This window comes from Ambystoma mexicanum, chromosome 5p (genome assembly GCF_040938575.1).
Source record: "Ambystoma mexicanum isolate Mex_15411 chromosome 5p, UKY_AmexF1_1, whole genome shotgun sequence".
Lineage (NCBI taxonomy): Eukaryota > Metazoa > Chordata > Amphibia > Caudata > Ambystomatidae > Ambystoma > Ambystoma mexicanum.
Window position 1 is genome coordinate 521,614,285 of NC_090930.1, and position 72,089 is coordinate 521,686,373.

Genomic DNA, 72,089 nt, shown 5'->3' on the forward strand with positions numbered 1-72,089 from the left:
GTTTGAGCTTTGCAAATGAAAACCCCTTCAGGATGGAATACAAGTGCTGATCAGGCAGAACAAGCCCCTAACGAGGGCCCACAGCCAAGGCCACGATGATGCAACTCGAATGCCGAAAGCCCAGCGCCAAGGTTATACCTGCAAATGCTAAGCCTCCAGACACAGAATACTAAAATCAAATGCTCATAATTCTGCTCCAGCCACGGTCTCTCCACACGTGACCAAGCCAAACTGACAAGGTGCCAAGTCTACGAGACAGAGAAGCAGACAGGGTCTCACAGGTTGCAACAATGAAGCGGCAAGATGGACACCTACAGCGACGGGAACGACTCGCCTATGAGCCTATGAGCAGACCTGTCCGTTGTTTGCACAAAACATAGTTGCACATTTTTGCTAATGACAGGTACACCGCGAGCTGGGAACGACGATGGTCCCAGGCTTGGGGGCTCACGGGAGAACCAGTCAGAACACAGGGGGACTCACTACTGACGCCATTTCTCATAGCCAATCACCAAGGGTCCCCTTGTTGCAATTCTGAAGTAACAAATGTTAGGGACATCCCAAGTATACCACCTGATCTGTCCCTTCAAATAACAACTTTCTCTATATTCTAACCATACTAACCCTACCACTCGGAGAGCCAATCCTGAGTGGCGATAGGTTTTTGCGCTAACTTTCTCAGGTGAGGCAGGTAGCACGTCATACTGTAGTAAAAAGGGCTTGCGAGTCCCTCTGATAGTGACTTTTTGCGCTTTCTCGAATGCATACGAGAAACCCGTCCCTGCCGTTGCAATAAACAGCAGTCTTAGCCTTGCTCCTTGTGTGTGTCTCATACTCATTTTTGGGAACACGGGAAGAGTTGGGGCCTCCCAGCCTGGAGGTCTGCAGACGGCTCTGCCGACTCCGGGATAATCACCCCAACACAACCTAACCTCTGCACCGCAACGGAGCTATACAGCGTAAAATGCAACAGTTACCATAATATACAAACATTACACTGTCTCCGGCACCCCTACGCCCTTTCATTCACATACTATGGTCTTACCCACTTCCACTCAGAAAGTAGTGTGTCACTGCCAACCTAACCACAAAATGTTCACAACATTACCCCTACTCCAAGCAATCTGCACACAGCACACTATCCAAGCACATATAAACTGCACTTCAACCATACCTTCTTCCATACTGACAGTACGCAAACCCTACACCCAGTGCCCACACTGCGTGACTTTTCACTGCATCCTCTTCAACCACACAGGAAAAACTTTACCATGTTCTAACAGTGACCTCACCAGCGAAACCAAACATACACGCATGGCAGCTCACTTCTTCTGCTCTTTTGCGTCTAAAATGTGCTCCACAGCCAAGCTCCATCATTGCCCATTCAGTGGTAAAGTCTCTGACCCACCCTTCTTCTGAGGAAGAGGTGGATAGACACATTGGAACCCTCTCTCTAGGCCTGTGAGAACTGGTAATTCTCAAAGCTGGTGGGAAACTGGGAAAAATAGGTCTAAGGCTAAACCCCTTAGGACTGTTGGATCTTCTACTGAAGACTCAATATACATCCTAGTGTTAGGAAGGAAACTTCTAAGCCAGGTAAAACCAGATTTCAGAGGAAGTAGAAGCGTGTACCTTGCTTGACCACAGCCCCTCCAACCAAGATACCGGGGGCCCAACCTGCTCTTGTGAAAGAGTTGGTGAGGAACTATGGAGTCCCCTCTAGGTCTAAGGGATTCCTTTCTAAGGACCCCTTGAAAAAGCCTATTGTAGGTTCAGAGGCTGTCACAACCTCTGAGGGACTGTTAGATTAGATCCCCTATACCTTAAATAGGAGAGATGTACCAAACAGGGTTTGTAGGTCATATAGCTTAAAAAAGAAAATAACTGATAGGAAGTGCCATTGCAAGAGTTACAAAAGGTTGCGGGTGTACTCAGCTGGCAATTTGACCAACTTGCAACAGGAGATCCATCCTGGTGGGGATTAGATCCTCAAGTCCCTTAGTCTGGTGGGACGAGTGTTAGGGAGAATTCCCATAAATATGCCAATTCCTCCCACCTTAGAGAATTCCAGCTCTTTTGCTAAACTTTGGGACTTTGAACTTTTTATTTCTATTTGTTTTCTGTGTTTGTTTCTTTTGGTTATGGAGTCTAATCAACTCCATGGGCATCATCTTTTCATTTGTGTCACACAGCACCCTCAGTGAAGTGGCACAGGGGAGCCTTTCAGGCTTTCCCAAGGTTTAAATACCTTCTCTGGCATAAACTACTGTTCCCAGAGAAAGTAAAGTAACATTGACTTTACTAGTCTTTTTAAATTCCTATACCTAGCACACCCTATTTTACAATAGAATGCTGGAGGGGTTACTTAGCATCCCCTATGTCTAGATACTCATGTAGCAGTCAACTGCTACCCTTTCCTCTCAGAATGGCTGGTGAAGTGGTTTTACAACAAACTATCATGATTTTTCCCGACCGCGAACACCGTTAAATTGCGGGAGCCATGTTTTTCAAGATGGCGTCTGAGCCCCCTTTGCTTAAACAGGTCCTGCTCTTCTTTTTTCGCCATTTCTTTTTGGAAAGGTCCTTTCTAGAGTTTGTCTCTGCGCGCCAAACCAGGTTTGGTCCCTTTGTTCCATCGCATTTGGCGGGCTTCAGGACTGAAGACCGCCTCTGGCGCCTGAGTGTCTGGGGTGGGCAGGAAGTGAGGGAGGTGTCTGAAACTCCCTGTGCTTAGTCTCCTCTTAGACCCAAATGCACTCTGGCATGATTGGCTGGCTGGCTGACTGTCCGGCAAGGACAGCCACCCTGCTGAGTGAGTGGCAGCTAGGCTGGAATGAATGGGAGGAAACTGGATAAAAGGCAAGTCTCTTGGCTTGGAAGGCAGAGTCGACCACTGGGACGAAAGAACCGAAGACGAGTTTGAAGAGGACGGCTGCTGCAACTCCTGGACTGTTGGTTTGCCTGGTGAAGCCCTGCTGCAGGTCCGAATCGCCAAGCTCATCTCGACAGAGAGGCCCCCACAAGGACAACTTCTCCCTTTGAGTTGGTGGGACCAATCATCTCGAACTGTAAGCCACCTGGATACTCACCCCAGAGCTGGTTGACTTTCCTCAGAGTGCTGCAGGAAACCGTAGAACCAGGAAGGGAGATACTCGTTTGTGTGCTTGCCTACAGCTACCGGAATCGAAGATTTGCCAGTTGCCAGCTTTTTGACCAGTCCCAGTGCAGTGCGGGAGTCCCCTGATGTCCTCCCTCTTGTCCCCACGACTGAGGCCCAGGAACAGCGAGATCTGCAGGAACTGCCAGGAACAGAAGTCATCAGCTGCATCTTTTTCTTCATTTGTAAACGTACTGTAAAACCAGACAGAGTACTTACCTCAACATATGATTCTTCTTGCTACAAACTACTCTTAAGAAGCTTGTGCCAAGACTTTTCAGTTTCACTACCAGAGCTGCTGTATCCTATCCAAGACTTTAGCCCATTGACTTTGGCCTAACCTATTGAATTAAATTGACTCTTCTGGTAAACTCTAAATATTTGCACTGTCTAAGAATAACTTGTAACCTTTCATGTTATAAATAACCTATGCCTTTTTGCTCCTACTTCAAAGTATTCTGAATGCCATTTTGTTCCTCCTTCAAAGTAGTCTGAATGCCTCAGAAACTTAGTGTATAGTACTGAAGTATATTTGTGTATGACATTTAACTGCCTCCTTCTAGTGAATGTTTTATAACTGACTGTTGAATAAATTAATAAGTGTTTAACCAAGAAACCTTGAATGTAAGAGTGTATTTGAACACCTGTGATTGTAGACCTCTGTTTAACATCATTACAGCTCACATTGGTTGCTCAACTCCGCTACCAAAAACTGTGTAGTACAGACTTGTACCAAAGGTTGGTTTTGCTTACACCTGTAGTCTTAGTTGTGTGCAGTGGTCCCCAAGGGTACTGCATACAAACTCGGCCTAACAGTTAGCAATCCTGCGTCACTTCATGATATGATTGTCAATGCCAGCAATGCCACACTATTAGATTTGTGAACATTAGCCTGCACCAGACCCAGACAGGATTGTGAATGTTAACAATGCCACACTTCCGTACTTAGTTACAATTGTGAACATTAGCCTGCCCAGACCCATACTAGATTGTGAATGTTAGCAATGCCAAATCTAGTTAGATTTGTAAACAGTAGCCTGTGTCACTTCAAGATAGGATTGTGAATGTTAGCAACACCGCACTTAGTAGATTTGTGAACATTGGCTTGCCCCAGACCCATACTAGATTGTGAATGTTAGCAGTACCACTCCTGCACTTATTTAGAATTGTGAGCGCTAGCCTGCGCCGGACCCGGACAGGATTGTGAACATTGGCAATGCCGCACTCTGCTAGAACTGTGAACATTAGCCTACACCAGACCCTGTCAGGATTGTGAACGTTGGCCTGAGTCGCTTCTAGATAGAAATGCAAATGTCGGCATGGCCCACACTTGGGTGGAGTTGTGAACATTGGCCTGAGTTGCATCTGGATAGAAATGCAAATGTAAATGTTAACATGCCCCACACGTGTATCACTGTGTACCCTGCTTTCCTGTTCCCCATGCTGTTGCTATATATCTGTACCCGCCCTCCTGTTGCTGTAAGCCCAGCCCCATCTCTCTATGTGACCGTGTGTCGCCCTGTTCCCTGCCATCCTGTTTATATGCCTGGTCTCGGGCGCTTTAAAGATAACCATCCTATCACATCACTACGCTTACTTTCTACTATACACCATCATTTAACTAGAACACAGCTATACCCCTGATTAATTTGGCCTAGCTGTTCATATACAAATACAACCTCATGAACACCTCATCACCCTAATAAAATGCAGCTAGCCGAGCACATTCCAGCCTAGTTGCTCACATATGCGTCGTTCAGGCCTAACGCAGCCAGAGCCCAGTCTGGGTGTCCACCCACCAGACTACACACATCCAACTGATATCCTCAGCACCGCACCTAACGCTAGGATGGAGCAACCATTCGGCAATTACATCAGCTGCACACTTATCTGGTGCACCCACGCACCCTACGACACTATCTCTCTCTCTACTGAGCAGAACTACGGTTCCCGAGAGCGTTCAACCTACCAGTGCTTTGAGGTCTTACCAATGATATATAGAGCGCTGTATAAATGTCAAGTAATATAACATAACAGTATGATTTTACTTACCAGTCTTTCATATACCTGTGATATTTTCACTGAATGGTGGACAGGTTATAATGTTACTAACAATGCAAGCTCTTTCACTGCAATGCAAATTATAAAATACAAACAACAAAATGAAAAGAAGTTTGCTGTAATCAGAATTGCTAGTGTGTCTTTCTTTTTCAGAAATCTATGCCCGTAACAAACTTCTAGTTGTAAGAGAGAATATCTAATATCATTTAAGAACTGCATTTTTCTGCAAGACAGAATATCTCCCTATTTGTCAAAAGAATAATTATTTATAAGAAAAACCTTTTTAAAAGTGAGAGGAAATTTCTTTGTAGAGCAAAATAAGTGTTCCAGGTTAAACAGCAGAACTGTAAGGCAAATGTTCCAAGCTCCTAAAAAGGGATAAGTGTTCAAGAAAAATGAAAAGACCAGAAAAAACAGGATGGCTATGGGGAACATCTGATGTTTCTCCTGATGCTTTATTGATGCAAGAAATTATGTCTGTGCCGCTCGTATGCGATGCGCACTTGACCACGGCTATCGCTCATGGACCTTCAGGGGCTTTTACCAGTCTCTCAAACAATGGCGAATGCTGTACTGGTGTGCCGTCTGCACACTGGAAGTTCCTTCTTTTCCACTGTGACAACCCGGGATATATTGTGGTCGTCACATGGGCAGAGTCAGAGTACACTCTCACTGTCTCATCTTCATGCTCCTCAAGCGCTAAAATCATTGCTACTAATTCTGCGGATGGCCCTGAAAAATGTGATGGCAGGCTCATGCTCTTTACAACTTCAAACTTTACATTGTCTATTGCCTTCACTTCTACTGTCCCCAATGTCGCAATCCACTGCTTTGGTCAATCGTCGATGATCCATCAATGAAATCAATCACACCCCGTCCTTTTCGTTTGATGCGAAATCATGAAAATTATTGTAGGTACTACAATCATATGCATAATTTCCCTCTTCCACAAGTTCATCTATGCACCTTGCTGGGTTCACAATTTTGATTGATGGATTTGAAATTATGACCTCATAACACAATGCTCTCTGGTATGTGAATGTACTCTTGTGAATGGCAAAATGTGTGTTCCACATATAATGTGACTGAACAGCTCATTGTAATGGTTGCTGATTTCTCAATTGCAAAGGTTGCTGCAGCCAATGCTTCTTCACATGGGTAAGGGCCTCTCATTACTGGATCTAAGATCCCACTGTAATATGCCAATGGCTTTTGCCCTAATGATGTTTTATGTGGGAGGAAGCCGTCATCACAACTCCATTTGAATGGGAGAAGAGAAAAAGGTCTTTATTATAATCTGTGATCCCTAATACGGGAGCTGTGCTGATTTTTCTTTTCAACTCCTCAAATGCATTTTTCATCTCACTTGTCCATGTCAACTCTCTCCTGTCTTTCTGCGCTTCTTTCAATTTTTAGAAAAGCCACCTCACATATGTACTGTAGGCAAAGACCCATGCCCTGCAAAAATGTCAGAGTCCGAAAAAAGGTTGCATCTCATTTGCAGTATTCAGTTGTAAGTGATTTCAATCCGGCATACACCCAAGTCAATGCCTAGCATGTAATCATGCACAACTGAAATCCTTATTTATTTTTGTCTAAAAGTTCTTTATTCTGAACGATATACCATTCATATCACGCCCTTCTCCTGGAACCCCCCGGTCACACTGAACCAGGAATCAGGATGGTTTTCATAGGTAACAATTTATTTATGTATTTAAAATTTAATGACAATATGTCTTAATAGGTATACATCAATCACCCATGGGGTGATGTAACACACACTGAATGATCTCTTTAATACACAAGGAGTAAGTGGTGAGCAAAACAATTCAGCACAGAAAATAATTCTTGTGTGTGGTTTCAGATAGGATAGCACTGTGGTTAAAGGTTCCCCCTGCACACCGCTCAATCCCCCAATAGGTAATGTAAAGAGATAGGAGGAGAGAGCAGGTATTCAGGAATGGCAGAATTCAAAAAGAAGATCAATCCCACTTTCCCCCAGCAAACACAAGAGAAAAACGGAATTGACTGTCAAGCTGTCAGAATGGCTTGTGAAGTTATCTTTAGAATGGACTGGGTAAAAACACCAAATATGGTCAAAATTGCTTAAATTGTTATAAATTCTCATGGGAGCCACTTTGGATAGTTGCACACAACCACAAGCAATGATTTAATATCAAGAAACAATTTGAAATCTTAAAATTCAAGTCAGAAGCAATTAAAAGCTGTTTTACACGTCTAAGAATTTCCTAAAAACGGGAGAACCATATTGAATATAGATGCAATTTATAGCTATGGATGTTAGCTACATGCAGATGTTGTAATTTTGTTCCTAGCACAACAACTGAGGGAGTTATAGGCATTTTAGTAGAGGTCGTTTTTTTTGAGATAGGCGCAAGAATGGAAAACAGGAATGCACTTTTAAAATGTCAAAAGGATTTCTTACAATAGAGAATGACTATGAACAAAACGAATACCACATAGGAACACAGTTACTTGATCAGAATGACTGCCTGTGGAGGAAACTCGCCTTCTTCAGATGAGAAAAGATCAGCACAGAGATAGTTTTAGCAATACTAGTACAGGAGGAAGATAGGATGGTTTGGATAGAGAGTTCAAACAATTCAAAAATACTCCTAACAATACTGGTTCTGAATACAAGATAGGATGGGTTTAAGATAGGGATTGACTATGCAAAATACATATGCCAGTGACACAATTCTTTCTATACATACTCACTGGATATGTTTTTAAAGGGAACCGTCAGGATTCTGGACCGTCAAGATTCTGGACCGTCAAGATTCTGGTCTAGGACAGACGGCTGCGCACATCGGACTGGGCAGGATCGGAAAGCGCTCTGGTCACAGCATGGCACAGGACTGGATTGGATCTGCAAGGCCCTCTGGTCACAGCACGGCACAGGACTGGATTGGATCTGCCCTTCTTGGTTCTGATGATAATTATTTTCAGCAGGAAAGCAGTAACAGCACAGCCCGGCTGTATTATGATGCTTCCCTGTAGGTTTGGGGGGTTCTGGTTCTGAAATTTGAGGCCTGGCTGAAAATGGCTCAGCTATGCAATGGGTTTCGGCTTTGCCAAGTTTCTGGAGTCTGGAGCAAAGAAGATTTACAGTTCGGCAGCAGGGTGCTCCGCCAGCATCAGGATAGTGAGTGAATCTGCCTCCCTTTTGAGTTGTGAGCTGTCTCTATTTATGCTATGATAAAGGGGTGTTGGGCCAGTTTAGCCTAAGCTTGCCCCTTTTGATAGGTGATTGGGTCAGAGTCTACTCTCTGCCTTGATAGGAGGAGAGAAACAAAGTGTCACCTTTATGGTGTGATTTTATGAGGCTGACAATCTACTCCTAACCTGTGGAACACAAAATCTACTTTTGGCATAATACATATTTACACATGTGCAACCTCTACAACAATCACATATACAGATTACATGTTTTCCATAGCAGCTACTCCTCAAAACCCCATAGCTGTGGGATCTTGGCTCCGCTTTTCACAGAATTTTGCCCTTTTCATCCAGAACACCATGTCCAATTTTTAGGCACATTTCTACAAGTATGCGCATTTACCATGGGCATGGGTCTATAAAGTTTCATACTTCTAGCGGAAATACATTGTGCGTAAAATCACATAACTTGTCGTTTCTTTCCAGAACATTTCACACGATTTTGCTGCCTCTTGAAACGTGCAGCCAAAATTTAGATTCACAAATCTGTTTCTTTTATATTTTTCACAATTTTGACTGGCAAGTTATAAGTCTTTAAACAAAAAGGTTCTTTGTTAATGTTAAGCCACAGATGGTTGTTTGGGTCCGCCTCTTTTTGTCTCTCTGCAGTCCAGGAGCAGTCTCCTCCCTGTTTGCTCCTGGCAGAGGCCATTTACGACTATCTTCACACCTCGCATTTCCTTAGTTGCAGCTGGCCATTGTTCTTCATGCCTCTGTAGACCAGGTTTTTTCCCAACCCCTTAATTAACGCTTCTGTGTGATTTCCTGCTGGGGGGAAAGACCTTCCTTCTGTGAGAAAACCTGTTATTCCAGTTTGGTAGCTTTAACCAGGTTTATTTTAATTGTTACTTCTGTTGAATTTTCCCTTAGCACAAAACAAACGTGTTGTATCAAATCACAGTTAGAATACTTATTCAGGATTTTAAACCAGACCCACAGACAGGCCAGGTTTGCTGTGGAAATCCCTTTATGCTTTCAGCTTTTCACGAACTTGTAAGTTCACAATGATTTCTTAAACTAAGTAATTTGTAGCACCCAGCAAGAATTTTGGATGTTTGAGGGTGTTCTGTACCAGCATTCTGAAGTCTCAGCCACCAAGAAAAAGAAGAAAAAGGGATTTAAAGCAAGATTTTGGGGTTTCATAGAGCAAAGCGCTGCTTTTTCCTTCTGTACTCCATTTTCACTTGTTGTGGAGCCCAGTGACATATTTCAAGAGTAAGAGCTCTGTTCCACCACTGACAACATGCGTGGCAGATTGGCAGCCATCTTTTTGTGCTTTGCAAAGCACGATTTTCAGAGGTTTTGGTGCGCACAAGGGCTTTGCGGGCATTTGGCTATTTCTGGCACCATCATAACATAGTGATGCCGCATAGCAGAGCAGCAGTGGGTCAATACATCACACAGAGCCCCCCCGACTTGAGTTTGACCGCCCGTCAAGGGGAAGTCAGGAGAATGGGATGTTCCTTCTTTCTTTGGTTTAGGTGGAGAAAGTCGTCTGCTTCTCCCATCAGTGCTGGAGGTGACACGCTCTCCTCGCCAGTTCTGGATGGGAGAATGGAACAGCACTTCGGGCTCCTTGGGTCTTTCCTCCCGGTCCCCGAGTGGTCCTCCTTGGTAATTAGAAATTCTTGGTTCCAATGCTATGAGACAGAACAGCCAATATACTATAGAGGGGGAATATGTATTATGCCTGAGTTTTACCATCTAGAATTTATACTAGCATGATGATTTAACAACCTGAACCAAGGTCCCGTGAACAGTTTGAGACAGCTACTGCTTCCCGGACTAATCACTGAACCAAAGTCCAGCCATCAAGATGGATGCCACCACTTCCCTATGGCCCGGTTTAAGTGTCACAACAAAAACTGTTTGTATTTTTAAACAACATACAATTGTTTTATGTCAAGTGAATGGGATGTACCCACCGCTTTTTTAAGCTATTATGTGTTTTTCTAATAGATTTGAATATTAAAAATTGAATGAATTACTTGTTTTACAGCGCCATTTAATGAAATAGGTCTGTAATTTGTTAATAATTACCATCTACCTCTCACGTCTAATATGAGACAGAACAGAGCATGGTTATGAAAATGTCCCCACTACTACTCGTGTGGTGGGGCAGATGCATACATTGAATACAATTTACAATATTCCTTGCCTGTTTTTACTAATGGTTTTAACAGTTGGATTCTTCTAGGTTGCCGGAATGTCCCCCTCTGGGTTTCTGGTTGGCTCCTCTACTTGCCGCAAAGTATGCCTGGGATGGCAACTCTTCATCTGATTTATGTGGACCCACTTGTCTTCCCCTTCTGCCAAACTGCCCTTGGGGATGCTGATTCTGTAGGCGACTGGTGAGATTCTGTCTACAATTTCAAAGGGACCCCGCCAAGTTGGGGGAATTTGCGCTGTTTGGCTTGGTTCCTTTAGAAATTGTACAAGTAGAATCGGTCTCCTACTTGGTAATCTTTTTTAGTTGTCTGAAGGTCATGGTGGGCTTTCATACTATCTGCAGATCTTTCTAGATTCCGCTGAGCATAGGCAAAAGCATGTTGAAGGTGTTTTATCAGGTTTTCAACATACTCATGAGTTGTGGAGGCATTTATCAAGGTCTGCTCTTGAGTTCTGTAGAGCAGATGCTGGGGTAGCACCATCCTTTGTCCAGTCATCAGCTCAAATGGAGACATTTTTGTTGCAGAAGAAGGGGTAGATCTGATGGCCATCAGGACAAGGGGTAATCAAATGTCCTAACTTGGCCCAGAATCTGCCACAAACTTTTTTAATATGCTCACAATAGTTTTGTTGTATCTCTCAACTTCACCACTAGAGGATTGCCGGTAGGCAATGTGTAGTTTCCTTTTGACCCCAAGTAGCTCCCACATCTTTTTCATCACTTCGCTAGTGAAGTGACTACCTCAGTCTGACTCAATCCTTTGGGGTAGTCGAAATGCGAGAAGATTTGATTGATGATCAGGGCAGCTGCTGTTTCTGCCTTGCAATTTGGGGCCGGGAGACATTCCACCAATTTAGTGAACAAGCATGTTACTGTCAACATGTACTTGTTCCCCCTAGAGGAGCGAATCACAGGCCCGATAAAATCCACTTGTAAATCTGACCAAGGCAGTGTCATCCCCTCTTTTGGAGTGGAGCACGGTGTGTGAGTGATGTTGGCTGAAATTGTTTACACACAAGACACCCCTTCAAGTATTGGTCAAGGTCCTGCCCCATGTGTGGCTAGTATGCAACCTCTCGTAAGATTTCTAGTGTCGTATGAAACCCCCTATGACCGTCTGTGGCCGCATCATGGGCGTGACATAGCATCAGGCTTTAGAATGAGGTAGGGACCACCCACTGGTCATGGCCAGCTATGGATCTCCTCACCAACAAACCGTCTTAGATTCTGAAAATTTTTGGACATTTCATCAACACTCTGAGGTCCTCTTTCCAAATGTAATCGGTATCCGTCAGGGGAAAGTTCTCAGGGTCCTCATGTGTTGATAAAACTTACCAATTATTGGATCCCCTTTTTGAGCCGTAATCAAATCAGCATCTGGGGTCGCCTTACTCCATTGTGCAGTTGAAAGTTCATTGTGAGCATTTGTCTGGGTCCTAATGATAGCAGTGACCTGGATTTCCCCCAACAGGGACTCGATCTCAAGTAGTTCCCCTTGGATGGCTCTGGTTTTGGCTAGCTGATCAGCTAGGTCATTTCCAGTTTTGTCTGGTCCCTCTACTTTAGAATGACCATTGATCTTTTTCCAGTAGATGGTCATCCCATTCAAGGTGACCAGATCATCAATATTTTCTATTAATTTTCCATGTTTCAATGGTTTATTATTAGCACATAGCGTGCCTCTGGCTTTCCAGTTAACCAGGTTCTCCACGAACCGGTTCTGTACATAATCTGAGTGTGTTAAATTGACCAGTTTGTGGAGTTGGTGTTGGACAGCAGTGAGGATGGCTTGATGCACAGCCATCAGCTCTGCCACTTGAATTATTCGGGACCGATTTTGTACTCAGCGGAGGGTTCTGGAGCATCATTCACCCATGCATTCCCTACGCCGGCCACAAGTTCATTTTCCCCGTTGTTGTCAACATGGTAGGAACATCCATCCACATAGACAGTGGCCATTCCCTCACACTGGTCTTCTTCATAGACTTTGTGTGGGGAATTAAGGTATGCCTCCATCTTGTCCTTGATTTTAAGACTTTCGTCCTTGAGACAGTTTTCTCTGGCACAATCATGCAGGTCAGCCAGACCTTGCGCGAGGGAACTCTTCTTGTTTTGGCCATATCTGACCTCCACAGGAAAGCCTTGCATTGACAGAATCCAGGAAGTCATTTGGGAATAACTCACATTTCCAGCCTGGATTCTGTCACTTTGAAGATATTGCAAAGGTTGGTGTGGAGTCTCCACCATGATGTGTTCCCCCTGGATGAACGGGCAGTAATTCTTCAATGCCCACACTGTTGCCAGGAGTGCCTTCTCACAATCGTTGAATTTTTCCTCCACCGAGGATAAAGTCTTACTCGCATAGGAGATTACTTTATTGACCTTGTCATGCTCTTGATATAATACTGCAGTCAAGCATGTAAACCCTGTCTTCAAGAAGAACTCCTTGTTTTTGACAGGTTAAGCTAGGCAAGGCGCTTGTGAGAGGCTCCTTTTGAGTTGTCTTACTGCCTCTCTGCGTAGTCCTCAATGAACTTTCTGCTGTAATTAGTTAGTCCAAGGAGGCTCCTTAGTTCCCGCAGAGTTGTGGGGTCTTTTATTTCCTGGAGGGCTTCTACTTTGGGCTTCTACTTTGTTTTCCTGGGGACAGAGACCCTGAGGAGTAATCGCATGCCCCAAGAAATTGAAACGGGTTCTGCACCACTGTGCCTTTTGGAAAGAGGGTTTTGCTCCAGCAGACCTCAACTGTGTCAGGACATAACGGATCTCCGCTATGTGCTCCTTCACAGTTGAGCTTTTGACTAGAACATCATCTACATAGGCCGGGTTACCCCTTTCACCCAAGTCGGGCATGGCCTTATACAGAAAGATGTTAAATTAATTGCCGGAGTTGTTGTATCCAAGGGGAGTCCGGGTCCAAGTGTACTGCTGCCCCCGAAGGTAAAGGCCAGCTTGTATTGGTTCTCCCTACTGACAGGTACAGTCCAGTACCCATTGGTCAGGTCAATGGCAGTGAATACATTCGACCCCTGGATCTGGGACAGCCCTTGGTCAATGTAGGGAAGAGGCCATTGGGAAGTATGGACCCGTTTTTTGAGCTCCCTTAGGTCAGCACAGAGTCTCCACTGGCCGTTTGGTTTCAAAATCCCCAGCACCAGATTATTGAAGGTGCTGTGGACTGGACTAATTATCCCACGAGACTCAAGGTTCTTAATTATTTCAGTAAGGGACTCCATTGATGCGAGAGGCAAGCGATATTGCTTCACAAACACTGGAGTCATGCCAGGGTCCGTGGGAATTGTTGTTGTGTGGATGTCGGTGCGACCACAGTCATATGAGTCCGCCCTAAAGAGATCTTGAAAATCTAAGAAAACTTGTTTATAATTTTTGCTTTTGCTCCAGAGTCTCACAGGCATCAGCTAGGTTGACTCTCTCTTCAACCATCTGCCTGAAGCCTGGAAAGACTTCTGGTATGGCTATCTCAGCGGCCTCCTCGAGCTGGGTGGAGAAGTCCCTGGTCAAAGTGCTGATTTGGACTGATGGCTTCAGGTGGGGAAGGCAGTCCTTGTGGACTTGAAAGATCACCTCATCCCTCCTGAAGTCACAAGTTACATCTTCCTCACAGTAAGGGCAGGAAGAGTACACCAGGAAATTCCCCCCATGCCGGGTGAAGATCCTGTCTGGTGTTGTGTTATCGTTGCTATCACTGTCAAAACAGTCCTTGGGGATTGGTCCTAACAGTTCATTACCTAAATCTATGGAAAAATGTCAGTCATTAACCGTCATTCCAATAATGGTGCCTGCACCCATAGTGATACTCTTTAGGTCGCTCTTATCCACCTCTATTGGAATGGTGTTGTGTTCTATGTTGACTAGTGGTGTTGGGTTTACCCCCAACCCTTGCTGTTGGAAATGAGCTTTAAGATGGACATAGGCATCAGGATTTTTCAGTTTCTGTCCTCTTTTAATTTTTACTTCCAGTGTGAATTGTTGGGTCCATTCTGGGATGGTGATTTCCTCTCCAATCTGAATTTCAACTGCATATTGCAGCAGTTGAGCTGACCGAAATGCTTTCCCTGGGTCATCAAAGTCCATGCGATTACCCGCTAATCGGGACCAAGCTTTGAAGTTTATTAGGTCCAAACTAATGGCAAAGTGATTGAGAATGTCACTGCCTAAATAAAATTCAGCAGGGACATCCCGCACGACCCAACAATTATGGACTATGCTCTTGTTGCCTATGGAAACTTTGAGCATACACCTGCTAGGCAGGAGATGTTTGGAATTGGGTGTTTCCAGGTCCATTTCCCATTTGTCTAGCAGTTTAAATGTGGGAATGGCTGGATCTTTCGGGAGTTTGCAGAACATGGCCTTGCTGATGAAGCTCTTACCGTTGTTCACACATACTCGGTCAAGAACAGAGTCCTTCCCCTCATTTAACTGAATAGGGATGAACGACTGTTCTCCAATTTTCTGAATATCAGCCAAGCTTTGAGCTGATTTCTCATCTCTTTGGACTATAGGAATGGGATTTTCTCATTGTGAATTTGTATAGAATTTCAGAGTGTTTCCTTCCAGTGTGGAATGCCATCTTAGATTGGAAGGAAGGTTGATTTTCAGAAATAGAGAGGACACCCCCATCACCAGTTTGTTGTCCTACTGCAATTGAAGTCATGTCTGGGATTTGATTATTCTGGAAGTGGAAATCAATTTGGTCAGGTTTTTGTTCAACCATGTGGCATGTGCCATTTGAACTAACATGGTTGACACTCTTTTCAATTTTATTGGTCTGTTAGTCTGGGTGCAGAGGACCTTGTTTACACAATCTATGAGGGGAGACAATCTACGCCGGATGTCATTCCCTGGTAAACATGGTGTGCCCTCTGGAGTCACAACTATGACCGGGTGCTTCACCTTGTGTTGCCCAATTTTAATGTCTAAATCCGCAGTCCCCTCAACAGGAATTTCCTTCCCATCGAAGTTCTGAAGTTGTCCAGGAAGAGGGGTGAGAGGAATTTGGTATTTCTCCCCCCTTCCCAAATTCATCTGATCAAAGGCTCTTTTTGACAGAAGGGTAGCTTGGGATCCAGTGTCCACCAGTGCCACAATTGTACATTTCCCCCTGTATTTGGACCGGGGCATACAATCTACCCTCCTTTTCCTCAAGGGGGCAAAGATAATGCACATTTTTGGCCAACTGCTGGGTTAATTTCCTTGCTTTGGATAATGACAGAGAGGTGATTTGGGCAGGATTTTGTTTGGGATCTTGAGAACCTGTAAGAAAAAGGTGACAGCTAGATATGGGGGAAGTTTTGGACTCCCCTGGTTCTGATTCTGGGCTGCCCCCACCCCCTTTTTGGAGGCAGCCACCAGAATGGGTTTGAACAAGGGGATTTTCGTGCTGGTCATTCGGGGGGTTGATGATGGGCAGTTTTAACTCGGTCCCCACATCTACCCAGTCTGGATTTGGATCCTTTGGGACCCATTTTTCTTTGGGAGGAGTTCTCCCATCCCTGAAGGAGAAGATGCTTTTCCCAGAATCCTCTGAGGACCCCTCTCCAAACTAGAAGATGTGCACCTTCTCCACAAAATGGGCCTTTTTAGGCTCTTTATTTCTCCTACCCACCCTCTGTTCCTTGTGTTGCAGACTTTCGGGGGCAGGGTATTTTGGTTCCAGTTCCTAGGTTTCCAGGGGCTTTCCACAAGTGGGGAAGGAAGTTTCCTCTAAGGCTTTACACCCCCCTTCCCCTTGTTCCTCCTCCCTAGGAACCGGTGGGTTGTTGGGGCTCTTCCCCGTCATTGTTCTGGAGCACCAGACCCTGGATTTGAGGAGTTCTGAGCTGACATGCTCATCTGAGCGTTCTGTTGAGCCCTCAGCATGCAGCCCATATTCTGTGTCATGTTCTGGACCTGGCGCTCTAGTTGGGACACCCGCTCTGGCTGGTACAGGGTCCTCTGGTCTACCCTGGGTTGATTCCAGGAAGGGTAACTATCCCTTCTCGCATAATACCCCTGGTTAGGATAGTTTGGGTACCCCTCCACCTTTGGCCTCCCCTCTCCCAGTTTGGGCTGTCAGGGCTCCGGAAAGTGGGGAAAGAAAGAAGGGTTGTTTTGGGGGTTGAAGTTTGATGGGTACGGGGGAAAGAAATTTGGTCTGGTATTTGGGGGATTACTGCCCTCCTGAGGAAGTTGAGGAGGGAAGTTCCCTGGGTTGGCAGCTGTCTGGTTGGATCCCCTGCCCCTTTGGGCTGGAGGAGTCCACACATACTGTTGCCATTGTAGCGTGGGCTGATGTAGTCAGTTGAGTTAGGGATCCCATGTGTGGGGTACCTCTCTGACTCCCTGTTTGGGATTGGCCCGAGGGCCTTCTGGGTCTGGGTTTGGTTGGATTCTGTGCTGGAAGGTTTTTAGGCCCCCCCCATCTCCAGATCTAGAATGGGGGCAACCTTCACCTCCGCCACCTTAGCAGCAGCAGGGGTGTTGGTTGGTTAGGGGTTTTTGCTAATATGTTTACTTTCCAATGGCTTCTGTACTTCATAGATGCACGTTGCGTGTTCAATGACCCAGTCTAGTGATCTTTTCTCATGAAAGTCCCTCACTAGCTGGGTCATAATGTATTTAGGGAGTGCATGAAAGAAGGTGTTCACAAATTCCTTACTGTCAGTGTGCACCCTTCTAGTGGTCTGCACAAAAGCGCATTTCAATTCCTGAACATATTCTTGTGGGGCCTGGTCTTCCCCACATTGTAAATTGTAGGCTGCCTTGCGGGCCTCTTGAGGGTTCCTATGAATAGAAAAATGTTTCAGGATGGCTGCCCTATAGGTGGAGCATCTGGAATGGTCCTGATCCTCCAGCCCCGCAAAGAAGCTGCAGTATTCAGGGGAAACTGTCCACTTTACATACTGAATACAGCTTTGACTGTCCTTCAGGTGGAAAGTTTCCATCATCTGCTCAAATAATTCAAGGTGCTCCCAAACCAAATATTTGGCATTTTTGTGGTAGGGCGTGATGACGCTCCTAAGCTTTTATTTGCTTCAGGGGATCCTTGAGTAAAGCCCTCTTAACTTGGTTAGCCTTTTTAGTTCTTGTCACCCTGGTCCACTCATACTCTGACTCAGAGGCAATGCTACCAGAGGTGGCTGTCTGATCTTATAGGCTCTCCCGGATTCTGCGAGCTTGGGAATGGCTGGCAGAATGTGGGGGCCTAGTCTCTTGGGACCTGTGGCGCTCAGAAGAGTCTTCTGACTCTTCCTTGCTCCCAGGATTTTGCTCCCAGGATTGGCTGAGTACCCCCACTGTGCTGGCTGGGAGGAGGTTTTTAGTATGCTCTTAGTGGGCCTAGTCTCATGAAATTCTCCACCAAATTATACCGCCTTATCTCTTGGTAGGTTATATTTCTGAGGATCCAGTTCTCTGATTCTCCCCTTACTGGAGTCTCCCTGATCAGAGAAGATGACCCTAGCACTTGGGAACCTGTACATAGATGCCCGCCCATCTATTTCTGGGAGGCGCTGACCTATTAGCCCCATATTCCCCATTGGGTTGAAGTCTACCATCCCCGTTGCCCTTGGTTCATGTAAGCCAGTGGAGATGGGGTTGGCAGAGTCCATGAAATTGAAGGGATTAAAGTCTCTGGCGAGGACAGGGTTCCTGAGGTTATGCTCAGGGGTTTCCCTCTCCCATCTGACCTCATCTCTTTCATCCCCTACTCCCTGATGGCATGCTAGAATCTGATCCTTTTGTTCTTCTATTAAGGCCTTAATGGTCTCTATTAATTGTTCCTGCATGGCTATCTGTCTATGGAGCCTGTCATTTTTTTCACAGACAGCCTCATTGTCTCTCTGTACTTCCTATCTGCATTGGGAGTATAGGGCCAACTTTTGCTGCAGGAGACTCACCTCCTGCGTTTGGTGCTTACTGGCCTGATTATTCTTTGCCAGAGCATCTTCCACCCTCCTTGTATGCTCTAACAGCTTTTCATAGTCAATTTTAAGTTCACCCAGTCCCTGAAGGGCCAGGTGATTTTCTTCTAGCTCGGTTTTTAAATGGCTGACCTCCTGGCCTAAGGCGTCCCTTTCCTGAGTTAGAGTGCCCTTCTGTGCAGCCAGGTCATCCCTTTGTTTTCTAATGGCACCTAATTTCTGGCACCCCTCATCAAAATCTGTTTGAGTGTGGCGTTCTTTCACTATTAATTTATTATTTTCCTCCTTTAGTTCATCAATCTGCCTTTCCAGGGCGATTATCTGCCCTGCGCAGGCTCTATTATAATATAATTGCTGTTCCAGCTTTTGTTAGCTCTGTTGCAGAGAATCCAACCTTTCTTGGCACTCTTTTTGCAGTTTCAGTAATTTGGTATCTTGCTCTAACTTCTCTTGCTGCAGGATATCCAAATCTTCCTTTACTTTTGTCAGGTACTGTCTGGTTTCTCTCTCTGATTCCTGGCTCTTTTGTAGCCTTTGCTCTGCAGAGTTCAAATCAGTTTGGGTTTTCTCTAGTGATTGTACTTGCCTCTTTGCCAGATCTAGGTTTTCGGCATATTTTTCCTGTATTACTCCAATGTGGAGGTATAGGTAAGCCGCTATTTTGGCAATTTTACATTGCTCTTCTTTTACTTTTGGGGCCATATACAATTCACTAAGTGCCTGGTGTAATGGACCCTGGTCCTGCCATGTATCTAATTCTATGGCAGTGACTTGTTGTTTGATTTCCTGCAGCTAGACTTTCTCATGCTGCTCTACCCATTCACCCCGAACAAACAATTTGTGCAGTGTGTGTTCCTTTGCAATATTGATTTCCACTGGGGTCGCCATTCGGGAAATATTAATTTCCTTCTGACTTATCTCAGGGTTACTTTACTTTTGCAAAACAGGCCCAATTCCTTTGAGTATTTCTTTTGAAGGGTGCTTTTACAGTGTAGCACAGTATGGCAGCCCAACAGGGTGTATGTGCCCCATCAGTTAGCACGCTGTGTTACACTGTCACAAGTGGTATGTCTAATTCAGGATCTCATGATGAGCCCCAAAGTTGTAAGTGATTTAGATCCGGGATACACCCAAGTCAACTGAAATCCTTATTTATTTTTGTCTAAAAATTCTTTATTCTGAACGATATACCAATCATATCACGCCCTTCTCCTGGAACCCCCCGGTCACACTGAACCAGGAATCAGGCTGGTTTGTAAAGGTAAAGATTTATTTATGTATTTAAAATGAATCACAATATTTCTTAATAGGTACACAACAACCACCAATGGGGTGATGTAACACTGAATGATCTCTTTAATACACAAGGAGTAAGTAGTGAGCAAAACAATTCAGCACAGAAAATAATACTTGTGTGCGTGGTTTCAGATAGGATAGCACTGTGGTTAAAGGTTCCCCCTGCACACCCCTCAATCCCCCAATAGGCAATGTAAAGAGATAGGAGAAGAGAGCAGGTATTCAGGAATGGCAGAATTCAAACAGAAGATCAATCCCATTTTCAAATACAAGAGAAAAATGGAATTGACTGTCAAGCTGTCAGAATGGCTTGTGAAGTTATCTTTAGAATGGACTGGGTAAAAACACTAAATATGGTCGAAATTTCAGAAATTGTTATAAATTTTTATGGGAGCCACTTTGGATAGTTGCACACAAGCACAAGCAATGATTTACTGCCAAGAAACAATTTGAAATCTTAAAATTCAAGTCGGAAGCAATTAAAAGCTGTTTTACAGGCTTAAGAATTTCCCAAAACAAAAATTTGCAGCAAACCTTTCACTGTGTGATATTTGCGATAACGGGAAAACTGTATTGATTTGGAAGCCATCGATGTTAGCTACAAGCAGACGTTGAAATTTTGTTTGTAGCACAATAACGGAGGGAGTTATAGGTGTTTTAGTAGAGGTCATTTTTTTCGAGATAGGTGCAAGAATGGAAAACCGGAATGCACTTTTAAAACGTCAAAAGGGTTTCTTACACTAGAGGATGACTATGAACAAAACGAATACCACACAGGAACACAGTCACTTGATCAGAATGACTGCCTGCGGAGGAAACTCGCCTTCTTCAGATGAGAAAAGATCAGCTCAGAGATAGTTTTAGCAATACTAGTACAGGAGGAAGATAGGATGGTTTGGATAGAGAGTTCAGACAATTCAAAAATACCTGTAACAATACTGGTTCTGAATACAAGATAGGATGGGGTTAAGATACATATGCCAGTGACACATTTCTTTCTATAGATACTCACTGGATATGTTTTTAAACGGAACTGTCAGGATTCTGCACCATCAAGATTCTGGTCTAGGAAAGACGGCTGCGCACATCGGACTGGGCAGGATCGGCATGCGCTCTGGTGACAGCACGGCACAGGACTGGATTGGATCTGCAAAGCCCTCTGGTCACAGCATGGCACAGGACTGGATTGGATCTGCCCTTCTTGGTTCTGATGATAATTATTTTCAGCAGGCAAGCAGTAACAGCACAGCCACGCTGTATTATGATGCTTCCCCTTAAGTTTGTGGGGTTCTGGTTCTGGAATTTGAGGCCCAGCTGAAAATGGTTCAGCTATGCAATGGGTTTCTGCTTTGCCAGGTTTCTGGAGTCTGGAGCAAGGAAAATGTAGAGTTCAGCAGCAGGGTGCTCCGCCAGCATCAGGATAGTGAGTGAATCTGTCTCCCTTTTGAGTGGTGAGCCGTCTCTATTTATGCTATGATAAAGGGGTGTGTGGGCCAGTTTAGCCTAAGCTTGCCCCTTTTGACAGGTGTTTGGGTCAGAGTCTACTCTCTCCCTTGATAGGAGGAGAGAAACAGAGTGTCACCTTTATGGTGTGATTTTATGAGGCTGAGAATCCACCCCTAGCCCCTACAACACAAAATCTACTTTTGGCACAATACATATTTACACATGTGCAACCTCTACAACAATCACATATACAGATTACATATTTTCCATAGCAGCTACTCCTCAAAACCCTGTAGCTTGGGATCTTGTCTTTTCACAGAATTTTGCCCTTTTTATCCGGAACATCATGTCCAATTTTTCAGCAAATTCTAGACGTTGCGAGATTAGAGATTTGATTTACACAGCGATTATGGTTGTTGAATTAGGATTTCTGCCTTGAAAAGGACCATGTTGGTTGAAACACGTGTTGGCAAAATATAGCAACCGATAAATGTGGTGTATTCACTATTACAACTAATGTTGTGCTTCATGTTAAATATGGGTGGAATTTGTTTATTAAAATAGACAAAACATACAATCTGTTGGCCTTATGTGTGTTATGATAATAATATCATTGAGTACTAGCTTGAAATACTTTGAATAAGCGCATTAGATGATGGCACATTTTGTTTAAAACTGTAAAATATTGGGATGTACACAGTAAATGACATGATATGGTTGCCTGATTTGGCACTAATGGAATCTCTGCCTCAAGAATGGTATTCCGCTGGCATAAATCCTGCATTAATCTCCAAGAACCGTGTTATGCCTTCTTTATGTCGTGTTGCATGGTAATTCTGAAGGCACAAATATGCCCTTACACACCAAGGCGGAAATGGTTTAATAAATTCCCACGTCCGCTTCATTGGACATAGGATATTGTTTTACTTGTGGTAAAATGATATTCTTCTTCAGTTTTATTTTTACTGCTCCTATTCCTTTTAAAAGGCCAAACGTCATATGGATCGTTGGTCCACAATGTACTCGGTACCTTTGCCAAATCATCCCGCATATTGAACGGTACCTTCCTTACCAATGATATCAATTTGGGAACCTTTCTGTGCTCTTATTTCAAATGATATTTGAGACAAATATTAAAAATCACCTTGTCATCCAACTCCTCATCTTCAAATAAGTCTTCATCAGCCATGTCAGTTTATCTGTGTGTCGAGTCAAGCGCTGCTACAGTGAGTGCGCCAGGTCACTCCTGTAGCATCAACTCCATGTAATATTACTCTGTCCTCTCTTACTATTGCTGCTTCTAACTCAATTGTAATTATTTGCCCTTCCTTCACATCTGTGGCACTCTCTGGTCTGAACACAAATTCTGAGGGTACTCTCAACAATTTGCCTTGTATTTATGGAAGCCATGCCAATCATTTCAGTACTCCATAAAGGAATACGTCTGGGTTTAAAGGTAACCCTCTCTGTGCTTTCTGACCATAAGATGCTCTTTTGAACTCTGGAGCATTCAAATAATGGATGCCTGGTGTAGAACAAATGATCCCCTCCTCAGTAAAAGAAATTGTTATGTTTAATTTGCTCATCAAGTCTTTCCTCAATATGTTGACTGGTGTCTTCCCAGAGTACAACAATGGCATAGCCATCTCGTGCTCTCCTATGGTTATAGGCAATTTGTCTGTATAAGGAACCATTGGCATAGCCCCGGAGAACCCTTGTGTGTCCATTTATATTCCTGACATGGGAAATGATCCCTCCCTAACACAGGATTTTGTCGCACGTTTCTACCAAAAAAGCAAAGTGTCCTGCACCTATAGTCTCGGTGACTCTTGGTTCCTCTTGGGGTTCTGGCGTATTCTATAGAATGGGACACCTAAGGTTGCCGCCTGTGGGCTGTCATATTGTGGATATATGTTCAGTCATTTTCCCGTATAGTTATTCCTTCACACTACTGTCACACCCCCTGCTCTGGGTGCTGTTGTTGCCTGCAGCAATACATTTGTGTCCCATTGTGCTATTGTATTCTGTTGTGCATGTGGCTGTATGTGTGCCAGCTGCATCTGATGCTGCCCTACTTCCTTGGGTTGTTGAATTTGCAGTAGTACCATCAGCTGTGGTTGTGGCCTTTGTGGAGCTTGTGGTAGTTGATACTATGTTTTATCTTGGATGATAAATTCTGGTGGTGCAGCGCTATACTGTGGTGGATACATTGACCCCCGCTCTTGGGACAAATTGTTGCCACTTATGTTGCATACCTCGCCTACTTCTGCAAACCCATGAAATGTGTCCTATTTTAAATGTGTTGCAGTATCCTGCATGGCCAGCACTGTGCTGGAGGTCCTCTAAACCGTGGTTGCCCTCCATTAAACCGTCTTGTCTGTGGTGCTTGGAGCCCAAACCCTCTGCATCTTGGTGCAAACCCTCTCCACCGGGTGCAATAATTATAGTTCCCTCTTCCCGCAAAGTTTCCATTTGACCCTGGATGCATCTGCTGTGCTTCCTGCATGTTGTGTTTTTCACCAACATTTGTGAACACAGCTCTTTCTGTTATCCATTTGTCTGTTTCTTTTGCATTAACTTCACTTCTTCTATCTTTCTCTCCTCAACCTTCTTTCTGTCTTTCTCTCGTTTTAGTCTACAATGATGAACAACAGTTAATTGTATCTGAGGCCATGGCTTTGCTTCAATCCCTACAATTTTCTTTAATTGTCTCTGTACTTCTTCGGGGAGACCCTGGTATAAAATGTGATAAAAAATGGTTATGTTTTTGTACCACGCTTCCCTAGTCTCTAAACATAATTTATCCTGAATGTCTTATATGGAAGCAGCGGAGACTCCATCTGGCCCCATTTTTCACGTCATTATCGTGCTCATGCCAGATGTATCTGGAAATTGTATTCTAAGTGCCCTCCAGACATGTGCTTGACAATTGTTAAAAGGGGCACCGCCGTGTTGGGTATTTTGTGCTGTCACCCCAGGATACCCTGCCCGTTATCCAAATTTCATCTGACTGTGTGCCAAATATGGCAGCAAATAAACTTTTCATATCTCCCACAGGTAATGTCTTGCTAGCTGTATCTCTTTCTAGCTTATAAATCCATTTTCCTTCACCTGCTGTAAGGAAATTGTGTCTGTCCGGTTCTGCCTAAGCACTCTTTGTTCTCTTTGGTGCTTCTGTCATGCTAACTTTCTTTCAGCCCAGGGCTGTCACAAGGGGGGTGAAGGAGGGGCAAACTGCCCCAGGCCTCACGCTTGAGAGGGGCCTCGCAGTGCCCTCCCCTAAGTAGAAGGTAGCACAGTCCTCCCATATTCTTTATTCACGTGGGGGACTGTGCTGCCTGCTCTCAGCCCCTGCAATGATGTTGATGTTTGTTGCAGATCCGTTTGGTTCCGCAATAAACAGCAAAATAATGGGAGACAGCAGGGCTCATAAGTGAGCTCTGCTGCCTCCCATTATTGAGCATACAGCGCAGACACACTAAATGACAAGAGAGGACTCCTCTTCCATCAGTCTCCGTGTTCACATTGCAGAAACACGCAACGTGAAAACACTGACTGACAGGAGAGCTCCCCCCATCTGTCAGGCAGCATTTCAATGTCTCGGAGTGAAGGGAGGGCCATCTGGTCCTCCCGTGGCTGCTCATGCACATTTAAAGGGTGCATGGAGGTATGGTGTTTTTCTTATTTTAAATTAAATATTTATATATGTGTATTTACATTAAATGTGTATGCATAGGTGTATGAATGTGCACATGTATGATGCTGCTTATGTTTGTATCAGTGCTGTGTTTGGTTGTATGTATGCGTACATACAGGAGTTGTGTGACTGGTGGATGAATGCATGGGTAAATGTGTTGTATGTGAGTGTGTGTGCCAGCTGACACCCCTAAATTTAGTGTCCCGCAGGGTGACTGCTGGATGAATGAAGGGGTGAACGTATTGTATGTGAGTGTGTGTGCCAGCCCCCACCCCTATATTTAACAGCCCTGCGGACCACTAAATTTAGGGGTGGAGGCATTGCATTCAGTTTGGTACCACCAATAAACCCAAACTCTTGCATTGGAGTACACACAGTGGTAGAAATGTACTTTTTTTATGTGGCAACACAGGGGAAGGGTGTGGATCCAGAAGGGGAGTATTGGGAGCAGGCCCGGCTGAAGTTGCATTGGGCACCATTTCACCATGATGGTTGGGGGGGGGGCCCAATGCTTAGAGCAAATCAACCCGAGGCACCCCTGGAGTGCATACATTACAACTGCGACACAGACAAGGTATTAACCTTATCTTTGTCGCTGATTATCACGAGATGCCACCCAGCAAGGAGCTTAAATACAATGCCCACTGAAGAGCTATATACCCTTCTTTGTCAGTTAGTGGCTGATGTGTAGTATCCAGTGTAAGGAGGCAATGAGGTGATAACACTTCTGTGAATCGCATAGGACGTGACAGCTGGAAGGGCTCCAGGAATTGTAGCACATTTTAAGCCCCAGAACGAAAACAGAAAAAGGAATATATTGCTCTGTTAGAAAGACTACTGACTGGCAATATGGGGTCGTTAGGAGGCCACTTTCATTTGAAATGGTTGAAAGGCCCTGATGACATCCCTGATTGGTATGGTGTAGGGCAGGTACTTTTAGTCACCCCCATAAACATTTGCCTTTTAGCCCCTCCTCATATTTATCATGGACACCTGGAAAATAGCCCCATTTCTTATAATGTCAGCAAAGTACAAAATCTGCACCCCTTAAAATACACATCAATATTTCCAGTACAGTGCAACATTGACAAGGGATTTCACTGGGATCCTGCTCAGATCTTCAACTGGTCATGTGGCACAATGTCTCACTTCTGACCCTAGAGGCCATGGTTCATATCCCTGCCCGACATAGTTTAAAATACGAATGCACCACAGCATTCTAAAATAAATGTATAGTGCACATAGCTTTACCAAGATTGTAGAGCCAGCTCTGAGATCTGGGGAGATTTGTTCTGCCAGATCCCAGCACTGAGTGCAGATAGGGAGAAAAGGCATATGAGGTGGGACACAAACCTTGTAGGTGTGGGTTGGTTATTTGCCCACCTATTGACTGGCCATGGCCATGCAAATCCCTATGGCAGTCCCCACCCGGTCCCTGACCCCCCCACCCAAAATACCTCCTCATTGGAACTCTTTGAACTAGCTTTATTCAAGCCTTACCATCAAACTTTGCACTAAAAGTGCCTGCAAGTTTTTTTCCTCAAAGGAGGTCTCTGAGAAGTAATGACTTATTTGGAGTTGTAAACACGCCACTGGTGTAATTTAAATGTGTTCACCAGTTCTGCCTTGAGTCACTCCTTTCAAAAGCACTAAGTGTGTCCTTCGCTGAAGTCCTCTTAAAAACATGCATTGGCAATGACAGCAGTTTTGGCTTTTGCATATGGATTAGGCATTTGCCAGGCACTATTCGAGGCACAGGTACATAAACCAGTTTGCAGCTGCTACCATCGAACGCACAAACTGTTAGCATTACTAATGCTTGTTTTACTCTACCTTTGATGCACAGGACTATGCATCAAGGGTAAAGCAAACATAAATGTTACTAAGTGGCTAAACTGGACCAGATTGGATGTAGGCCAGTGTAGCCAGTAACAACACTTGTGGTGCACGGCAGCCTGTGTATGCTTTCTGTGGCATGGCATTTTTACTGGCTGGGAGTCCCTGTATGGCAATAATGGCATATGTTGGTGCAGCCTGCTTGGACATACATGGGAACAGCCAGCATGAATATATTTTTATACTGGCATATGTTGTGGGCAAAGGCATCATGAAAAATATTGGAAGTGTTCCTCGGCACGGTTGGTGACTTTCGACTATTGGGTTTTTCCATGTGCTACCATACAACACCAATTGCAAACGGTGTGTGGCTTTTACCCAATTTTTAAAAGAAAGTGCTGTAAAGGCACAATTTTAAACCAATGTTTCAAAATATTTCTTGGGAGCGGGAAACCCTCTCAAGCACCCTTTGTTTGGACCGGGCTCCCCCACTGTGCTCTGTCGATCCTGCATAATTAGAACAAACATTTAAGCCTGAGTTAAAAAAGTCACCAGCCTCCACTATACATCATCTGTCTGTCACTGTGTTTGATGAGTTTTTTAATGCGCACATAGGGACAGAGCGTTTCTTATTGCTGGCGTCATGCACCACATGCCATCATGCCATCCTATATATATTTATGTTTGTCTGGCATAAACTTTTCGTCAGTAGATAAATCCAACTTTGCTGTAGTTGATTTGCAGTTGTAGCAATAAACAATGTGTGGTTTGATCCACAAGTAAACTCAAGAGGAGATTTCTCCCGTCTCCTGTTTGCAGCAATGCCGCCTCTGGCCCAGTGCAAAAAATAATAAGAGAGCCTCACCAAATGTTTTGCCCCGAGGCTCGCCACAACTTGTGACAACCCTGTTTCAGCCCGATAGATCCTGTAGTTTATTCACCTATGGGATCTTCCTTTCTGCACCCCTCAAGTTCATATCTGCAAGCCACTGATATTTAGTAGGTTCTGGCCACATCGCTGGTTCCTCTAAATTTGACCAAGCCACCACTCTTCCCAAACATGCGCTAGTAGGTGGGGCTTGTGTAGCTTCCTCCTCCCACTCTCCTCGTCACCTTTGTCTTCTGGTGGTTTCTTCTTCCTCTTAGTCTTCTCTGTCCTCAAAATCTAGTCTTCTAAGGCGATCTATCCTATAAGTCCCGCTCATTACCTCTTCTAATACATCCCTGTCTTCCTCTTGCTGATATGTTCCCTCAACTTCCTCTTATACTGGTGCCATCCCTTCTGTGCCTGTATGAGCTGTCACCTTTTCCTCTCATGACTTCTTCTTCTCCCTTCTAACACTATGGGCCCGATTCATGGAATATATTCCACGCAAAATTGGGGACTTGTGTGCAAAATCACGTGCAAGCACCCGTTCGTCGATTCATGGAACACAATGCGCAGGGCTTACCTGGGACGTGCGAGAAATCCCTGCCGCTCCGACATGTAAATGCGACTGCACAAATGCCTTGCACGAGACCCCAAGCGAAGGGCCGTCCGGATCTGCGCAGCAAGCCAAAAAGGTGGCAGAACACGTGGAATGGGGAACAACAAGCGAAAATGTGGGCGTTACGAGGGAGGTTACACAGTCAAACAATAGCAACACCCATACGCACACAAAGAAACTGTTTGAATGGATTCAAACAGGGATCGACGGCGCACAAAATAGTATGCGCAAATACCAAAACAGCTATGCAATGGATAGCAGGTGTAAATGTCAAAGCGCACACAAAAAAATGCATAAAAAGCATGCGTGATCAACAAACGCACGTATACAGCCACAATTAATGTACTGTTTGTTGCAGTTGTGATCGTGGGACACCGCAGGAGGAGGATGGCCAGGGCCCAGATTTTCCACCCAAAGACCGCCCTTTTTGGGATTCCTGACAACCAGGTCTAAGCCAGGTATAGGTTTTCCCCTCATATCATCTTAGGCCTGGTCACGGAGTGGGAAGATTATCTTACATCACCCACCCTGTGCTCCCAAGCACAGAGCCCCTTGCAAAAGGTGCTCAGTGTACTGCATTTTTTGGCCACTGGGTCATTCCTTCAGACCACTGCCATGGTTGGGGGCATTTCACAGGCCACTCTGTCATGCTGCCTACACCAGTTGTTGCCAATGTCTGCACACCCCTCAGTCCGCTGAAACATCTATATGCCCAGAACACCTGCTGAAAGGCAGGCCGTGTTCAAGGATTTTTATGGGGTGGCGCACTGCCCTAAAGTGCTCGGTGCCATTGATTGCACCCATTTGCTCTATGTCCACCTAGGGCAACAGAACATATATATCGCAACCAGAAACACTGGCACTCCATCAATGTTCAGGTTGTATGTGATGCCAAGGGCATCATTACTTCAGTCTATGCAAACTATCCTGGCTCCACCCATGATAGTTATATATTAAGAAGTTCACCCCTACACCGGGCCCTGGAAGCTGGGAGGCATGGCAGCACATGGCTCATTGGTGAGTGTAAATGGCCCTGCACATGCATGCATGCATGTTAGACACAGACAAATAGACACTAATGACAAACATGCTCACCTCTCCAGGGGACAGTGCCTACCCTCTGAGCACCTACATGATGACGCCAATACGGAATCCCACCACACATGTCCTGTCCAAGTAAGATACAACACTGACCACATTGCAACTCGGGCCATAGTGGAGTGCACATTCGGAGTGCTGAAGTCATGTTTCCGCTCCCTTGACCACTGTGGTGGTGAGTTGCTATATGCACCACCAGTAGTGTGCAGGATCATTGTGGCAGCATGTGTCTTGCACAATGTTACAACACAGCGTGGCGTACCAGTGGACATGGTGGTGCCCCCACATTGACACCCACAGACACACCGCTTGCGTATGGCTGGGCAAAGGGCACGTGGATAGACTGCCCGTACCCAGCTTGTGGCTACTTTTTTTCAACTAAACTCCATCTCCTGTGGAGCGCGCACGACCATGCCACATTCCAGGTGCAATTCAATGATCACAATGGGCCAATCCCCTGTGCCCACCAAACCACCCTGAGCATGTGTCCCTGGGTGTGCAAAATTGTGTGCATCCCTTACAACTTAAGACATTCCTCTTTTACCACCACAAGTAACACAATGACACCACTATCAACATGCCAAACTTTCGATGAAGTCACCTCTGTGTCACCCAACCCATCCCATATGTCATGTACAATGATCATTATACGGTGTCATGTTATGGCACGTCATGCAAATTTTATATTCCTAAATGCCTGATACACAAGGCAAGTATCTGAAAGCTCTCAAGAACGGATTGAACAAGGGAGGAAAAAGAACACTCGTACAGAGCCCTAGAATCACTGAAACCATAATAGCCACTCCAGGCCGGCTTTGTACATGTCATACGTTACTAGCCTCACTCTCAGGGTGATCCTGGCATTTATGTGCCGCACAATTCGCCCACGCAGCGGACAGGTGCAGCGGGCACACCGCCAGCGTGCAGAAGTCGCGCTTACGGCACGCCTGTCTGTGCCCGTCCATGCACGGGATGTGCAGGATGCACTGCATACTTACGCTAACAACAAATTAGTAGGTAAGTTAGAACGCAACTTCCTGCTATCACTGGCACCTTCTGTGATGAAATGGCCCTCTGGTTTCTTACTACCCTCTACTGCTATTAAGACTAAACGAGCACTGGCTCTGCAATGTACCCTTCTCAACACCCATAGCCTAGTAACCCACACTATGGACTGCTATGATCTCTTATCCAATAACAATTATGAGTTTCTCTTTCTTACCGAGACCTGGTTAAGAGAAATGTCAGGTCCCTCTGTTGCTCAGTCACTCCCAGCTAACTATGCTCTGGTCCATTTGGACTGTGTAGCCACTCACCCTGGTGGAGGAGTGTCCCTGATCCATGATATTAAATATAAATTATCTAGCACTATCCTGAAGCACTCCCTTAAAATGGAATGCTTGTTGATTCATATCCTAGCATCCCCTAATGACACTGTCAATTCTGCTGGTATACCATCCTCCAGGCACTGCTGGTGCCTTCTGCACCCAATTTCCTGCATTGGTGCTGGAACTACAAACCACACACCCTAATGTGATGGTCATTGGTGATTGTATCCTGTCCACCAACTCTGCTATTGCTGGCCAAGCTGCCAATTTTATGGCTTTATGTCTGACCTTGGGCTTCCTCAGAGGGTAACTGAACCTACCCACTGCTTAGGAAACACTCTCGATCTTATCTTCGCGCCAGAGACAAGCACTGAAACAGCCCATCCTATCCAGATGGCCTGGTCCGACCATTTTCTTGTCCCTTTCTCGATTTTCCTAAAGACACCCTCCTACCACCATCCTCAGCCTGCCATCAGCAAACGCAACTGGCATGGAGTGGCTAATTATGAAGTAACTTCCTCCCTGCAAGTACACTGCGTGCAGGCAGTTAACTGCTCCCTAGCTACCCTGGAAGCTGCTTTTACAGCAACGCTAATTTGTTAGCACCCAAAAAAATCTGCAAACAAAAAAAAGTCTCTCTGAACATTGGTTCACTAAAGAGCTCAGATCCAATAAACTCCAGTGTAGACAAGCTGAGAGGAAATTGCGCATCTCCTATTCGGATCAAGCCAGAATGATCTATCGCAATGCACTTTCCTCATACCAAAAAGAAATCCTCACTGCTAAGAAAGCTTATTTTAGCCATATGGTTGAGATGGCCTTCAATAAACCCAAGGCCCTATTCGACCTGGTCCACTCACTTTCTGCTCCTGAGACAGGTCGCCCTTCAGTGCCACCCTCACTGAGCCTTTGTGACTCTTTGTCTTCCTTTTTTCTGGAAATAATATCCACTATTAGAGATACCATAAAAGCTGGAGCTGAGGCATATTCTATTGAAAATGCTCATATTGAACCTCTCCCTCCGTTAGGGACGTGGTCTACTTTTCCTCACTTGTCAGATGCTGATATTTTAACAGCTATCCAGCACCTCAAGTCTGCCTCTCCAGCGGATGCCATACCCCTGGCTCTCCTAAAGGAATAATCTGGCGATATGATTCGTCACATCGCTTCTGCGGTCAATCACCATTTCGCCACAGGCGATATCCCGCCCTCTCTTAAACATGCTTTTGTCATGCCTTTGCTAAAAAAACCCTCCCTGGACCCTGAGGTACTGGCCAATTATCGGCCTATTTCTCTTCTGCCGTGCATGATGAAAGTAATGGAAGCTCTCGTCTCCCTGCTGCTCTCCAATTTCCTTGAATTCTCCTGCTATTTTGATGTATTTCAGTCTGGTTTCCAGCCCGGGTGTGGCACTGTCGCAGTCCTGACCTCAGTGCTTGACGACCTAGCTCGCCTGGTAGACCAGTGTGGTGTCGGAGCCATCTTCCTTTTAGATCTTTCGGCGGCTTTCGACACAATTGATCACTCTACCCTGATCTCCCGCATTTCTGCCGCTGGGCTCTCTGGTCGTGTTCTTGACTGGTTCACTGCCTTTCTCGCCGATAGATCCCAGTCGGTATCTCTTCCGCCTTTTCTGTTCCCTCCTGTCCCCCTTGCTTGTGAGGTCCTGCAGGGATCAGCACTCTCCCGATCCTCTTTAACGTCTACATTAGACTCCTTCTCCTTCTTCTCCATGGCCAAGGCTTCCACTATTATTCCTATGCGGATGACACACACATTCTAGTCCGGTTAGACTTGACTCAGACTGAGACTGCTGCGAGACTGAGGAAATGCCTGGGGGAATTGGGTAGCTGGGTGTCATCTAACTGGCGTAAGCTCAATGTTAGTAAAACAGAGGTTCCCCACTGCTACATTGGACTGCTGACTTCTGGCCTTCCGCACTTGGCCCTTGTCCCACACCCGTGCTGTCGGTAAAAAACCTGGGGGTTAAAATTTCAGATTCTTTGACCATGAAGGAGCAGGTGGCAGCAGTTTGTAAGACTGGTCATTTCAAACTCTGGGTTTTGCGGAAGGTCCTTCCTTTTATCCGTACAGCCTGTTAAGCCCCGGTGGTGGCCACACTAGTATTAAGTGGTCTGGACTGCTGTAACTCGCTCTACTTGCAGCAGCCTCGCTACCTAATTAAGCGGCTACAACTTCTACAAAATGCTGCAGCAAGATCTAACCTTCACCCTCCTTTTGGTACTCAAATGTCCCCCCTTCTAAGGCAACTGCATTGGCTCCCCGTTGAGGCCTGTGTTATGTTCAAATCTATGTGTATAGTACACTGGGCCTTCTACGGTATCGTTGCAGAGTATTTACAAGCCAAATTTGTGCATTACTCTCCCACTCGGCTCTTTCGCTCTCAATCAGCTCTGCTTATAGTCATCCCTCGGTTCAGGCTGGCCCAGTCGGGCGGGCGTGCCTTTTCTATCGTGGCCGCCATTGCCTAGAATAAACTCCCACTCACTTTGCGGAGTATTGTTGACCATCTTGGATTCCGGCATAAACTGAAAACGCTACTATTCTAAACTCTTCTTTCAGTTTCTTTCTGCCTTCGGCCCCCAGCACCATGATGCCTTTGGCAAACGTGCGCTTAACAAATTTCGTTAACATAACATGACATAACATAACATACAATCAACAATGGCGGGAACATTGATTATGTTTGACGATGAAGCTACAGTTTCATCAAGTGCATGAATGTGCCACCATACAGGGAGTGAGTACAGGGTGGAACAGACAGATGCTGTACAGGCATGATTTAATCAGAAAAAGCAAGTGCACAGATGTTAACAGGGGAGTGGTATTTGGAGGGTGGGAACAGGTTCAGGGGTGGTTCAAGTGCATCCAGTCAGTGGAGGCAGGGGTAAGTGCAGAGAGATGCAACTCTCTAGAGTCATTTGCCAAGTGCAGCGATGATGATGACACTAGTTCAGGTCCCGGAGGCAAGTACACAAAACATTGCTGGGGGTGACAGGGGCCTGGGAAGACCCTTAGGTACATCAAGCAGCCAGTCATCAAGCTGCAAGCAAAAAGGTATGGAGAGAGTGAGAGAGCAGAAGGATTACTTAGCAGGGAAGAGGGAAAAAGAAGGAAGACTAGAAGAGGAAACTCCTGAGGAGTTCCTGGAACATGAGGATATGAGGCCCAAACAGAGGGTGGCAGGAAGGGTATCCCAGAGGGTGGCCCCTGCTGACGATAAAGCTCTCCCTCAAAAAAATCATCATCCAGAACTGGCTCACTTGAAGAAGGTTGGCGTAAGAGGATGATATGGCTCTGGAGGGACAGCATTGAGGTATGAATATTTGCAGATAGGTAGTCCTTGGGTAGTCCAAAGTCCTGTGTACAATGCATACTTACTATGAATCGACCCTTTCAGCCACGGCTAGCCAGTGGAGGAAAATCAGTGGTAGACAAATGTGATCCCTGGTCTTGAGGCCAAACATAATCCTTGCGGTCTTGTTCTGAATGAGTCACAGAGGATGTGAATTAGAAGCACAGAGTTCGACCAAGAGGCAGTTGCAGCAGTGCAGCCTGGCTTAAATCAGGGCTATGGAGACAGTGACCTGCTGGGGGGGAAAGTGAGAAAAGGTGTACCTCAGAGGAGGCGTAGCAGATAATTGTACTTTCAAGAGATGACTGAAATGGAACATGAGAAGGAGTGAGTTAAGGTGAATATGACCACAATCATTAATATCTGTGCAGGTGGTTGTGGCTGTAGGGCCAAGGGAGTCTGGCCACAGATAAAGTGGGGCCACAATGCAAATTAACACAGTCTTGCTGGTGTTAAGGCAGAGGTTCTTTGAAGTACACTGTTAGGATGAATTCTTAAGAATGTGTTAATTCCCTTCACCTTAGAGACCCCAGCAACATTGCTGGATTTTGAGGACTTGATTGTTTTACCTGGAGAGAGTGTGAGCCTTTTTTCCCACTCTCTAATGTATTTTGAATGTGTTTTACTCATGCGTTCTTTGATTATGGATTTTTTGACAACTCCATAGGCATCATCTTTTCATGTGTATCACACAGCATCCTCAGTGCATTGGCACAGGGAAGCCTTTTAGGCTCTCCCAAGGTTTAAACACCTTCTCTGGGATAAACTACTGTTTCCCAGAGAAAGTAAAGTGAAATTGACTTTACTAGTCTTTTCCAAAATCCTAGAGCCAGCACACTCTATCTTACAATAGAGTGCTGGAGGGGTTACTTAGTATCCCCTATCTAAAAACTCATGTAGCAGTCAAATGCTACCCTTTCCTCTCAAAATGGCTGGTGGCAGTGGTTTTACAACATACTACCATGATTTTTCCCGACTGCAAAAACCGTTAGCGTTAAATCGCAGGAGGCATGTTTTTCAAGATGGCGTCTGGGCCCCATTAGTTTAAACAGGTCTCGGTCTTCTTTTATCACCAGTTCGTTTTGGTAAGGTCCTTCTAGAGTTTGTCTCTGAGCGCCAAACCAGGTTTGATTCCGTTGTTCCTACGCCTTTGGCGGGCTTGAGGACTGCAGACCGCCTCTGGCGCCCAAATGTCTAGGGTGGGCAGGAAGTGAGGGAGGTGCCCGAAACTCCCTGTGCTTAGTCTCCTAGGAGACCCAAATGCACTCTGGTGTGATTGGCTGGCTGACTGTCCGGCAAGGACAGCCACCCACCTGGGTGAGTGGCAGCTAGGCTGGAATGAATGGGAGGAAAGTGGATAAAAGGCGAGTCTCTTGGCTTGGAAGGCAGAGTCGACCACTGAAACGAAACAACCAAAGACGAGCTGGAAGAGGACGGCTGCTGCAACTACTGGACCATTGATTTGCCCGGTGAAGCCCTGCTGCAGGTCCGAATTGCCAAGTCCATCTCGACAGAGAAGCCCTGCAAGGACGACTTCTCCCTTTGAGTTCGTGGGACCTATCAGCTTGTAAACCACCTGTATACCATCCTCGGAGCTGGTTGTATTTTCCTCAGAGTGCTGCAGGAAACCGAATAACCAGGTGAGAGGGACACCAGTTTGTGTGCTTGTCTACAGCTACTGGAATCGAAGAAGTGCCATTTGCCAGATTTTGGCCCAGTCCCTGTGCAGTGCAGGAGTCCCCTGACCTCCTCCCTCTTGTCCCCACGACTGAGACTCAGGAACAGCGAGATCTGCAGGAACTGCCAGGAACAGAAGTCATCAGCTGCATCTTTTTCTTCATTTGTAAAGGTACTGTAAAACCAGATGGAGAGTACTTACCTCTCGCAGTGAAAGTGCTTGAAACTTTCCCAACTCACAGGCCTAATCAGTGTGTGACCCAGCATATGATTGTTCTTGCTACAAACTACTCCTAAAAACTTGTGCCGAGACTTTTCCGTTTCACTACCAGAACTGCTGTATCCTATCCTATCCAAGACTTTAGTCCATTGACTTTGGCCTAAGCTATTGAATTGAATTGACTCTTCTGGTAAACTCTAAATATTTGCACTGTCTAAGAATAACTTGTAATCGTTCATGTTCTAAATAACCTATGCCTTTTTGCTCCTACCTCAAAGTATTCTGAATGCCATTTTGCTCCTCCTTCAAAGTAGTCTGAATGCCTCAGAAGCTTAGTGTATAGTACTGAAGTATATTTGTGTATGATGTTTAACTGCCTCATTCTAGTGAATGTCTTATAACTGACTGTTGAATAAATTAATAAGTGTTAAACCAAGAAACCGTGAGTGTAAGAGTGTATTTGAACACCTGTGATTGTAGACCTCTGTTTAACATCATTACAGCTCACATTCCCTCTTGAGATAAGCCTGGCTGCTCAGCTCTGCTACCAAAAACTGTGTAGTACAGACTTATACCAAAGGTCTGTTTTGCTTACACGTGTAGTCTTAGTTGTGTGTAGTGGTCCCAAAGGGTACTGCATGCAAACTCTGCTTAACACACACCATGAATGAATCATGGACAGACAGTCAGATATGAGAGATGAAGATGAGGCGGCTGAGGGTAGCCTGTATTAAAGTACTGTATTATCCACATAATACTTGAACCCAGAGGTGAAAGTGCTAATCACACGTGCAAAGTTAGCCATATACACATAGAATCACTAGGGGGATAGCTCACATTCCTGTTAAGAATAAGAGTTTGAAAGGGCCATAGAAGAAGGAAAGCTTTTGAGGTCCACGTGGGATGGGTGGGCAGAAAGTAATGAGGTTAACCACACCATAGCCTGAACCCTGTGCACCATACACGCTGTAGTGGACAAAAGCAGCATTGGTGGATGTCAACAACTAACATGCCGGTTAAAACTGTAACCTTACATAACAATCAATGTAAAATAACATCTTACTTGTACTCTTAACATGCAGTTGACACTTCAATTTCATAACTTGAAATACCCATCATTATTAGACGTAAGGATCTGCAGACAAAGAAAAACATGAAACATTGGCATGTAGCACATAAATGCATAGCAATACACACAGGAAATGAATGCCCATGCAAACCACAAGTCCCAATTCAGCCAGTAACATGTGTCCCTGTACACACGCATAAACACCTGTACACTGCATGCAGTTGAAACACACAATACACACACACTCACACCCAACAATTTCTCACATACTGCCTGGCCCCATCAATGACATGAAGAAAATGTGCATGCAACACATCCACAATTATTACACGTTATCACATACACAATGCACACTTCACTACACATGCCATATGAAACTGTGAGGACAGCACATATGCCGAAAATGTAACCAAAACAAAACATGCAACACCCTCAGAACACTGCCAATGTATGGATAAGGCAGTCCATCATCTGCGTATCATAGGGACATTGCACCGCACAGTCATGGAAGCATATTACCAATTAACACATGTGTTGTGCATTGCCCAGGCATACATCCAATATCCAAAGAGGTTTGTAAGGGCACACAGGATAACAGGTTGGGGACAGGTGAATGTAGACAGTTATTTACTAACACAGATCAATCAGACAATCAATACCTCCAGGAAATCATGACCATCACTGGAAGGGGAGGCAAGGCCACAATGCCTTGTGAGGGTTTACAACGTGCAAGTGTACAGGTGATGTTGTTAAGGCGAAAGGTTGGGATTAGTGCATGGAGAACATATTGTGCAGAAAAGGCAAGAAAATAATACATTAATGGTAGTGATTAGTCACGTGTTGATGCTGATCGTGAGCAAGTACACTACATACACAGTACTTCACATGATACATGCAGGGCACCAAGGACACATAAGGCACATGGACATGATGCACACTACGGCATCAATAGCATGGAATAGAGTGGTAGAAGAAAGTGGAAAAGAGAAACAACTACATGATCAATGTGACCTTAAGGAGTACTTGCTCAATGTTCAGGGGGAGAGTGAGTCTATTACACAGAAGGCATCACACATAGCAAATGGACACACCACCATCCCTTCCAATACCTAAGTGCTTCACACACAGAGAGTAGTTGCCTGAGGAATGCGGGAGTACAGAAGGGTAGTATATCATCAGAAAGCATTGAAGACGGTACTGGGACCCAGACATCCCTGTGGATGATATACCGGTATTACAATGTAATACGTGCAGGGTCTGTGAGCCTCTGAAGCATTTACATTGTAGGAGAGACATTGGCCCTAGTCCTGAGTCAAATGACAAGTCACGCATACATAATCTGGGTAAGCTGTAGGGGTTGCAGGGTAGAACAAGGAACACTCAGGAGTCGGATATTGCAGTAGTGCAACATGGAGAGTACCACAGCACGTGTAACATTGCACCTCTGTGTGTTGTTGTGGAATCGTATTTTGTGCATCAAGAGCTGCAAGTCGGAATCCTTGACAATCTCACGAATATGCGGCAGTAAGGAAAGGGGATAGTCGAAGATGAATCCAAGATTCCTGCCGTGAAATGAGTGGCAGCAAGTGAGCCCATGTAGGAACGACCGAGTCAATGCCAGAAGTAGGCTGCAGTGGAGCCAATTGTGACACGCAATTTTGTAAATGGCGCACAAGCCAAGGTCATTTGGAGTGCACCAGTCCAGGATGGCTTTGAGGCAGACATGGTGAATGAGGGTGCACGTGTGTCACTAGGAACAGTGCTGAAGAGTAGTCTGTCCTCACTGCACATGAATCAGTTGTACAATGGTTCAAATAAGTGTTGCAGCAGGCAAATGTATATGTCAAAGATGCATGGCAAAAGAATGGACACCTGCATGATGCCAAATGTGAGGGCTGAAGTAGGGTAGAAGAAAGGACACATTGTGGTGTATCTATGAAATTGAATTTTCGGAATGACCTAAGCAAGTCCACCGTCCATTCATGGAGCATCAAAATTATGATGGAATGCATCACTGTGTTAAAAGCATATGAGACATCAAGGATGATGAGGACTGCAGGGCCTTATGAATTGAGGGATGCTACCATTAATTCATGCGAGTCCTGTAGAGTAGTGTCGGTTGCTCCGGGCAGTTTTAATCCACACTGGTGTCCATGTACATCCCCAAGAATGACTTCATGGGTGTCCATTTCTGTGCGGGCCAACTTGGCTCGCAGTTTACCGGAAGGTGTTTAAAGCTATCCCCCAGATTGTTGGTGGTCAGGAAGGCTGTGCATATGTCATAGTAAGGATAGTACACACAAATGAGTGCTTGATGGAGGATGGATACTAAACACCAGCAAAGGAGTGTTTGCATAGCTCACCAAGAGCATTTGACAGAGAAGAGAGGTGGGCAATGATGGTTCTGTAGGAGCAGCGGTACTCCGTTGACTACTTCAGGGGAGACATGAGTGAATGATGAGAATGAAGAATGATGATGGTGAGTGTCTGGGGGTGCAGAGGTGGGCAGGGTTGCGTTTGAAGAGCCCGTCACTAGTCGGTTCAGTCAGTCATGTGTATTTTTTTATTTTTTTAATTTTTTTTTAATTGAGTTTTACTCAGGCGAACCTGAATTTTATCAAAAGTTCGAAAGGATCTTTATATCTCCTGTTCCCACAACACAACAAAAAGTATCCCCTCTGCTGTTCGCGACCAACTGTTATCATGCATACTCCCAAATCTGAACTTCCCTCATTGCTATAGTCAAAAGGAAGATGCGTCTCAGTTTGACTGGGGAATAGATGATGTCACTGTCTGGGCAATCTGAAGAAATGCAAGTTCAATTAGTTTCACCATGGCCACTGTCCATCTAGTGGTTTCTCCTGAAATTAATCTATTCCAGAGATCGTCTTCTTGTAGCATCCATGGATTTGTTATCAGCGGCAGGAGATATATGCTTCTGTTTTGTTTCGTTTTTGGACAGTCTATTACCAGATCTTTCAGAGTTTCAACCACTGCTGCCTTTTTACATAGGCGACAGCCCTGTTCTCCGTCGAAATCCGAATAGTCATTATTTTGTGAGTTAGCAGCAGATTTAATCTGGCTTTCATGAAAAGGTTTCTCTTTCTTTTTTCCGTAAATGTAACACAATCATTTTGTAGTTTTTTCAGCCTGTTAAAAGTCAGAGGCAGATGGGTTAAGAGTTTGTTCCCAGCTGCTTTCTCAATCGTGTGAATACAATCCATCTCCTCCATTTTTTGTTTGATTCGATCAGGGTTTTCTTTTAGCTCCTTTTCGGTGCAGGAAATTTTGGTTAGCTTCTCTTTTCTGCTTTTCACCCATTTTTGTAGGGCTTCACATTTTCCGATTTCAATTTCTTCTTTGATGATCGTATATGCGTGTAAAGTGTCTGCCATGATGATTTTCCTATAGAGTCTCATGGCACTTTGGTCGACCATGGACGCTAAAAACACTAAGCCTAATTCTCATCTGATTGCCGGCATGGATGTCGACTTTCGCAAGCCTAACACTGCTTTCCACACGTGACCCTCCAATTTGGGCCAGAGCAGACTTGGAATGTTCAAAGAGGCTTCCATTCCATACACCAGTGATGGAACAACTTTGGTCTTATAAAAATTTATCGCATAGATTAGAGAGAACTTCCCGAACTTGTTGTCAACTGCCCTTGTTTGCGAAGTAAACCGTTTAACTTTCTCCCACAACGTATCCTCCATGCACTTGTCAGTTCCTGAGCTGTCAATTTGAACACCTAGATATTGAATGTTCTTTACCATTTCAATTTTAGTGTTCTCGAGGAACCAGTTCTGCTGCTTAGTTGATTTACTTTGTGGTTTCGCGAGTGACAACATTTTTGTTTTTGTTTTGTTTATATCCAGGTGATTATCGGTAATATACTTTGCCAGATTTTATAGTTTACGTTGCAGCCCAATTTGAGTCTGGTCAATTAAGATGACATCATCTGCATACAAAAGTCTTGGGATGAAAGTCTTTCCAATTTTTGGAGGGAAAGGCCTGATTTTAGTTTCTGTCTGCTGGTAATCTCCTAAGAACGTGATGAATAGAGCCGGGGCCAGCGGGCATCCTTGTTTGACACCTCTGTTCACTGTGATTTCTTCTGATAGTATGCCTTGGTGGTTTAGCTTAACTCTTATCTTAGTTTGTTAATGGAGAGCTTTTATTGGAGCGAGTATCTTTGTTGGACAGTTCCAGCCATGTAATTTCGAACACAGTTTGTTCCGGTCGATCTTGTCAAAGGCTTTCGAGAGATCCACAAACACCAAGTATACCTTAGGCGCTCCTTCCTTCACTTTAGCTTTCAGGATGTTGATTAGCATGATGTTAATCGCTGTGCTGCCATTTTTCTGAAAGCCCATTTGCATGTGGTCTTTAGATGGACCATTTCTTTCCCAGGTCCTGAAGTCCTAGAGCAGGTGTGTTGCATATATCGTTCCTATTATTTCGAGTAGAGCAATCGGCCTATAGCTCGCTGGGTCATCTCTACTTCCCTTTTTATACACCGGTACAATGACTGCTTTCTGCCACGTTTCTGGAATCCGTTTTTTTTTGCCACATTCAGCGAAGATCTTACCAATCACTTCCGACCCCTCTTTGGGAAACTGTTTCAAAACCACGTTCGTGAGTCCATCGGGACCTGGAGCTCTGGATGTTTTCAGCTTCCTGATTGTCCCTTCTATGTCCTCAGGATTGGATACATCAACCCAAGTTATATTAAAATCTCGCTCTGTTCCAGTGGTAGTTGATTTAGGATCTTCAAATTCTGTCGTTAGGTAGTTTATCCACTTAACTTCAGACACTGTGTTGCTCTGCGCCTCGTTAGGTTTGTTGTTCATGGTTTTTAACAGCGCCCAAAATTCACTGGATTTCTTTGTCGATATTTTTCTCAGCATCTCTTCGGCATCATTTTGTTGTTGGACTGCTCTTTGTTGTTTCTACCAGTTGTTATAGCTTTTCACTTCTATCTGCCATTTCTCCCAATCTTCTTTGGCGTTGGTTTTCTTTGCTATTCTTCTCAGCCTCCGCCCCACTTTTCTTTTTTCAACCACTTCTTTATCATATGCATGTTTGGGGTGATCTAATTTAGCCATCTTGTCTGACCTCGGCTTTTGATAGGGCAGTAATAAGGGCAGATAGTTTGGTCTTTCATCTGCCTTAATTGACGTCTTACTTGTAGATGCTTTGATTTTCTCAATGTCTGCTTCTGTTAAGCGGAGCCGTGTTTGTTGGTTGTTTACTTCTGTGACCACTCGGTAAGTCAATTTTTCAGGTCTCTTTCCTTGCCAATTACAAGATAGTTAGTTGTGGTCGCTGTGTATTGTTTTCTTGACGTTGAAGCTCTCAACCCTTGGTACTAGATCTGCAGTGATGAATATGTAGTCTAATGTTACTTTAGAGGACATTTGTTCCCAGGTTGGGATGTTCTTTTGCTCCGGGAACAACGAGGCTATGTTTTGAATATTTCTTGATCTGCTGACTTTGTTCCATGCTTTTCCTCGGTTCATAGCTGCTTCGCTTCCGCCGGGCTGTTGGTCGTTGCCCGACTTCACTTCCATGGCCTCCTTGCATTTGGCATTGAAGTCTCCACATATGATGATTTCAATTTTTTCAAAGTTTTCCTATAGTTTATCAATCGCTGCTCCCATATTGGAGCAGAAGGTTTTAGTTGACATGCGTTGCGGGTTCCAGTAACAGTTTATTATTGCTAGGTGAGTTAATTTAGTACCTTGCTGCTTCACGCTACCTTGTGCCCATTGTTGTCAGGATTACAAGCATTTCATATGCTTCTTTCCACTTTTTGGGTTCTGTTAGGCCCATGCCCATTTTAATTGCCGTTAATAGACCCGACGATGGTCTGCCTAATAGGCGTTTAACTGCTGGCGATATTTCTACCGTGTACCCACCCAGCGTGGGTTTATCCATCAGCCATGTTTCTTGCAGACAGTCTACATCGTAGAGGCTTAGATTCACGTCACCGTCTGTCCTTAGATGAGCATGACCTCTTGTGTTCCAGGATCCCACACTGTATTTTTCCTTTTCGGGCCACTCCGCTCCTCTAGTCGGGTCGTTGGACTGGTCGAGGGCTGGCCCTGGTCGTTTCTATTTCCTGCTGTTTTTATTCCAAGCTGATGTTAGGCACTTCCATGGGCCATTCGGTTGAGATGTTTCTATCGTTTTCCCTCAATTGTTCTCCTTTAAGATATTCTTCGGTTCTTATGTTTTAGAACTTGACATAATTTGTGTCCTCTGCTGATTTTTTTCGTCTCTTCGACTTGTTTCATAGTCCAGTCTGTACTCGTGATATGCCCTGTTGGAAAAAGTCTGTTGCCTATTTTTTTTTGCTTCTTCTTTCCAAGTTTTATCATCTTGTCGTTTTCCATGTCTTTGACTGAACTGGTTTGCCCGCCCAGATTCTTCTTCTGCTTGGGATTTCTTCCAGCGATTTTGACGATATAGCTCCTCTGTTTTAGATTTGTAGTGACTAACATGTTTTGACCTTTCTTTCTTTTCAATCTCCTGCTCATTTTCTCCCCTCTTCTTTTTTATTTCAGTCAGGTGAAAGCCCATTTGTTCGATTTCTTCAAATGCACACTGGTCGATGTATTTGATTCCATCTGCTTTTACTTGAAGATATGCTTTGGCCCTATTTTCCCTGTGATACGGTTCCACTAATTTTACATCTTCTGTTCTGATTTTTCTTAGAGTTTTAGTTTTCCTTGTTAACTGCAATATTGTTGTTCGATTTAGTACCAAGTAGTCTTCTTTTATTTCCACTTGTTCTAACTTAAACACACGTATCTCTTAATTTCTTTTAGGTTGGTTTTCTTCCTCTTCTCTCGATGATCAATACTGCCGTGGGATCCATTTTATTCTGTTATCTTTTCTTTTTTCCTTGTATCACTCCTCACTATGGTATTGTATACTTTTATGTTGTGCGTCCATTTTCTGCCTCCTTGGCGAACGTTTTTTGTCATTTTTGTCATTTTCATCTTCTTTTCTTGTTTTTCCAGCAGAGCTTAATCCTTTTTTCTGGCTAATGTCCTCTCTGCTTTTGTCTATCTTTCTGTCATCCTCTTTTGACTCAATCTCACTTTTTTCTAAATGTTGTGATATATTAATTAAGTCAGAATTGTTCATGAAGTCCTCCGCTGTTCTTGGGGAACTTATTTTGTGCCTCTCTACTGGCCATATGGTGCCGCTGTTATGTTGATCTCTTGTTTGCGGCCCAGTTTTCTTGTGTGGTGTTTCAGATAGGGTGGATATCCCCTTTTTTCCATCCTTGACCTTTGTGATAGGTTCTATTAGCTGTGCTATTTTTCGGTGGTCTCTATTATTATTAGGCAATTGATTACCTTCAGTTTTCGTTGCTGCAGGTGCTGGCAAGGGTTTTTCTTTTACCGCTAGCTGTAGCTCTGGGATTTTAGGTTTCGGCGTGGTCTTTAACATTACAAATTTTCTGTTTGTTGTTTCCATGGTTTCGATCTTTTTTTCTAAAGATTCAATCTTACTTTCCCAGTTGTTTTGTAAGCTATTTGCTTTATCCTCCACCGCCGTTATGTAACTTTCCACGTGTGACATTTTTGTTATCATATTTGTTAGGATTGCTGTGTTATCTTGAATCTCCTCTTTTATGGCTTTGTAGAGTTTACAGAACGGCGCCAGTACAATAGTCATCGCGGACATGATGGCTAACATGTCCGGCTTCATGTTCGGTGATTCTTTTTGCATTGATGCTGCGATATCGCTTAACCGTCTGTTCTTTGGTGATAGTTGGCTTTTATCTGGTCTTCTTGGGACACCGGGTGATTCCATTGCTGAGCGGTCCGTAGCCATTTTTTGATCCCAGTCCGTTGATGCTAGATACCCGGAGGACTTCTTGTTCATTCGATGGTTGTCCCAATTGGAAGATTCTGCCTCTGGTTTTTTTGTCGATGTCATTCAATTCTGACCTATAGTCAGATGGGGCTTTGTCCAGGCCAAACGATGATCTCTTTCGGCTTGAATGTGGTCCTGTTGTTGCGCCTCTAGCATTGTTTGCTCTATCTGCAGTGTTTCCAGCGGTTTCCCATCCACCCATCCTTCTGTTTCTCCTAAATTGGCCAGCACCCCTTTCTTTAGTCGTTGGATCTGTTCATTATAAGCTTTGAATCGGGGTTCACTCCTTATGTCTGCTTTGTTGGCTGTCAACGTTCCAACCGTCTTTGGGGTATCTTGATTTATACTTCCATCATTGTTGCTGCTAATTGCATTTTCTTGAGATCTAATCTGTTCTCCCAGTGGGTTTACTTTTGATAAGGAGGGCGAGTCTGTTTTTCTCTGCTTTGGAACTGGCGGAGATTCTTGTGCCACTTCTAGCATCTCTGCGTCTGATACTTCCATCTCCGTGGTTTGCTTTCTTTTGTGTTGTTGCGTGAAGAATGCCTTTAGGGGGCATGATAGAAGCGGGTTTGGTAACCCTTTAGACGTGGCTCCCCGTCTTTTGATCACCTTTAGTCCCTCACTTCCATTTGCTTTCACCTTATTTGCCTTCTTCTCCATACTCGGGAGTTTCTTTGATGGTTTTGTTTTCGAAGAGATTTTTGCCCCTGATTTTGAAGATATGGCTTCCATTTTCGTTTTTTTTTTTTTCCTCGCTGCAGTCTTAAGTTCTTCCCCATCCGTTTCTTTGTTTGAGTCTTCTGACTCTCCTCTCATTTTGCTTTCGGAGTCCGAGGCTACGTTTTCTGTATCCCCTTCACTTTCACTTTCCTTATCCGTTTCACTGGCGATGATCTCTATGAAATTCGTTTTGTCATTTGCAGTCACTTTCTCACTTGCTGCCGGCTCAGCCCGACCTGGAGAGTTTTCATGCTTCTCTCTATTGTTACTATGGATCATTGCTTTTATCTTTATTTTGTTTTGTGCATTTTGCGTATTTTCCACCTGCTTCGCTGGGGTGTCCTGGATCTGTTTTGCTCCCTCATCTTTGCTTTTTTGAGTTGCCCCAACCTCGCGGGTTTGGGAGTTTTCCAGGTTTTCGACCAGATTTTCAGCCCCGGGGGCTTTCTGGATATTGGCCCTGGGCGTCATAATTCTTTTCTGCGGCCTTTAGTACGGCCGTGATGTTTGGGTCATCCGTACTTCTATCCTTCAGGGGGGCAGGGTCTTTTCTGCCATCTGGCCCCTCTTGTTCCTTCTCCACCTCCATTCTTTCTCCTCGCTCTGCCACGCCTCTGGGAGTCCGCTTTGAGTCCTGCGGTAGCCGTCCTCCGACTGCTCTTGCTCGTACTCTACTCACCTCGTCGGTGGATGGCGGACTTCGGCCAGCAGCAGCATGTGCGGGGATGGATGGGTACTTCGGCTTGTCACCGGGGTTCGTCTCATGGACCTGCTCCGGGAGCCTCATGTCTTTGCTCGCCGGCCCCTACTGGACTTCCTGACTCACTGGGTCCTCAGTAGCAGATAACGTTATCACAGGCGGCTCAGGTGAGATTTCTTTTTCTTCTATGGGGTCTATGGGGCCATGTTCACTCACTTCATATGCTTCACTCACCCGATCCGGGTGACTCTCCCGATCAGGTGTGTGGGTGGTGTTTCCCGGGTCCTTGTGTTCGAACACGTCCCTGGAAGCCGATCTTGAGGCCGATTCCATTTCAACCTTCCCCCTCTCTTTTCTACCTTGGGCCTTAAGGCGAGGCAACTTTGGCGTTGAACTTGTTGGTCGTACGTCGGGATCCATCTGGCTCCGGCTCCACGTCTGCAGCACACTGCTGCAGACTGGCTCACTACCTCGGCTCACCAGCTCTGCTCACTGCTCTGCGGTGTGTTGGGGTTGATATAGACGCCTCCTTTCACAACGATGTGGAAATGCTGCTGCAGACTGGCTCACTACCTCGGCTCACCAGCTCCGCTCATCGCTCCGCGGTGTGTTGGGGCTGATATAGACGCCTCCTTTCACAACGATGTGGAAATGCTGCTGCAGACTGGCTCACTACCTCGGCTCACCAGCTCCGCATGTGTATTTGCAAGACATATGTGCTGCGAGTGCATATCAAAGGTACTGTGATGGAGTTCTTTCTTGCAGAATATACAGTGGATGTCTTGGCAATCATTGAGCCACTCACCTCTTGCACCTCCACCAGAACCATGCTTGATGGCACAAAGAACTGCTGCACACCAGTGGAGCCGCAATGGAACACATAAGCAGACAACACAAAGCAAAGTGATAAATTGATAAACAATTAATTAATGCTAAAAGTACACTATTAACCACCAGACCATGGTCAATGCAGACTTCATTGTCACTGCACAGCAATGGTCTAATACAGCATCTATTCCAATGCAGCACCACCATGCACCCAAATGCGTTGCACTAGAAGCTGCATACACCATGGTGCTGCATGCATGAGAAATTAAAGAAAACCCACTAACAACACGAAACCTGATGTGCTGTTAGACTAAACATCCTACATAACATCAGACATAGCAACATGTTTGTGGCTTCACAATGCTGTAGCACACCTGAATAGTTCATCCATAATTTGGACATGCCAAATGTGACAAACAGTCCTAATCCCACAAACCCTGTTAGGGATCTGATGTGTCACTCATTAGATATGATAAAAGTTTCATGAGGCACACCTAAGCGCAAATATCTGCACCTGCCACAGTCCCCAAATTGTTCACCATGCTACTCAGTCCCAAACAACCCTAAAAGCCCAAACCACAGTTAGAAAGCAGTTATCATAATCAGTGAACAGTGGCCCCAGCAATCCATCTGATGAACATGACCATAGCCATCATTAGAATCACCCCAGTGTGAAGCATGCCTCCCTCAAGGAATAGTGTTTGAGCGGAAGGTAAGTCAATCCACAGTGAACACACACAGTGCCACACTCCCATACAAACACCACAGAAGTGTCAGCAAATGCCATGCACTTACCTGTCCATGGAACTCACCTGCCTTGCATACGACACGCACCATCGGGAGACGGTTCACCAAAATTGAATACTATGCAGAGTAACAGCACAAACAACATGCCCATACATGATCTGACATGATCGTTGAAAGACAATATGCACACAAGAAACAATGCTGTAGCAGCACAGGGTTCCACAGGGTGAACGGAAATCGATAGTGATTCATTCATCCAGTACAGTGTACCACAACAGAAAGGAGGGATAAAGAGTGACACAGAGAGGGAGTCCCAAGGAAATGACAGATCAAGGAGCACACAGCCTGGTCTTCAGATGTACAATGCAATGCTGTACAGCACAGTAGGCGCGCCCATAGAGGTATACACATAGGTAGGTAACACAGTGACATGAGCACCACTCAAATGACCATATCAGCATGCAAAGGACATATAAGACAACCAACACATGCAGCAAACATGCACACCAATGAAGCATGATCAACATGCAAGACAGCGCAAAACCTTACACGCTGACTGTGTCTGCGTGATGTCAATCCCACACTGCCTTCACCGAGAACCGTGTTTCCTCATCTGGTAAAGGATGGACAGTGTCTGGTGGAGGGCATGGGGAGCATGGACTTGAAATGGAGCAGGGTGTCTTCCCCGGGACAGCAGTCACTGCCACATCACGGATTACTGAATCAACATGGGAGAACACATTAAAACAGCCATTGTGAAGTACCATTGACACAGCACACACAACCAACTGAACACCAAACCTATAATTATGAGGGGGGAAGGGCAGGGTGCACTTCAACTCCCACATGGGTGGATGTTGAAAAAAAAAAATGACCTCCGTGAGCACATGACCGCACGGCTATTATGGACTGGGAGGCAGGTCTCTGCTCTGTTCACCTTCCTGGGTAGAAACAGAAGGTGGTAGTGGTAAGGGAGGTTGACTACGCAGTGCCCTGGTCTGGCCCTCAGTGGCAGCGGCCAGTCGGGACACTGATGAAGGCATCTGCAACATGAAGCCTCAGAAGTCCTCATGCAACACCTCAATGGGATGCACGGATTTCCTCTGAGATAGTCTGCCTCAATAGTTACATCTCCTGTTGGTACTGTCATGCGGGCTGCCCCTTGCACTTCGATTGAAGCTCTGAGGGCCAACAACTCTTGCCTCAGGGCTTCCCTGTGGGCCTGACCCCCTCTAAGCAGAGATGCCTGCAGAGACCTTAGATCGGACCGTCGGCTCCTGCTGTTGGCCTCCATGTGCAGCCTGTGTGAGCGCCATGAGGACCGCAATGCCTGCAGCGCATGCCCTACCTGTGTTTCTGTGAGATAATGGAACTGGCCACCCTATCCATGCCCTCAGCCAACATCTCATAGGCAGCACCCTGTTGTTGTGCAACAAGCAACATCGACTACTCCCACACTGTCTACCCAGCCTGCACATGTCCACCACGTGTGAGTGGCCAACACCTGCCTGACCCAAGGAAGCATGGTCCTTGCTGTGATGCCACTGTCTGTGGCTGCTGGACAGCATCCCTCCCTTAGACATCTGGCCCAGGACCAGAAACCAATAGTGTGGAGCATGGCCTTGCAGCCGTAACCACCATAGATGGATGTGACACCACTGACTGGCCCTGTGAGGGCACCTGACCCCCTGCAGACTCACGGGCAACAACAGCTCCAACACTTGGTGCACTCACCTCCGTAGTCTCTGATTTCTTCATTTGTCAGTTCTTTGGATTTGAATAAGGATTCAACATCATTCACAATCTTCATTCATACTGCTTTCTTCACAGTATTCTTGCATTGTGCGATTATTATCCTGATCACACAGAACCCAAACATGATCATCACCAACAGGGCTCCAAGTAATTGGAAAATGTTCGCCATCCATTGTGGAACCCACGAGAATATTGACCCAAACAAGCTGTCATCACCAATGTCATCCAATTCATCCTCTTTCTTGACGTGTAGGTTTGTCAGCAACGTTATGCACTCTGTCAAGGTGCAATTCTCGTTGTCATGAGAAGGTATAAATGTGTAACATGATTCTTTGATTTTGGCACAAACACCTCCATCCATAGCTGTGATCATGACCAGGACATATCTGTTCTGAAGAGTCATCAGCCTTATGGCTCTTAGCTCCTCCTTGATAGCATTGAAACCCTTTATGCTGGCTTTGATCGTCTGCAGAATCTCCCATCTGGTTTTTTGTAACCATTTGGTATTTCCTGCCGTTTGAATCCTGGGCATAAAGATTGTCGTGAATATTCATCAAGTCTGACTGAACAATCTGTGCTCTTATGGGATGGCATCAAAGCCTCTATCGACTTGGCTGAGGAATAGTTCTCTCTTTTCATTTGATTCAGAAGATCAGCAGATCTCTTCTTCCTCAGCTGAGCATCTGCTTTTGGAAATTTCCCAATGGTCAGATCACTCTTCAGGATTACCAATGCAGGAACATGAACAATCATTATAGAACATATTCCTCTCCAATCTCTGGTTACCTTCATCTAAGAACTGGGTCCACAGGCCCAATAGTGATCCATTATCACTGCTGTCCCGTCCTTCATTCCTAGCACATCAAAGATTCACCCGCATTGCTGATTCTCTCCAACTTTTCTCATGGCATTGTTTCTGAAGCATAGTTCTGCACTAGCCAAAGGCACTATCTGCAATGGACCTCCTTTGTCTTTGACCCATGTCAAAGGTTTTGAAATCCTTAGCCATAGAGGTTTGCACAATCGTTCTGCATTTTCTACAGTTGCTTTGTGCAATCCCTTTATTGCAGGTGCTTTGCATATGACTACGTCTTCTTCCCAACCGTCCGGAGAAAGCACTGTTCCCCAGATCTGCATCTGTCCTCTTTCCTTGCAGTTTAAAATCTCTTCATCAGTCTTTCCTTGACAATTAAGTCTCTCATTTATTTCCCATTGAATTCCTCCTCCCTTCATGCAAGGCTGTTCATATCTCATCACATGATTTCTGCTGTGTGCTCTCGCCCTTTTCTTTACATCTTGCACGTAATCATCTTCATCTGGTGCTTGCCATTCTGTTAGCCATATCAGAGATGCTGTTCAACCCAGAAATTGACCTTTTGTAAGGTAGAGTGGAAGGTGAGTAAGGCAATGAGCTATTTAAATAGCTATGAATATCTTAGACTTCCCCATAGCATAAGGCAGGAGTACACATACATAGCAATCCTCCTCAGAAGACTCTTTCTCACCTCTTTTATGTGCTGATACCACATGTTATTCCCAAATGAGCTGTACTGTCCAAATAATCATGTAATTCAGAATCATCCTCCCTTGTACTTCTCTTATGTCCCTTTCTTTGTCTCTCAGAATCTGTATCTGACGTTCTATAAGAATATTTATAAGAGTTCTTCCTGCATAAGGATTTCTGGAGACTATTGCTATAGGACAAAGTGTCTCTACATAAGCTACTGGAGTGGGGACAAGCACATAAGGCCTTGGCTGTCTCACAATGTCTAGTTCTGCCAAGGTAACTGGAGTAGGAAGGATCAAAGGGACCACTGCTTTCTTGGGACCAAGGAAATACACAGTGTGAATTAGCAGAATCAGAAAAACAATGATGACAGGCATATATTATACACCAATACATAAGGCTCCACCATCCACGCCTCTGCACTCGCCATTGACACTGCTCACTCTCTGGACCTGGAATAAGCTCTATGAAAAACATGTTTTTCCTTCCTTAAAAGTAATTACAGGCAAACTCATTTTATTTAGGCAAACACGTCAGATGCTCTGGTAGTTGTTGAATCTGCTCTAGGATTTCCACAAGTACCTGGCTGATTGCTGGACGGTTTATAGGATCTCGTATGAACACAAAAGTGTTGGTGTCTCTCCAACCTAGGTACGGATGAACTTGAAGCAAATAGTAAAAGATCCTAGCAAGTAGTTTGTGGGCATAGTCGTTAGACAGGACCATCTGTAGCTCCAGTAAGACACTCTGGTAATAGTCTGATCTGTGTCATTATTGCGGTCAATCAGCATCTAATAGTCGGGCCATTCTCCTCTGCCATCAGTAATTTTCCAACTGCGCCACACTGAAAACTCTTTCCAATCACCAGGCTTCAGGCCCTGCTAAAGTGCATTATGGAATATCCAGGTTCTATACATTCCTATGTATATTCATTGGTGCATCACCGCAAACTGTTCACTACGTTTGCCAGCCTTAAGATCACTGTGTCTACTTGCGTTACTGCATCTGTACACGTGTAAACTGATTTGCATTTTCGTCAGCATTTCTGTAGCATGAGCATCTTCATCTCGAGCTGAAATGTTGCTCATCTTCGACACCTCCTCTTCAGATCTTGTAGAATGTTTATGTTATTTTACTTCATGCATCTTTCTGGGTGCGTCAGCTCTGCTTTGCATGACATCACCAGTCTTCTCTTTCACTCGTTTTCACACTTCTTCCAGGACTTTGTCCAAAAGGCCATTACGTATTCGTGAATGCATATAGGGTTTTCTCAATGGATACCTTGTTTCCAGGACTCTCTGCGGTGTAGGCATCCTCACTGGTAGTGCACGTGTTGCAATTTCTGACTCACAACATAAAGGCAACATGGGAGCAGAGCTTTTGGTGGGGGTACTTGACTCCACCGCTACATGCGTAATACACAGGCACCCCAAAAATCAAAAATGCGTGTATGCGACACCCCGGTAGTTCCCGTAAAAAGAAAAAGCATTACATAAAACACGATACGCTGTGCCACCCAGAAACACAAAAAATGCATATGCAAAGCCCGGGAAGCTACTGTAATGGTAAGAATGGAGGTACTTGATACACAGGGGCACCCAGAGTATGAATAATGCATACGCGACCCACAGTGAGCCTCTGAAAAAAGAAAACGTAGATGCGCGGAGGCAAATCCCCCACCAAAATAAGAAGATTTGAACTGTCACAGGAGTGAATGAATTGCGTGGCACCCCAGAATTTTCAGTAATGCACTTGTCCGTCCACTCCCAATCGCACGTACAGTTGGATTTGCTTCTACGCACTTCTCTATCCCGATTCTGGTGTTATGAACACCAGTGCGAAGCGCGTGTGACGTAACTTACGCGCTGAAGGGCTTTTCTCTGATTTCATGTGTCCGCACTAGTTTCGAATGTACAAAGTTACTGTCACTCTGTTTCCGCCTGCCCACGCAATAGACATGGAAGACCCACACTCCTGCCTACAAGCCATTTTACCTGCCTCCTACTGCTCTGAGCTGCCTCCTACTGAGCCATCTGCTGCTGTCTGCCCACTGTGTGTGCCTGCTGACCACCTGCCCTGTATTCTGAGTGCCTGCTGTCCAGCCTTCAAACATGTGCAGAAGCGCTGGCAGGACCTAAAATCCATGACCCACAAGGCCCTGTGCTTCCTCCAGGCCAGTACCACCGGAGAGGGGCGCAGGTGCCGGATCAGCACCACCAATATGCAGGTCCTGGGAAAGCTCTGTCCGGCACGGCACACCTAGGTCAGCGAGTTGCAGCCACGTCGGGAGTCGTCAGGTGAGTGTCCATGTGTTGCTAGATTCCATAGTGCATGTTCCTGTGTGTTGGGAGTGAGCACCTTAGGCTTACAGCAAGTATGCTTCTTGTACAGATGTCTGCGTGCATGACCCAGACAGTGCTCTACATGTGTGCAGTGAACCATGTGTAATTTTAATGCAATTTCATTTGCATTGTGTGTTGTACTGCCTCCGTTCACAACATGCATGTGTTTTGTTGCATGTGTCTGAGACGTGCATGTGTGACAAGTGTGACAGATGAGGTGAGGCTGGCAACCTCATGTGCATGCATGGTGTTCATGTGTATGTGTCAAAGATATGATTGTGTGACTGGCCATCACTCATGGCTGGATGGAAGAGGTGTATTTCAATGTGTGACATAGTCATGTGGCGGGATTGCCATTGATGGTACTCTGATGTGATTGCTCATCGCACTGCTTGAGGACTGTCAGTTGATATGTTTGCATGACATGTGTATGAGCACATAATGCCTGTGTGTGTGTAGCATGCGCAATTGATAGTTTGTAACACTGCCATGTCCCCGGATGTGATTGTCTGTTGGGATGGACAGGCATGTATGTGTATTGCATGTACATGTGTGTTGTGGTGGAGGATGATGGTTGTTCCCTTTACTAGTGGACTTCATGTGCAAGTTTGTGTTGCAACACACACATTGGTACAGTGCCCTGAAGTTTGTGTTCTATGTCTCCCTATCCACAGTTGCATTGGAAAAAGAGGGCAGAGACAGCGCTGCTGTTAGGGATGCCTCCATCAGGCAGAGGCGCAAGGCCCAGCCGTTAGGCAGAATTACATGCAGTACCCTTTGGGAACACTACACACAATTAAGACCACAGGTGTAAGCACAATCTCACCTTTGGTATAAGCCTGTATTACACAGTTATGTAGTCACAGTGGCTGAGCAGCCAGACGTATCTCAAGAGGGATGTGAGCAGTACAAGATGTTACACAAAGGACTTGCAATCACAGTGGTTCAAACAAACACTTACTCAAGGTTTCTTGGTAAAAGAATATACATTTATTTACACATTTAGTTAGAAAACATTCCACTAGTAATAAGCAGCTCAATATCACACTATAATACACTGCAGTACTCAACCAATAAGTTTCTGAACAAGTTAGGCTCCCCTGAAGTGGGAGCAAAATGGCACTTCAGTAACTTTCAAAAGGGGTAGAAAGACAAAGGTTATAAGAATCAAAACACTTACTTTCATAGGCAGGACAAATAGTTTCAGTTCACTACACGTGGCAATTCAATTCAATAGGCCTGGGTCAAAGTAAATGGTTCAGTGTCTTGGATAGGATAGCACAGTTCTGGTAGTAAACGGTTAAGTCTTTGCCAATGTTCTTGGAAGTGGTTTGCAAGGAAAAGAGTTATATGTCGGATTAAGAGCGAACAAGACTCCAAAGTTGGGAACGTTTCACAAACTTCACTGTGGCAAAGAGGATTTCTCTACCGCACTTGCACAGTACCTTATGGATGAAGAAAAGCGGTGGCTGAGGAAGTTGTTCCTGGCAGTTGCTGCAGATCTGTCTGTTCCTGAGCTTCAGTCATGGGGACAAGATGGAGAACATCGGTAGGTTCCTGCACCTCACAGGTGAGACGCCACCAGCTTGGCAAAATATCGGTTTAAGGTCTGAGTGCCTTAAAGTCCACAATTGTTACGCTCACCTGGTATCCACGGGGATGCCACTCAGCCGGGTTGGTTGATGGTACCCTCTTCCCAGTTCCCCCCCACCTCCCCCTCACAGTATGGCCTGCGGGGAAGATTCCGCCTTGTTGTGGAATTAGGCGTGCTCTCTGTCCTGCCTTCTTGGCAGGGGCACGTTGTCTGTGTGGGCGTGTGTGGCCAAGTTACTTCACTGGTGCGGGCCCGTTTGGTGTCTCTCAGGTAGGTCTTACTGCAGGTTTTGTATAGCGTTGTTATTCTTGCATGCCCTTCTTTGTTTGAATAATGTCTTTTTTTTCTTCCTTAGGTGTACAGAGCTTCAGCGTGGCAAACTGGCTGAGTTGGGCCTCGCCGGTAAATGATGGCGCATGATGTGAGCTACGATGCGGTAAGTAAGCGTTATGCGCAGCGCTGAGTTATCTTGCCTTTGCTAACCTGTTTTCTTCCTTTCTTGCAGGTCGCAGTGTTTTCCCAGCGTGTGTGGAATTCTGGAACGATGCCGGCTGTGAGGCGACTAGCCAGGTAAGCTTGTTGTGCAGTTCGTGGTTTTGCAATGTCTAATATGCCTTCTTTAATATTGTCCTTTCCCTTCCTCTTTCAGGTCTTTCGGTCCGGGTGGCATGCAGATCCAGAGGAAGCTGTTCACTGGAGCTGCGAGCGGATAATAAGATGGAGATTGCAGGTAAGATGCTGCTAACGATGTTCCTTTTGTCTCCTTGCAGGTTTGCTTCTCCGAGGCTCGTGGGTATCACAGGACACGGTGAGCGTCACGTTGTAGACTGCAAAGTAACGTAAAGCGTGCTTTCCTGTTCGGGTGTGGTTTAAATAGCCTCAACAAAGTAGCCCAGGTAAAGTAGTCCCTAGGCCACCACACCCAAAACACTATACCGCATAGCTTGGTTCCTAGGAGCCAAGCTATGTGGATGCCTCCATGTTGGTTGAAGGCCCCAAATGAAAGAAGTAGTTCCCTACACACATGTTCTTCAAGGTGCATGAGCCTGGTGCCATAGGCAGCAGGACTGGCCCCAAGACAACCTTGTGAGTGTATGCCAGGCCTTCAAGGCCCTGATGGAGACCCGAGCCCTGATTCCACCTGGCAAGTGGACTTGCCAGTGGGGGTCTGGGGTGAGGGTCATGACAGCACTCCCCCCCAAAGTCCCCTCCCATGGTGTTCCTTCTGTCCGGCCCAGGTTTATTTGGGAAGTTCTGATGAAACTTCTTGATCAGACGTGGTGCATGGATGTTTTCGCTGGGCTCCCAGGACCTATCTTGGGGTCCATATCCCTTCCAATCGACGAGATAGTATAATTTGGACCTAGTGCACTCAGAGTCCAGGATATCTTTGACTTCGAATTCTGGTTCTCTGTCAACAAGTATGGATTTTGGTGGTGTCATAACCCGTGTACCGGGTTGCATCGGTTTCAAGAGGGACACATGGAATACCGGGTGGATTTGCAGATTGAGTGGTAATTCCAGTTTGACGGCTGCTGGGTTGATAATTGCCTTGATGGTATAGGGTCCTAAATATCGAGGATGAAAGGTCCGGGTTCCCTTGATGGGTACAAATCTAGCAGCTAACCAAACCCTATCTCCTACTTGATAGTCAGGAGCCTTTCTTCGGTGTTGATCGGCCAATTTCTTTTGTCTGTCCTTGGTGTGAATGAGATGTTCTTTCGCCCTTTTAAAAGCCTGGGAGATGGTTGTGTGAAGAGTCTTCACTGCTGGCATTCCCAAGCTGGCTGGAAGGTCTAGTTCGGAAGTACGTGGGTGTCTGCCATAAAGGGTGTAGAAGGGCATTTGTCCGGTGCTAGAATTCAAGGAATTGTTATATGCATATTCTGCTATCCATAGTAAGTCCTTCCAATTGCTTTCTTCGTGGTGCAGCAAGCACCATAAGTATTGCTCGAGAGTTTGATTGGTCCTCTCGGTTTGGCCGTCCGTTTGGGGATGGTGACTGGTGGATAGCCAGACGTCGACTTGCACCACTGCAGAACACTTCCTCCAGGAGTTGGACACAAACTGGCTGCCTCGATCAGAGACCAGAACTGATGGGAAACCATGTATTTTAACAATGCCTTCCAGGAACACTTTCGCTAAACTGGATGCATCTGGGAGACCCTTGAGAGGAATGAAGTGTGCCATCTTCGAGAACAAGTCCACGACTATTAGGATGGTGTTGAACCCTTGACTGGGAGGCAGGTCAGTGATGAAGTCAAGGGAAAGGGTGTGCCATGGAGCAGGAGGAATGTCCAATAGTTGTAGGAGAGCAGCTGGTTTCTGTTTTTGTGATTTATTTTGTGCACAGACAACGCAGGACTGAATGTACTGGATGATGTCCTTGCTCCAGGTAGGCCACCAAAAGTTCTGTTTCACCTTGGCTAGGGTTTTGGCGATTCCAGTGTGCCCGTCAATCAGTGAATCATGATAATCTGAAATAATATGTTGTTCTAGTTCTTTCTTGGGTAGGATAGACGGTCCCTAAAAAAGGGCAAGCGGTCCTTGATGGAGTATTCTCCCGGAGTATGCCATGCAAGTAAAGCATCGGGGTTCATTGCCCGTTGAATTTCGTTTCAGAGTTCTGTTTGCGTTAAGGTGGCTGTGAGACCCAAGAGTTTGTCTTCAGTTATAATGGGTACTGGGTCTGGAGTTGTATATACCATTTCATCAATGCCCATACGAGATAAGGCATCAGCCTTTCCATTCTGGAATCCTGGTCGAAACGTGATTACATAGTCATATTCAGTCAAGAAAAGGGCCCACCGTAGTTGGCGCGAGGTCTGGGCCTTGGCTGTTTTGAGATATTGCAGGTTTCGGTGGTCCGTGATAACTGTAATAGTGTGTCTGGCCCCCAGGAGGTAGTGTCGCCAGGCCTTAAATGCGGATTTGATAGCCAAGAGTTCTTTGTCGGTGATGGCATAATTAATCTCCGGAGGTGAGATCTTTTTCGACCAGAAGGCCACAGGAAGTAGCTGGCCAGTTTCTGGGTCTCTCTATAAAAGGACAGCCCCCATTGCCATACTAGAAGCATCGGTTTCTAAATCATAAGGGAGGTCTGGACGAGGGTGATGCAGGATTGGAGCGGAGGTGAACCTTCGTTTAAGTTCTTGAAAAGCTTTTTCTGCTTCTTCGGTCGATCTGGCAGTCATAGGGCCTGTGCGGCGGTAATGTGTTTGCTTGGTCTTTTCGGAACACATCCAGTGGCGTAACACAAAAGGTGGGGGCCCCCCTGTGTGACTTCCCAATGGGGGCCCCTAAGCTCCGCCCCAACATTGGTATACTCCGCCCACCAAGTTAGACCACGCCTACCACCATATGCTCCGGCCATAGGTACGGAGTACATGGAGGCAGAGGGAGTAGGTTCACCCGTTCTCCTTGCCATGCTCATCTAAATCACTGGTTGTGGTAGGGTTTCTTTCTACTCTCCTGTAGAAACTTTTCTCTATGGAGGATCACAGACTATTCATCCCAAAAGCTCTGTCAGACCACAGGTGATAAGACTTTCATTCTTGGGACAAAGGGTTCGGAGTAAATTACCAAATTCTGTTAATGACAATGCAAGCTATTTCTATTTATATGGCCCTGTTGAAGTGGCATCTGTTCAGATAGATGTTAGGTAAAGGTTCTCATGGAGATACTTTCAGCGAGTCTAGGCAATATATAAATGATTCCACTGAATGTGACCGATGAAGAAAAGAAAAAGGAAAACAATATAATACCGGGACACCACCTTCTTTCGTCTATTCCACCCACTTGGCCATCCAGCTGCCTGATCGCAATACCATGTCACATGTTGCACTATGCTCCTGCCTACCCCGTCCTCCTCTAAGGTCACAGTCTTTCCTTGCATGCTTTTCACAGGTGCTGGCCTTTTCATTTGAGACCACATCAAATCTGGGAAATACAGCATCATGCAGTGAAACCACTGTTCAAAAGCAGAGCAGACATAGTGCAATTGCCATTTCTCATTGTGCTGTAATGTGTCTAATCTGGGACTGACCAGTCTGCGTATCTGTGGCTATCTAAGAAATCTCCTTCAGACATGGCGCCAGACCTGCCTACATTTCAAAATCAAAAACCCAGAGATTCTGTCTGTTTGCATTCATTGGTGTAACAACAAATGTGTCGATCCCCATGCGGGGGGGGGGCGCCCCCACTAAACCTCTCAAGGAAGCACAGACTCCTCAGGAAGACCTGAGCCACAAGGCATGGGCAAAGCACTGATGACCATGCTACCAACTGGAGGACCTGAGCAGTGCACAAGATGAAAGATGTACGTTTTCTATATTACTTCTTTCACCTAGTGTAACAACAAGTAAGTGGCAGTCCCCAAAGGTACCAGCCTGCACTGTGGGCAAACCAGTACAATTATTATGCACATGCTAACGGTTGAGGCAGCTTTTTGGTGCCAAGAGGGTGGGTGTATCCGGAGCGGTAACTGGCTTTGTAAACTATTTTAGGTCTGTGGTAGCAGCTGAATAATTTTAAGCAGAGGAGCATTACCATTTTCCATGAATTAGTGTGAGAGATTGAGCGTAGTGAGGGAGCACTAGGAATGTAGGAAATACGGGTGCAGCTCTCTACTGAGAAAAGGTTCAAAATAATATTTTTAAATGGACCATTTTACAACAACATTTGAGAACAATGGGGTAAAATGCCATGCAATTTTAAAATGGGCGATCTGGGATAACATTAAAAAACTAAATCTGTTTCCTATATTTATTACACAAATTAAAATGCTACACAGACAAACTGAGTATATAAAGGTGTGGCACTAGTGTTACAGATGCACTTTTCTTTTGTGTTATTATTTAGAGCATGCATCAGCTGCCCGCCCTGCTGGCACACAAGTACGTAGTTAGGGGCCTTCAACCCTTCCAGTTGAAATGGGTGCCAAGCAGCTGCCCGTATGTTGGCAGACGACAGTCCTATGAAACTACAATATATTTCTTTCATTGGGCACATTAAATGTGCACTTTGAGTGTACATGTTACAAGCTGCATTTGCTGTAGCCCTTCAGGTACGTCACCCCCACTGACCTCTGTGGTGTCCAGCAACACTCTTATCACGTTGGTGCCTTTTTACTTTGGTTTCTTCTACATTAGCACCTTGATGACAAGAATGGTTAATAGCTTTGAGTGGACATTTGGTGTTTCAGCTCTCCGCTGGCTGCCCGTGCTGTGATAATCTGCAGCTATCAACCACTGGCCCCTGGCTGTATCTATTACAATGTATGCATGCCAATGGTGCCTTAGACTGCTTTTACCCAATCTAGGCAAATGCTCACATACCCCGAAACATCATATTGAAATGGGGCCTAGACAAGGGCTTAAAGTGGGCCTGGTCTAGGCGGGACACAGCACGGCAGTCTCCAAAAGCCACCAATTAGCCGGGGCTCCCCCAACCCCTAGCTCTACTGTGACAAAGCACCCAGCACCGGAGCATGGGCACAGGTGGTTCGAGTTATGAGTTGACAAACAGGTTGTGACAGAAATCCATGCCTAGAAGCCAGAACTTGACTCCGCAAAGGTTGTGTGTCCAAATAGTTTTATATCACTCCAGATTTGCAGTCATTTTACTATTAGGGATGTTGTTAAAGATAAAATAAGCAGAAAGGTCAGTGTGTGCTATAAGCTGAGAAGAGGGTTGCAGGTTTGAATAAATGTCATGGTTATGTGATATTTAATGTGCCGTGCTTATTCTTGTGTTCCCAAAATGCCTTTTGATTTTGTGCAACACCCATTTATGATTCAATAGCCAGTTGAAGATGCATGTGGGCTCCTTGTGGCCATGCCCAAGTTTCCTCTCCCCTCATTTACCACGTTGAGCACAATTTTGTCACACCCCCTTTCCAGAGCCCTGCTCGATTTCATATGTCACTGAAAGCACTGGCCCCAATGATCCATGACACATCTTCAGCTGGCCCACTGCACGCTTGCTCACAAACTCACATACCGGGGTGGGGGACTAACACATCAAATGAGGTATATGCCTCACTGTATTTGCAAACTTACTTAAATCAAGTCTGCACAGTGCTTCAAGGCAGTTGAAACAGGCAGAGCCAGGTGGGCAGTGGTTGGGTGCACTGGGAGGTGGAAAAAGCCTCGGTAGAGGCTACCTTCGTTCCGCCCCTCAGATCTCCCCTGCACTCCGGATTATGCCTCACCAAAAACATACTTTAAAATACCAGCTACACCAAGTGGCCAAAATCTCACAAGGGCACATTTTGATTGTGCCCTGAAATTTCATATAGAGGACCACTTACATGTAAGCAGCCCCTTCTGTACCATGTTCAGAATATACACAAAACTGATCATAAATGCTGCCTGCATTGCGGTGTTGAAAGGCAGACCAGAATGATGTTCATAGTCTGCATTGTTTCCTACTCACGACAGCTGTGAGGGTCCGAGGCCCTTTTAGCAATGTCTGAGAATTTCTGGAGGGATGCCGGGGACATAGAGCCCAATGGTGTTGTGACCGTGCCACCACACATTCCAAATATTACATGCGCACACACACTACCTGAAACATATGACATTCAAACACAGACACAATACTAGTATGCAGTGGTCAAAGTGTACGAAACGAAGTACTGGAACTATGTTCCCTAATGGCCTTCACCTGCTCCCCACAAATGCCATTGCCTCGCCACCTCCCACGCACAATAGAAACCCCCCAAACACATGCGCTCTTTATCGGAACGTTCAGTGCATTGCACTGAAAGTGCATGTTCAACTTCTTCCTATGCTTTTTTTTTTTTTAAACATGTTTTTATTGGGATTTATATAGTTACAGTCATACATTTCCCAATAGTTTTTTAGTTTATAACGAACGGTCAAACAACGGGACTGAACCACAGTCCTAAACTCTTCCCTCCCTCTTCCCCCCACCTCCCACCGGGTTGCAGATATTGTCTCTGTTGTGGCTTCAAGTTCTCTATAGTTTTATTTTAATTAAACATGTCCAAGAAACGGATTTTGTGGGGGCACCATTGTAGCATATAGTCGCTCTGTAGGTGTTCTAGTGCGGTTCCCCAGACTGTGCTGAATTTCTGGGCTTCTCCTTGGATGTTGTATGTAATTCTTTCCATGGCGATATGGGTCCAAATTCGTCTGAGCCAATCCAGGTATGATGGTGGAGATTGTTGTTTCCATTTTTGTGCCACTTCTAGCCAGGCCGCTGTTAGGAGTCATATGAAGTTCTTTTTTTGGGAGATCGTGATTGTCCTGTCTCTAGGGTTCCACAGTCCACACATCCATACCTCTTCTTGCAGGTTTTCGGCCCCGTTGAACATGGCTTGCATGTGGGTTTTTACGTCTGTCCAGAATTGTGCTAACTTTGGGCAATCCTACCAGATGTGTCTTCAGTTCCCCGCTGAGGAGTAACCTCTCCAGCATTTGTTTTGTGTGGTCGGGTACATTTTGTGTAGTTTTTCAGGGGTGTAATGCCATTGGATCATGATATTAATCCACGCTTCCCTCACCTGGATGGCTTTAGTCCATTTTGGGATAATGTTCCATAAGTAGTACCATTGTTCTTTCGGAATCGCTTTCTCCAGAATGAACTCCCATCTTTTCATATATAGCCATTTGATATTTTCTGTTGGAGTATTGAGACATCTGTATATGGTAGATACACATATTTTTGTTCCAGTATTAGTCAGTATGTATTTTTCAAATGGGGTCAAGTCTCTGCTCACTGCTTGTTTTATCTATGGGGAGGAAAGCCAGTGGCACTGTTGGTCATATTTGAATGTATCCTTTAGCGACAGCCCTAATACGTCTCTGCATTCTGTGAATGACCTCAATTCTTGCCCAATGAACATGTCTCCGACTTTTATGCAGTCTGCCTCCTCCCATTTTTGATAGGCTCCCTTCTCCATTCCTGGTTGGAATTCCGGATTGTCTAGTATCGGCATAAAGGGGGCTGGGTCGATTGTCAACATTTCGTTTCGGGTTGATTTGTTCCATATGTCTAGTGGAGTACTCATCACTTCACTAATGCGTGCATTCTGGTGTCTATGCTCCGGCTTTGTCCATAGTAGTTTGCGAAGTCGGCTTCTGGCCACCGCTCTGTCTTGCACCTCCCATATCTTTTGAGAGGTATCGGGGATCCATTCTTTGAGGACCCACAATTGGGCCGCCTCATAGTATCTTCTGAAGTGTGGAAGCGCCATCCCCCCCCCTTCTCTTGGCGCTGTAAGTGTCTGGTTCGATAGTCTCAGAGTTTTCTTCTGCCATATATACCTCGATGTTGCCTTTGTGAGGGCTTTAAAGAAGGAGGGGGGATTCGGATTGGGAGTGCCTGGAACGTGTATAATAGTCTAGGTAGGACTGTCATCTTAATCACCGTCATTCTTCCCCACCATGATATTGCGAGTGGATTCCACTTTGCTAGATCTACTTTGGTCTTTTCTAGAATGTGTGGGAGGTTTTCTGTGTAGAGGTTTGTAATTTTGTTTGTGAGGGTTACTCCCAGGTATTTGATCCCTTTCTCTGATGTTTTTAGTTGCAGCTCCGCCGCCAGGTTTTGGATTTCTTCGTTGTTCCCTGCTAAGGTTAAGATTTCTGACTTATGCCTGTTGGTTTTCAGTCCTGATATGGAGCCATACATTTCTATTTCCCTCATCAGAGTCGGAAGGGATTCCTTTGGATTCGACAGTGCCAGGAGAATGTCATCCGCATATGCCATTGATTTGTGTGTAATTCCTCCCATGTCGATTCCTTGTATTTCTGGGGTTTCTCTGATCCTCTGCAAGAGTGGTTCCAGGAAGATAGCGTAGAGCATCGGGGAGAGTGGGCACCCCTGCTTGGTGCCTCTTCGAATTTTGAATGAATCTGTGAGCTCCCCATTCACTGCTATCCGAGCTGATGGGTTGTTGTAGTTTGCTCGTATGATTTGTATGTATTCCTTTCCCATTCCCATCTTCTCTAGGATGTGAAATAGCATAGACCATTCCACTCTGTCGAACGCTTTTTCTGAGTCAAGCACTAGAAGAATGGCCGCGGTTTTTGTGTGTCCTGTCTTTTCTATCAGGTGTGTGACCCGTCTGATATTGTCGTGGGTCATTCTGTTGGGGATGAAGCCCGCCTGATCCTGGTGGATTAACTTGGGAAGCACCTCCGATAGTCTTGTGGCCAGGATTTTGGTGTATAACTTTGCATCTAGGTTTATTAAAGCAATGGGGCGGTATGAGCTTGGGGTTTCCGGATTCTTTCCTTTTTTATGGAAGACTAGTATCTTTGCTTCATTCATGGAAGGGGTGATGTCCGTGCAGTCTTTGAAGGTATTAAATAATTCTGTTAGATGCGGGGTCAGTTCTCTTATGTATGTTTTATAAAATTGTGCTGTGAACCCATCCGGGCCCGGGGCTTTATTTTTGGGTAGTCCCCGAATTGCTATCTCCACCACTTGTTCTGTGATGGGCTCGTCCAGTCTCAGCTTCTCCTCTAGCGACACTGTCTGCAGTGTCACGTTTTCCAGGTATGCTGTTTGATCTGCTTCTCTTGGATTCTCCGTGGCATATAGCTTTTGGTAATATTGTTGAAAGATCTTCCCCATCTCAGTTGTTAAGGTGCGTCTTTGGCCGTGCTCGTCTAACAGGGCTTTTATCGATTGGGCTTGTCGTCTGCCCCGCAGTTGTCTGGCTAATAATTTATCTGCTTTGTTCGATTTCGTGTAATACCAATGCTTCATGTGTAGGAGGTGTCTTTCAGCTCGTTTGGTGCGTAGGGCCTCCAATTGGCCCTGTACGTGTCTTTATGCTCTTTTCACTTTTGAGGAGTTATTGTGCCCCATTTAATTTCTCGGTTCCATGCTCTGCTTCTAGTTCTGCCTCCCACTTGTTTATTTGTTTGGTTCTTTGTGCTGTGATCGCTATGATATGTCCGCGTATCACCGCTTTGTATGCCTCCATTAGCTATGCTTTTATTTTAAAACGAAACCATTGCAGAACGGTTTCTTTTTAAAATAAAAGTATAGTAGGAGTAGTAAAATGTAATTTAAAAAGGTAGAGGAGCACTGCCCCCAACTGCTACCGCCCACTTGGAGCACTGCAAACATGTTTTTAAACGTACCAGTCCTGCAGAAACGTTGCCTCCTGTCTCCAGTCTGAGTCCAGGGCATGGAATAACACTGTCAACGTCCAGCATGCTCTGTCCAGTCGACCAGCGCAAAGGCGGGCTCAAGGTTGCCTCACAACAAAAAGAACATGCTTTCCGACACTGGTAAGCAAATGAAAGGCGCGAGCTCCACGCATGAAAAAAAAAATGTAGAGTTTTTCACAATTTTATTAAGACACCGCAGATCTTGCGCTTTCGGTTTTCTTGAAGAGCAGCACCTGGGCTTGGGAGACGTGGGGCCCCCCGCACGGCAGGGGCTGTGGGGGCCCCTGTTACGCCAGTGAACACATCCTGGAAATCGTGGTATTCACTTGGTAAGGTATTAGATACTCCCAGAGTTGATACTGTCGCTCTAGGAGCCATGGGGGTACAGAAGTCGGGTTTCTGGTCTTGGTAATAGCAGGCAGGGGAGCAGTCACCGGGGAAGGTTAATTTCCGGGCCCGCCAGTCTATCAAATGGTTGTGAGCAACTAACCAAAGCATCCGTAATATTAGCTGGAACTGAGGTGCCCTGATGAGATCAAACGAAATGGACTCCCGGTGTCCATCCTGACATAGCAAGGTACCCCGGCTGTGCCCTGGGTTACTGGTCCGGAAGCGATTTCTGTCCCATACACGGTGGTTATCTTGTCCGTGGTCGGCTTGGAACATAAAGGAAGCCCCATCTCTGCTGCCAGTTCTTGATCAATATGATTCCCAACTGCTCCACTGTCTATGTATGCCTCAACGGCAGGCATCCAAGACGACCGTTGGTGGTTAATTAAGATCACTGGTATTGCAAAGTGCAAGGTCAGTGACTCTTTCTTCTCACTTGACAAACTGACCTCTACGTTTGCCGAGCTTGGTAGTTTTCGGACTCCTTATCCTCATCCTTTTCTGTGGCCCGACTGTTCTCCTTGGGGGTTTCACTGGGCAGTCCTTAAGGAAATGTCCTGGTTTTCCACAATACAAAGTTGTTGTTGTCTTCTTTTATCCCATTCTTGTTTTGTTAATGGAGGTCGCATCCCTCCCAGTTTAATGGGTTCTACCTTGTTTTCTGGCACATGTGATGCATTGTCCCTTTGTCGAATGTACACAAGCCCAGTGTCCGTTTTAGACCGATCAGCGTTTCGATCCTGCAACCGGTGCTCCAGTTGCACAACCAAATTTATGAATTCGGCATACTCTCTGGGGGGATCAACCACCTGGGCTAGGATGTCCTTTAATTCGCCTCGTAAGCCTCGATGAAATAGCGTGGTTCTTTTGTTTTCCGGCCACCTAGCTTCAGCAACCAGTCTATTGAAGGTGGCAATGTACGTTAACAAGTCCTGGTTCCCCTGTCAGAGAGATAAGAGTTTGTTGTCTACTGCTTGTTCTTGGGTATGGCGAGCAAAATGTTTTTCCATTTCTCTCTGGAACCCCCCAAAGCCGTGTAACAGAGGATCATCATAGGTTACCAATGGCACCGAACAGTCCGCTGCGCTTCCACTCAGGTATAGCAAACCAAAAGCTGCCTGAGTTTAGTCGTTTGGAAATGCTGCAGGCCTACAAAAAAAGTGAAGGCGACACTGATTTATGAATGCTGCATACTTCCTTGGGTCACCTGAGAACAGTTTCTAGTAGTGCGAGGGGAACTGTCCCGGTAGCGTAATTTGTTCTGGAATGGGGTGTATGGGTGATAAAGTGGGGTCTTTTACCAATGGATTGTTCCCGGGCAGAGGAGTCTACCCTGCCTGTGATTGCAATAACTGCCTACCGATCCCTTCAGTGCGATCCTTGGTCACTATTAGGTCTCTCCTGAGAGCATTAGTCTCTTGCCGGGCAAAATGAACCTCGACACGAAGTTGTCTCAACAATTGAGCTAATTGGTTGATTTCCGATGTCTCCATGGCACCCAGGTGGATTAGTTATGGTAGGCTTCGCGTTCTGTTACGCTCATCTGGTATCCACGGGGATGCCACTCAGCCGGTTGCTGGTATCCTTTTCCCAGTTTTTTCCCCAAGTATGGCCTGCGGGGAAGATTCTGCCTTGTTGTGGAATTAGGCATGCTCTCCATCCTGCCTTCTTGGCAGGGGCGCGTTGTCTGTGTGGGCGTGTGCGGCCAAATTACTTCACTGGCGCAGGCCCGTTTGGTGTCTCTCAGGTAGGCCTTACTGCAGCTTTTGTATAGCGTTGTTATTCTTGCATGCCCTTCTTTGTTTGAATAATGCCTTTTTTTCTCCCTTAGGTGTGCAGAGCTTCAGCGTGGTGAACTGGTTGAGTTGGACCTCGCCGGTAAATGACAGCGCGTGATGTGCGCTACGATGCAGTAAGTAAGCGCTATGCGCAGTACTGCATTATCTTGCCTCTGCTAACCTATTTGCTTCCTTTCTTGCAGGTCGCAGTGTTTTCCCAGCATGTGTGGAATTCTGGAACGATGCCCGACGGGAGGCGACCAGCCAGGTAAGCTTCTTGTGCAGTTCGTGGTTTTGCAATCTCTAATATGCCTTCTTTAATATTGTGCTTTCCCTTCCTCTTTCAGGTCTTTCGGTCCGGGTGGCATGCAAATCCAGATGAAGCTGTTCACTGGAGCTGCCAGCGGATAATAAGATGGAGATTGCAGGTAAGATGCTGCTAACGATGTTCCTTTTGTCTCCTTGCAGGTTTGCTTCTCCGAGGCTTGTGGGTATCACAGGGCACGGTGAGCGTCACGTTGCAGACTTCAAATTAACGCAAAGTGTGGGGGACATTGTGGACTCTCTACAGTCTGAGATGCATACTCCAGATTCAGCCTGGGCAGAGCATGGCAACATTTAGCTGTGCCATGTTTCTCAATTGTGTTCGAGTTATCAGTGTGACTATCTGTCATTGCCTGTGATTTCCCAGGACCAACGTTAATGTGCCCAGTGGTAAGGTCATACTCAGCATTTCTTTCCTAATTTCTAATTAGAGTGGGATTTACTTTGGCTGTACATAAAGGTGGCTTGTGTTGGGACAACAGCTTTCACACTGGGCTGATTAAGGAAAGTGGAAAACAACTGTCTAGATGATCGGTTATTGTTTTTTTTTGGAGGAGCGGATCTTTTTGGTTTTAATCTGTTGCTTACATGTTTTCAAAGTTCATTTTTTTCTGATAAATATTGTTGGTTATAATGGGCAAAGAGAAAGCATTTGTTATAGAACAGTAAGCCTCGGTGTTAGAGTCAGTATTAATAATGATCGGGGGATCCATAGGTGTTAGACAAACAATCTCGTCCTCACATGCACAGTCGGCAGGCGAATTAGATGTTAGTTAAGGAGGAGGTACTGGCTTGACACCAATGTGGCCAGTGTTGAAGCATTCACACTGGAGCTTCCCTTATACAAAGTATCATCGACAAGACTAGCCTCCTTATCTGCATTTCACCACCTCATATTATTCACAGTTTTTATTTACTTAGCCCCTGCCGTTAGAGGGCATCATTGTTGACCAAAAAGAAACTCTTTGCCGCAATATGCAATTTTATATTGTCAAATTTAAACAATAGTGACTCGAGAGCCACAGAATTGGCTTTCGCTTCTACCTTCAAACCTTCATAAAGTGAGACTAATATGATATGATAGGTTATTTATAACACGCTTAATACTCATAGGTTCCTAAGAGCGGTGCTCCGTGTTGTCTTGCTTCCAAGTCGAGCACGTTGCCGCTGAGCTATCCTCCCGAGACATAACGCATAAGGCTTGGTTGATTTCAATTAAAGTTTGATCAGATGGAGTATCCATCTGAAATGCATGCCTGAAGTTGTAGTTCAAAGTCTTCCAGGTTGAGCTGATGCAGTTCAAGAGTCAAAAAAAGAGTTTGCATGTTGTAGAAATAGTTAGGGGAGTGTCTGCAAAAGTGTGCTCCAAGAAATTGCGGCAGTTAACAAGAACCTTTTCTGATATACTTTGTGGGGTTGTTTGAGACATTGATAGTGTGGATGGAACAGAAGTGCATATGGAAGGAGTTGAGTTGCTGCCAATTTTAAGTTTTCCTAACGAGGGAAAAAGATGTTATCAGATAACTTGGTTTTGGCAGCATAGGTGATAAATGATTGGCGAGGCTGACTGCAGGTGCCAATGAGTCATCTTTTGCCATTGGCATAAGACAGGATGTAGAACTAGATTCTGAATGATTATAATCACCCTTGGGAGAAAGAGGGAAGGGCAAATTGATAGCAGCTAAAATCTCTACATCCGAGATGTATTGGATTTTTACACTGCAATGCAGCAACGTTTTTTCGCTACGTAATTCACACATGAAGGAGCTAGTAGCTTCCACACTAGTTAAAATACATATTATTTAGATGTGGAACCTTAAAATGAAATGTTTAAGATAAGACAGGAATCAGTTTAAAATGTGATATTAATCCCTCAAAGTGTTAAAACTGAACCCCGTAAATTAAGTGCGAAGGGCTATGAGCGTGGCTCCAGTGCTTACACTCCCAAGCCACATACAAGTCAGATACTAAGCAGCTGTGCAGAAGCGGAAGGCAGATGGTTCACGAGCAGTATCTCGATCCCACGAGTGATTCCACAATGCACAGAGAAGCGGCCACAATTAAGGAGTAAATGACAAGAGAACAGGTTCTCACCACAATGTGAAGTATCTCCTCACCAACTCTGTCCCCACCTTCCAAACTCTGAACACAGACCACACTGCTAGCACACACTCTGCTGCGCTCCATGCAGACAAAACTCCTCAATGCATGGGGAAGTGAAGGCAGACTGAAGAGGAATCAGCAACGTGATTTAAGTCCTACCGCCACCTTGACACACAACACACTGCTAGCACACCGTGCCACGCTCTGTGCAGGCACAGTGTATATGTAGACAACATTCCTCATTGCAAGGGAAAGTGAAGGTAGACTGAAGAGTAATCAGCAATGCGATGTAAGTCCTGCCGTCACCTCGACACAGAACACACTGCTAGCACACCGCACTGCACGTTGCGCAGGAGCAGTGCATATGTAGACAAAACTCCTCAATACAAGGAAAGCGAAGGCAGACTGAAGAGTATTCAACAACGCGATGTAAGTCCTGCTGGCACCTCGACACAGAACACACTGCTACCACACTGCACTCCCTTTTCCACTTTACAAAATATTACATTACCTCCATGTCCACTCTTCCTCGTCCCAGTACTTACTTCATGAGGCCCCTGCCTCCGACACTGGACCTTCTTCTATTTCTTTAAATTCCTATAACTCCTCCCCCACATCCACGTCACTCAGTTAAATTTTTCCTGCCTCCGGCAGGTTGGACTTTTTCTTCCCGGTGCGGGGCACTGGGGAGCACCGATTGCAGGCCCCCTGGGGGGGGGGCTGTGTGGTGGGCCCTCGGCTCCCTCAGGTGCGGCGCTGCTCCTGGGCCACCTGTGGGGCTTGGGGTCACAGTTGAGCGGGATTGCCTCGCTCGGTTCTTTGCGGGGCTCCGGACCGCAGAGTGAGGATTTGTGTCCCGGGTCATGCATGGCCCGGGGAAAGGTAAGGAGAGGGGAGGACTGGGCTTGATGTTTTTTCCCTCTCCTCCTGTTTTGGCCATCTTGATTCAACAGGCCTTTTCCTCATGCTCTGTGTACACATCTTTATTGGAAATGATGGCAAGCACTTGGCAGTATGGGCTAGCCTTTCCTTTTGTTGTGTGGCCTCTCTGCTTCTTGTTGTGGGTTGACAGTGGCAGGGAGTCTTTGAAAGTGCGGGGCTCTGTTCTGTCGCAGACATGTCACATACCATCCGCTCCTCAGACACACACAGCACAGGATGCACCGGATGTTAGCTGCATTCTCTGGGGGAAGGTAAGGAGAGGGGAGGACTGTGCTTGATATTTTTCCTCTCTCCTGCTGGTATGACCATCTTGACTCCTTCAACATGCCGTTTCCTTGTGCTTTGTGTACACATCTTTGTTGGAAATGATGGCAAGCACTTGGCAGTATGGGCTAAGTCTTCCCTTTTGTTGTGAGGCCTCTCTGCTTCTTGTCGTGTGGTGACTGTGGCAGAGAGTATTTGAAAGTGCAGGGGCTCTGTTCTGTCGCAGGCATGTCACATACCACCCGCTCCTCAGACACACACAGCCCAGGATGCACTGGATGTTAGCTGCATTCTCTGGTGGAAGGTAAGGAGAGGGGAGGACTGTGCTTGATATTTTTCCCCTCTCCTGCTGGTATGGCCGTCTTGACTCCTTCAACATGCCGTTTCCTCGTGCTCTGTGTACACATCTTTATTGGAAATAATGGCAAGCACTTGGCAGTATGGCCTAGCCTTCCCTTTTTGTTGTGAGGCCTCTCTGCTTCTTGTCGTGGGGTGACAGTGGCAGAGAGTCTTTGAAAGTGCGGGGGCTCTGTTCTGTCACCGGCATGTCACATACCACCCGCTCCTCAGACACACGCAGCCCAGGATGCACCGGATGTTGGCTGCATTCTTTGCATGCAGCCTGTGAAAACGGTGTGGATTTGGACGTGTCTGCAAGCGGCCGGAAGGGTACCGGCCTGGCATAGTCTACATTTCGGGTTCGAGTCTCTGCGGTGCTGACTCGGCCCTTCATCCTTCCTAGACCGACACATTGGAACGATTTAGAGCTTGGGGCTACCAGCTACTGGACACAGGACTCAAGCCACCTCTCAGTAATGTGGCGAGTTAGTGGTGTGTTTGGGTCTGTGCTAGCTGTGGACGCAGACTACTTGTCCTGTCCTCTTCCTCTGAACTGCACGAGGAAAGGTCAAAGGAGATGATTTTCTTTTCCCTTGTCCGGCATGAAATTATAGAAAATGCATCATGGAAGT